The 72,089-nt window shown below is 43.3% G+C and overlaps 1 pseudogene; it reads right to left on the reverse strand.

The window, feature by feature from the left end:
* Positions 1 to 1,704: 1,704 nt before the first annotated feature.
* Positions 1,705 to 30,886, reverse strand: LOC129062050 (60S ribosomal protein L18-like; annotated as a pseudogene).
* Positions 30,887 to 72,089: the final 41,203 nt, after the last annotated feature.

Consider the following 72,089-nt stretch of genomic DNA (forward strand, 5'->3'; position numbering starts at 1 on the left):
TGTCCACGGGAAGGAAAGGAGCGCCGCTGGGATTTCTCTGGGGCTGGCAGTTTTTGTGCTTTTCTGTGACTGCCTTTCTTACAAGGAACTCAAATACAAGTGGCCCTGCAGACACCACCGAAGAGGCCCCAGGCTGGAGGGCGGACTCTGCATCCTTGACTATGGCCTCCTTTGCCTGGCACTCCTGTATCCTTTTATATCCTAACCGAGAATTAGTATCCAATAAAAGATGACTAGTTAAAATATGTATGTATAGGGGTGAGAAAAGGTAGGTTTACCGTTGTGTGGAAAATAATAATAATATAATTAATAAATAATAATACAAGAATGAGCTCTGGGTTTTGCATACTCACAACTGTAAACCTACTTTTACCCATCCTTGTATATAAATATATATGCATGTACATCAACATCTTCATTTTCAATGGCTTCATAATTTTGTTGCGTGAACATAACAAATTATTTAACAATTCCCTATTATTTTAACTTTAGGTTTCCTTTTTGTTTTGTTGTTATAAAGGATGCTTTAATAAAAACAGTATTATGCATAGATCTTTGCACCCTTGCCTAATTATTTCCTTGAAGAGGGTGATTTTTACAGCTTCTGATGTATATTACCATATTACGCTCCAGAAGATTTGTTCCCACTTATTCCCAATAGCAGCATATAGATGTCCATTTCCCACCTTCTCGCCCACACCAGGCATTATAATTCTTTTTAATCTTTGCCATCTGAAGAGTAAAAAGGGCATGTCATTGTTTTAAGTCACACCGTCTTTTATTACCACTGAGGTTGAAAACTGTTTACATTTGTTATTGCATTTGCATTTCTTCTTTCATGATTTGCTTTTTTGTAGCATTTTGCTATTTTATCTCCACAATGTGAGTCTCAGTTTCCTAGGGCTGCTGTAACAAATCATTACAATCTAGGTGGCTTTAAACAGCAGACATTTATTCTCTCATAGTTGCGGAGGCTAGAAGTCTGAATTTAAAGTGGCGGCAGGGCTTTGCTCCCTCTGAACACTCTAAAGAAGAATCCGTCCTTGCCTCTTCCTAGGTTTCGGGGGTGGCCAGCAATCCTTGGTATTCCTTGGTTTGTAGAGGCACTACTTTAATTTCTCCCTCTGTCTTCCTTTTGTGCTTCTCTGCGTGTCTCCAAATCTTCCTTTCCTTCTATGGACGCCAGTCATTGGATTAGGCCCATCCTTAGTCAGTATGACCTCATCTTAACTTGATGACATCTACAAAGACCCTATAGCCAAAGGTCACATGCACAGGGTCTGAGTGCATTAAGTCTTGAAGATATTTTTTTGGGTGGGGGAGAGGGAAGATTTAATTCACTACATTGTGCTTATCTTTTTCTTATTAATCTGTCACATCTTCATGCTTCATCTTTTAAAAAAAATTTTTTTAAAGAATTTATTTTTAAAGAGAAGGGAGGGGAGGGATATATAGAGAGAGGGAAACATCTATGTGAAAGAGAAACATTGATCAGCTGCCTCTCATATGGACCCTGATGGGGGAACCGAACTCACAACCCAGGCATGTGCCCTGACTGGGGATTGAACCAGCAACCTTTTGCTTTGCAGGATGATGCCCATCCAACTGAGCCACACTGGTCAGGGCATGCTTCATCTTTTAGCTCCATTGGCTTATGCCGCAGGGAGGGACAGAAATTTGATTGGAGTTCAGGAAGGTAGGTTCCTATGCCACCATGGAGTCAGGAGGACTGTGGGTCTCAGGAGCTCCTGCGTTAACCCTTTCCTCCTGGAGAAACTAAGGGATGAAGGGAGGGGAAGGGGAGGTTATCCTCCTGGCACTGCTCTCAGTGACTGTTGACAAGCGTTCCATCAGCAGGTCTGAAGCCAGTTGTTAGATGGACGATGATCAGGATGGGAAAGAGGCTGAGCCACCAATGGCAGCCTCTGAATCATAAAGAGGAGAATGAATGACCACTGGGGTTTGGCAGGGGGTCATCTGGCTTAATTGGGACTTTATGGACTTCTATAAGGCTCTTTGCCTAATGTTGTTTCTTAAAAGTGTCATGTGGCTTTTTTCCCTGCTTCTTGATCAAGCACTGAACCATTTCAGTAGCAGCGCTGAGTGGATCTTCTCAAATATCACAGAATGACTGCAAGCTGAGAAGACCCCCTGCCCTCCCTGACCTCTCAAACGCGCTCTCCTAGGTAGGTAGGAGGAATTGGAATTGGCTCCAATCTCCAGGTTAATTAAATTGGAGCAGCAAGCTCGTGGGGAGCGCCACTGGGAATCCAGACACTTCCCTTCCACAACCTCTCCTCCGAAGAGATGTTCTGCAGAGTCACGAGCAAGGCAGGGCTCCTGAGAGGTTTTGAAGTCTCTGAGTGAGAAGTGTCTTGTCCCAAGGCGGTGAGGGTGCAGTGCGACAGTCGGTCTGCCCTCTAATGGGCCTGGTCCAGGACCAGCGTGGCCAGTTCAACCTTCATGTTTCACTGGGGTGGCAAGTGGTGTCAGTGATGAAAGAGCGAGTGAGGACGGAGAAAAGGGCACCAAGCCCACCGCCACCGCGTTCAGCTCTGGAAAGGACGTGAGCATCACTGCAGGTGGCTTCCAGAACTCACAACCCTTCCATGGGAAAATGCTGGGGTAGAAAACTCCCAAGGTTAGGAGAAAATATAGACTTGTGTTGGATTCCAGCTCTGTAATTTTCCAGCTGAGTAGAATGAGGTAATTCTCTTTATCTCTTAGCTTTATTTTCTGTTTTGTAAGAATAAGATAATATTTTGGTAAGTTATTTATAGAATGAAATAACATGATATATGCAGAAAAGCTCATTAGGGTCTGGCACACAGTAGGTATTCAGTAAACCTTAGTGTATTTTTTTACTTATTGTTTTTTTTTCCCCATTCTATTGTATGTAATATGATTGGGGCATGATCACTGAATGATTTTCCCTAAAATCATCCCTTCCTCCAGCCAGTCGATGGTCTATAATTTCACCTTTCATTCCACGTGGCTAAGGCTCTGTCCCTTACATAGGCTTTTGAGGAGTTTCTGCTGCACTCACCTGATCTGAGGTCAGTGTATCACGGACCGGGCAGGCCTTGGAGGACACGGTTAGGACGACGGTGATGTGGAGGGGTGATGGAGGAGAGCTAGCGCTCAGTTCAGCTCTGGGAGAGCAGGCCTGAGCGGCCTCCTGCGGATTCACAGTAGACTGGAGGCAGGTGACACAGCCGTCCCCCTTGGGAAATGTTGGCACACAAGCTGTCTGATCTCCTCTAGGCGAATGGAAACCTGGGGGTCCTGGGAGGTTTGGGTGCAGTGTGAAGATGAGGGCATTATCAGCCTACAGGTGAGGAATAAGGGACTGAGAGGGTCACCTTGGGAAGCAGCTGGACCCCACGTCCAGGCAGACTGTTGAAACAAGGTATCAGTTTGAAGGGAACACCAGGTGACAGCATCCGGAAAACCAGAGGTGAAGGTTCAGAGCCAGAGGGGACGGTGGAGACTGTGCGCTGCCTTGAGACGGTGGCTGCAGAGGTGTTGCACAGAGCGCCCGCAGCCTTGGCAGGAGCCATGATAGCTGGGTGGGATTTTCCCTGCCACCCAAAATCTGCCTTGAATCCCCACTGCCCTGATTGGTTCTAACCCCTTTTCTTGTCTCCCACTCTAAGAGTAAGAAAACTTGACTCCCAAAGGGGAGGCTCCAGATCCCAGCTCCTTCTTCCGCCTTTGAAGAGTAACTGTAGGCTCCCTGGCCAGAGACCAAGGAATGAAGGCCAGTGTAGTGAGCATAGATGAATGCGTCTGAAAACCTCTCCATTGCTTTGGAATAACTTCATGGAATTGCAGTAACTGGGAGGCATACTCACGGCAGCTGAGATACTCGGACCTGGAGACTTAGCTCCTAGGAGCACTGTTCCCCTCAAGAGGTAGCCTTTTGGCCCTGGCCAGGCTGCTCAGTTGGTTGGAGCATCGTCCCATACACTAAAGGTTGATTGTTTGATTCCTGGTCCAGCCACATACCTAGGATGTAGGTTGATCCCCGGTAGTGGTATGTACGGGAGGCAACCAATTGATGTTTCTCTCTCACATCAATGTTTCTCTCTCTCTAAAAATCAGTAAAAACATATCCTTGGGTGAGGATTAAAAAGAAATCAGCCTGTTGAAGGACTAGGCATTTTTATCAAGGGGGAGGGGCATGAGATACCTCAAAGACTACTTTGATCTTCTCAGGGGGCTTATAATGCCGTAGATTAAGACCCTGAGCAGGGGACATTATACTCTATATGATTGAATGCGTGATTCATTTGACACTGAGAATAAAACCAGGTTGAATAATAAGAAAATACAAGCCTCAGAAGATCTGAGGAAAAGCCTTGAAATCACTATTGAATCATAAATTAACACCCATAATGAGAGTAGAAATTTATCCTGAATTTAGGACACTGTTTTTTATTTTTTCCACTGAGTTTAAATGCTTTCCATAAATCCCAAATATTTGGGGGCTGTAAAGATGATTAAACACCTGAAATGTAGTTCCCTGGGACATAAGAAGAAAAATATTAAGCACTTTCTTAAAGTCGATGAGTGAGGACTGAGTTATGCTTTCTTTGACTAGTGAGACTTGTGCCTTCTTTACTTAGGTCAAAAGGAAATGAAGAGAAAGAAAATCAATAGGAAAATGACTCTTATACTTGAATCATTATTTTCTTTTTCCACCAGGGACCCACTATTGACTTGTAGAAGGAATAGTAAAGTGATTGAAAACATACTACAGAAAACTCGGAGACGGAATGTGGGGCAGTGGCCTGACCAGGAGGGGCTGCTCCCTCATTGCTCTGCCCCATCTGTGCCCCTGTCCCCGTTCTCTTCATCCATCAGTTGAGTGTGACTCATGCCTTAATGCTGCTATGACGTTACATATTTATAGGGTGATTTGTTTTCAAGAAGAGTTTGTGCCTATCGTTGCAAATGGCCTACCCGTGCGCATTCTATCAGCTCTTCCCACAAATATTGAACTATGTATGACATCTCTGGTGCCGGTATTTCTTCCACTTGCAATAAATGGGTCCTTGCCTGCAACTTGATGTCCTTGGTCACGAGTCAGATGGTCAAGTCAATAAGTCTTCATTGATCACTAGTTCTCAGATCCTCCTGTTTGATGTGTGAGGTTAGCATAGCATGTTGCTCAGTTGGCACCAGGGATTAAGGGGGCAGAGGCCTCTTATCCACAGGATTTATTATCTCCATCTTTTGGAGAGGTTAATTAACTTACTCATGTTTCCAGGTAGCAGATTTGAGCTCAGGTCTCCTTGACCTTAAGGGGAAATTTGGGAGTAACAGAGAGGATAACTGGAAAGTTTAGATGAATTCCATAGCTGGCCTGCCATGGCCAACAGGAATTTTTTTTTACCCTCCAGGTGTGCGCTGGTTTTGGTGAGCTGAGTTTATTTGATGTGTTGGGACAGGTGGACAAATACGTGATTCCATAATTCCAGGTTTAAGAGTGCCAGCTGGGACCTCACTTCTACAGCTTCTGCCACTGAAGACTTGAGTCCAAAGGGAGCAAAGTTGGAGTCTTGGATGATGAGACCTTGGGAATCAAGAAAGTATTCACAATGTCAGGCAGATAGCTGGGACCAGCTACAAAGGGAGGAAGTGGCCCGAGAGCTCAGCTCAGGAGAGAAAGGGAGTCAGCTCCAAATCCTGGACATTTCCCTTGAAGTGGTAGAGTAGGAAGGCAAAGATACTGCTGGGGTTCTGGCCACCCAAATGGCCCTATTTCGCAATTTTGATGGCTTTCCTGCTCACAAGCCTAGCCTCTCTATAGCTAGTTGGCCTAATTGGAATCCATCCTGGTGTCTTGGGGGCCCTGTCGTGCCTCTCCCTTGACTGGTGGATCAGCCTTGGGGTCTAACTGGCAGCAGACACTTCTTGGATGGTGACTTCCTCCTGCTGTCTAGGCCCGAAATGCCAGTTGCTACTTGGGTTCTTCACCCTGTGCTCTGTCTTTTGCCCTCCCGTTCTCCCACAAGTCGTTCTCCTTCCTGCAACTATAACCCGAACCATGTCTGGAGTCACAGCAGCCTCCAGCATTGCCCCTCAGCCTCACCCTGGAGAGGAGATGCCTTCAGACTCTGCCTCCGCAGTCAGTGTCCCCAGCTCCTGTCTCACTCTAGTGTGAAGTCCTTGAGCCCATCCTGGCTCTGTCCCTCTTTTTACCTCCTTGATTCATCAAAGGACATCTCAGACCTGGGTCCTGCTCTCAGAGAGCCTGCAGTCCTGCAAACTAAAGCAAGAAGTATGCAAGCAAAATAGATGGAGAGCATTTCAAAGTTGAACACAATCCAGTGCTAAGCTGTGTAACGTTACATGTGGTAGCAAGTCAGAAGAAGGAGAGCAGCACACACAGCTGGAGTCAGGAAAGACTTCATGGAAAAGGTGAGCGTGGACTGAACTGTAAGGCTTTGGTCTTACATTTTCCCACCCTGGCTACAAATGCTCAAATGGGAGTCCTAAGATGAAACACAAAAATACGTCAGAAGGAAAAATCGAGAGGGTGGGTATTTCTTAGGTCAAGTGATATTCCAGCAGGAAAACTGTAGGAGGTCATCACAGACGTGACTAGTATTGCCAGCACCTCTGTCTGTCTGTTTCTGTTTGTTGGTTTCCCTGTTTTACACTTCCGGGCTGTGAGCCCTTTCTCTTTTCGCCTGGGACACTGGGGCTGTCAGTACTGGGTCCCGGGAACAACCACTTCCCTTCTCAGATTTCCAGACTTCCAGTGATTACTAAACTTAGCTAATTGACTCTGAGGTGTTGGTCCCACCATCTGGTTGGAGTGCCAGAGTTTGTGAGAATGAGCTAAGAGGTCATCACTTGGCAGAGAAGGGTCCCAGAGCTAGAAAACAAGCCCAGAAACACTCCTCTGTGGCTTTACCCAGGGTTACCCCCAGCCCTGTGGGGAGATAGGAAAGATTTGCTCTCAGGTAGAAGAATCCTTCCTTATAGTTTATGACCCTGAAACCTCAGCTTCTACAGTCCCTTTTACTTGCTTTGCTCATATTCTGAATCAGGAGTGGCAACTGAATTTTTTTTTTCCATCTTGGTACTTCTAGTGCTTAAAATAGTCCAATATAAGTGTGATGAAGAAAAATAATAAATGAGTAAATAAGGGAATAATGAGTAACATCCAGTGTGAGAACTAATGAATAACAGCCACTATGAGAAGTCTGTTGTGTGACCAGCTGAGATAAACATCTACTTACTCACTGTCTTTCCCTTGGTAGTCCCTGGAGATGGGCAATTCACTACCTTTGCTTAATGGGAAGGAAGAGGATCGGGGAGCCGAGAAGCCCAGAACTTGAAATATGCAGAAATGCAAGATGACTCCTCATCTTCACTACTCCAAAGGGAGGGCTCCGTGCCCAGACATGGTGCTGTGTTGTCTCATACCCGCCCTCCTGCCCTTGGACCTATATCCCTCCAGTCATACCACTGGCCAAGTAAGGCTGGGAAGACCCACAAGCTCATGGCCCTCTCTTTTAAAGTGGGCATTTCTGTGATGGAGAGGCAATGGGGACTATTACCCTGAAAGCCAAACTTAATTAATTTTCAAAATGGCAAAAGAAAACAAAAGTTGTGCCTATTCTATAGAACTTTCCACTCTGAGTGACTGTTCCCATGACGGAGGCTTTTAGAGTCCTGAAGCTTGGGCACTGCTAGGTCTGCATAGATGGTCTTCCTCTGCCTCCACTTAGTTCTTCAGAAAAAGCCTGTAGCACGCATGTGCACATAGCCCCCCATACACACATATTCTCACCCTCGCCTCACACACAAACACACGAGTGTTCTGCCAGCCCCAAGACCTTTCTGCTATTAACCTATGATTCCTCTCTCCTGGAGTCTCTTTCAGTGGATGCTAAAGTGACTTGTCTTCCTCTGGAGATCTTTGAGAAATTTCAGGTAGTTGGACAAAATCAGGATATGGGATGTGCAAAATCACAATGGCTAACACCTGGTTGGATGAATAACGGGAACAGAGGGCTGCCAAGCAGCTTTTCAGAGGCCGGGAACATAGACTTGGTAGGGGGACAATGTCATCACATCTCCTGGGGGCCCCTTTTGCTTCTCAATAGGAGGCGAATGCACATGGGACTGCTCTGGAACTGGCTTCTTGAAAAAAATACATTTTTCGACCATCACCTACATTTTCAACTTTAAAATCAGAAGCCCCTGGAGCCGGAGTCATAGGAGAAGGTAGGAATGTGAGGTCTGCTAGGGACCCCCAGGAGCCCAACTAGCTGATCGCTCTAACTGGGGTCCTCCAGTAACCCCAAAGGGAGAACTTGGACCACTTTTCATGATGCAGTTCAGGCCCATTAATGGCGTTAGGGCTGCCCACTAGACAGCTAGTCAGAGAGAATGTGCATTTTTGAGGAGAATTCTTTAAACACAGAAATGTTCTCTGTTTCTCACGCTTTGTGGGCGGCACTTTGTGTGTACGTTTCTTTCCTTTAGTAGCGCCTGCCCCACCTCCTTTCCCCATCTCATCTCTCTGTCTCTTTCCCACGGTCTGTCTCCTCCATTAGTTTTCTCTGCTTGGGTTTCCCAGTCTCCCTCTTCTGCTTGGCTCTCATTTCCCTGTTGAACTGGATTGAAGAAAGACCAACCTCCCCTCCAAAATTCATGTCCTGCCGAGAACCTCAGAATGTGATCGTATTTGGAGCTAGCGTTGTTCAGGTGAAATTAGTTAAGCTAAAATGAGACCATACTGGAGTAGGCTGGACCCTTAATCCCATATGATGGTGTCCCGATAAGGGGAGAAAACTGGAATAGACACATGCAGGGAGAAGGCCAGAGGGATGATGAAGGCAGACATGGAAGTGATGCACCTCCAGGCCAAGGAACACCAGGGGTCGCTGGCAATTACCAGAAGCTAGAAAGAGGCAAGGAAGGATTCTTTCCTAGATCTCCTGAGAGAATATGGCGCTGCCGACATCTTGCTTTTGAGTTTTTAGCCTCCAGAACTGTGGGAGAATATGTTGTTTTAAGCCACTCAGTTTGTGGTAACTTGTTACATCAGCCCCAGGAAACAAATACATTTATCACCAAGTTCCTGCATCTTTCCCTTCCCTATCTACAGCTAGTTTTTTTCTGATCCAAACTATTAACCTCATCCATCACATTCCTGGTGTCGGGCATCAGCTGGCTCTTTCTCTCTGAGGGCAAAGCGAACATCTGTGGACTCACAGCTCAACAACTGTGTGGGCTGCTTCATTGCTCAGAAGTGTCAGGGTTTGTGAATATTTAATGAACAAAACCTCCTTTTGACCTGATCATCCCAAGCAATTGAGCCTTCTTTAAAAAGCACGGAAAGATTCAAGGACCTGGGTTTTACATTTCCACGTGGCCTTAGGCAACTCTCTTAACCTATCTGAGCTCCAGTGCCTTCATCGATAAAATAAGGAAACCACTTCTTCTGCCTGCCTCCAGAGAATGTTGTTAATGGGAAAGAACCTTCAAAAATACAGCGCAGGGTGCTGTGAACATTTTACAGCCTTTTATTATTCAGACTTAGGAAGCTGGGATGAAATAAATATTTACTGAACACCCAGAAGATGACAGGGGCGTTTTGGAATATTCTTATATTGACTCTTCAAAGCAATCTGCTAGACCAGTGATTCCCATTATTAAGTGAGGGAGAAGAAGAAGTTGAAGAGAAGTGAAGAGACATCACTTGCATAAGAAATGGTGAAAGACCTAATTAAATCCAATTTTCTGACATCCACAGTTTTTTCTACTATATTACACTGTGACCCTCTTATTGATTGATTTATTTTTAAAGATATACTTCCTGCCCACTTTGAAGTATTTCTCTCACCCCTGAAAAGAATATACTAACCCAATAGAATCTAGTCCCTCGTTTAAGGTGAGGTTTAATTTTCAAGTGTGACTTGTAATAAAATGCCCAGAAACCACAGAGGAGACATTTTGGTGGAATAATTGATAAAAGTCGTCAGGAATTTATCAGAAGATAACGGGCTTGGAGTGTTTGTAAAGATGAAGTTTAAGCAAAGCTTTGGAGAGGACACAGGAAAAGCTGGATCCAGAAAGGGGGAAGGGTCAGATTCAGGACTCACCGTGGGTTACAGAATGAACAGGTCTGGGCCCACACTCTGCAGATGATGGGGAGCCAGTTTGGAGATGTAGAATCTTAACCTGCACTGTGTGTGTGTGTGTGTGTGTGTGTGTGTGTGTGAGAGAGAGAGAGAGAGAGAGAGAGAGAGAGAGAGAGAGAGAAAGAGAGAGAGACAGGGAAAGGATTTATGTCTTAGGCATGTTCTGAAAAATATACTCTTGAGAACTCACCACTTTCTCTCCCTGACTTCACTTTCTGCACAGCTGGCTTGCTGAGCCCTTCTTTGTCTTCTAGAGCAACAAAAATGCCAGCTTCTTCTTGAGGCTTCTATCTGACATTCTTCACAGCAGAGGGAGCAGAGCCCTTTTCTTCTCTTAATTCTTCCCATCCCAAGAGTGATTAGGGCAAAGAAAAGCTCATAAAAAAAGAAAATCAAACGTCAGGTAATTACGGCCCATAATTTGTTTGTCTTGAAGAAGCCCGTGCGGAGGAGCATTACTCACTCTGAGGATCCCGGCATAGGCAGAGGCATCATTTATACTGAAGTATATTATCTGCTGTGATATTTATGATGAAATGAGTTTGCCAGCTATCGTCTATCAGGTCATAAACATCTTACTCAGGTTTGAAAAATGGCTTTCAATATGGCCTTGATGCAAGATTGGGGCAGATGTACAATATGTGACTTTCCTAGTCCTGCTGCTCCCTGGAACGGGGTGTGTGTGGCTGCATCTCATTTAGAACCCACCCCTTCCTTGGTCCAGTGAGACCACACGTTCTTAAGGACAGAGTCTGTATCTTACTCTCATCTTTGTTTTGCATCCCCTGTGTGTGGCACATAGTTGATGACAAATCAATAAAATGAAGTAAAGTGAACTGATTCATATATGAGGATTTTATATTCTAGGACGATGGCCTCATGAATTTCTGGGGAAACGAGAAGAAATATCGTACTTTGCATCACTGAAGATCATTTATTTATCCATTCATTTATTCAATCGTGCCTTTGCTCATTGGTTCAACATATGCTCATCAAGAATTACTGTGTGCAAGGTGCTCTACTAGGTGCTGCGTGGGCTAAAAGGATGATTAGGACGTGGATTCTACCTTCAAGGCCCTTAGAGTCTAGCACTGAAGATGAGAGAGAAATCAATGGCACAGAGAAGACAGTAGAGTCATAAAAATGCCATGGGTATCCTGAGGGTGAACAGATCCCTTCTAGCTGGAGGCAGGAGTGGGTGTTCGAATAGGATTAGAAATGGATGGTGTATTCATTTTTTGTTTGCAAGTAAAATAACTCAAAGCTCATCTAGCTCTTGATGTTCAGGCCTGTGGTCTCTCACAGATTTTAAAGAAGTATTCAACAAACAAGTCTCAGGCCGGGTGGGAGGCCGAGGTCCCCTGGGGCCTCACTAGTGAATGTGTGTCTCTTCCCTTGAGAGTCCCTCTGTCAATAAGATTCAGCGTCAGCGACCCCCTGTCTTTCTGATCCAAGCTTCAAACTTCCAGGAGCTGTGATATGATTAACCAAACCGAGTGTCAGGAGCTCAGCCCCCAACCAATTAGCTATGGTCCAGAAACATGGCTGCTGGGGCCTCCATTGGGCAGTGGAAGCAGGTCCCAGAGGAGAGGGGCTAGGCAGCTCCTTTGGGAGCTGAGTGAGATTTGAATGTGTACAGATGTGACTGTGAAGGACATTTCAGGTGCGGGAAGTACGGAGCTAAAAGCCTCCTCACCAGGACTCTCTCCCTTGGCTCCTATCTGTTCTCCTGGCCTCAGCTGTGGTCATTCATTCTCTCTTCTTTTCCAGAAGGGCTTGTGTATGAGTGTGTGTACTTGTGAGCATGTGTGTGAGTGCTCATATAAGCATGTGTGGCTGTGATTATATATGAGTATGAGTATGTGCATTTACATACAGGTGTGCGAATGTGTCTGTGTGCATGTTCCAGCATGTGTGAGTGTGAGTGTGGGTATGTGCAAGTGTGATTTTTGTGTGCATGCCTCTGCATTCTGCTTAGGGCAGGGCAGTGGGCAAGATCACAACCAAAAGGCAATCTGAACCTTCTTATGCCAACTGGGCTTCTCCTTAGCACAGTTTTTATGATGTGAGATGAGTTTCTTGTCTTGGACTTGAAAGAATTACTAGAATTACTAAATGCTCTCTTTTGTTACCTTATCCTCTATATGTGCCGGCCCAGACAGTGAAGTGGAGAGGGGAGAATAATACCTATTCTGCAACACAACCATTTTATCAGATCCAAATCTAGCAATTTATTGCCTGCAGCATAAATTTATTTCATCCCCTTGAACTTTCTCTATGTGTCAATACAAGAATGTCCAAATCTGTAAAGAATTTTTATAAGAGCTTATTTGAGCCAAACTAACGACAGGCTGGAAAGCAAGATCTCAAATGCTTCAAAGAATGACAGTTTTGCTGTTCCTTTTACACATTTGGAATTGAGGAAGGAACACGTAAGGAAGATTACAGGAAGGAGGGAGAAAGCGAGGCAGAGGAGATCTGTATGATTGGATTACAGGACAGTTAACAGGATTCTGTGCTCTCCTGAGGGTGGTTACACTTCTCAGTGGTCTGGAAAAGAGGATTATTTCTGGTGATTTAAAAGTATGTCAACTTTGATTTACCTAAACTTGTTTACAAAGCACTAAACTTGTTTACGTAAAAGCAAGTAAACAGGAACGACGGACAGGCCTTACTTAGACAAAGACAACCCTATTCTAATGGGATCTCACCAACCTTTTCAGATTTATTAGGGAGCCCCTTTTTCATTCACATATGTTCTTTCTTATGATAATTCCTAGGCTGAATATAGCCATCTCCCTTTCTGTTCCTGGTTGCCTCTTTTCCAGACAAAATACTTCTGGTTCTGTCTGCTCCTATGTGCTCCCTTTCCTGGCCTGTAAATTCCCGGGCTGCTCCACTGCAGGCACTTGGTGTCGCTGCACTTCCTTCTTGCTCACTGCTCTGTATGCCCATTGAAACCCCATGTTTTCCCCAGCAGCTTTAGAAAGTAGACTTTGTTTCTTTTCTCTCCACTGAGGATAAAACAGAGACACCTGCCTCTCCAGGGGGTGGTCTATGTTTCAGTAGAGAAGTCCTGTGCAAAAGCCAGTGGGATGGGACAGCAGGCACCTGAAACTGAAAAAAAAAAAACACCAAACAAAACCCAAAACCATGGGTGTCCTTCCTGGCATGAGGAGCGGCCGGCCCCTCACGAGCTGGCACGAGCAAGAGGGTGCTGCATAAGTATCTCACTGAACTTATGTTTGTGTAGGAAACATTTGCGGTTGGACCAAACATTCTGGCTCCCCACAATTCTCATTGTTGTAAGAGGAGAGAATGGGAGACTCGCCCACCTCACTAAGCCTTTTATAAAAGGGCCACTTGGCTGGCCCTGTTGCTTTGTTCCCCACTGGAGAAAGCCCACTGGGTGTATATCACAGCTGTATCCCAGAAGTACAGGCCCTATTTTTTAGCAGCTGCAGTTCATCTGTAGATTATTAACCTTTCAAAAGCCAAAGGTTGCTCAAAGCCTTCCAGCCCATCCTGAGCATCTAGTGGAGCTTGAGAATTTGTAGGGGAGGGTGGAGCAGAGCTGGAGTTGGGGCGGGAGGATGACCATCGCGTTTTTCAGGAGGCAGGATGTGTCCCCATCCTGAAAGGGATTAGAGCTCGGACCCCGTATCAGCAGGAGCCCAGCCTTTTTCCCATCCAGGGCCGAGGAGGTCTGGCCACAGGAGAACCCTCAGGGGAACAGATGTCCCTCAGTGCTCTGTGACAACACTGAGAGGCACTCTGCCTGAGGACACCCTGCCACTCCAGGCTGAGGTTTTGAAGTTCAGCTCATTTCTGAATGAAGCAGGGAATTCTGGACAGTGTACTAAAAACTCTTCCAAAGTATTGGAGCTCCACTTTAGATCTGGAGATGGGAATTCTACTTGTGATCCTATGTGAAATTAGTTCCTTTCTGAGTCTCCCCTAAAAGGCTGTGTGTACCTTAGGAGCAGAAAGTGTGACTTAATCATTTCTGGATCCTCAGAGTAGCACAGGGCCTGATATTTTTCGGGGACCCAGTGAATTCTTGCTGAATGAGCAATTAAGTTCTTTAAGATGCCCAGAACTACAAAGTCAGCCCTTATTAAAGCAAATCCATAATTCAACATTTAATCTATTTATATTCAAATATAATACCATATGGTATGTCACTTATTGACTCTTATGCATTGCCACAATTTCTAAACAATGATCTGTCAGTAATAGGGTTAGGTGATCTTTGTGCAGACAGTCTGCAATATATTCTCGCTCTTGCTGATCACCAGCAGTGACTCCTATAATTTCAGTAAGTAGCTTGAGGCTGAAAATTATCCAGTATTTCTCCTGCCCACTGCAGTATTTGATGAGCAATATAAAATGACCAAAAAATAGAGGAAGCATTACCAAGAAGGGTGGTATGAAGAAAACCATCACCTTTACTTTCATCAAAACTACTTATAGTGCAGAGACTGTATAGCAAGGTGAAAAAATCAGAGTCGTTGGCATCAGGAAAATTTAAATTCTAGGCCCAGAATTACTTCGTAATATGTGCCTTGAGTAAATTGCTTAAAAACTCTGAGACTCAGTTTCCTCATCTGTAAAATGGAGATGTACTACCTACTTCAGTAGGTTATTGTGAGGACTGAATGGATTAATACTTGGAGGGAAATCAGAACAGTGCTTAACATACAGTAAGGGCTCAGACATTGGTATCATCATCATCATCACCATCATCATCATTATTATGACTATCAAGAGGACCAAGTGAGAAAATACACCTGAAGGACATTGCAGAGTACCTGGCATATAATAGGCACTTAATAGATGAAAGCCAACTAGTACTAATAACTATAGTTAGAAATGACAAATAATATATTTTAAAGTTATGTAAACAAACAAACAAACAAACAAAAGAGATCTGTGTTTCTGATAACCAGAGCCAGTCTATTCCAGACTGCTAAGAGCTGCTATTTCTCCATAAAGAGGGGATCTACAAAATAGAACTAACATTTGTTGAGCACTTGCTTCATACAAGCTACTGCACTAGTGGCTTTGCAAACACTTTTTTTTCATGTAAATTAACAATTTATGTTCCTTTTATAGACAATTCACCTAAGGCCCACGGAGACTAAATATCTCCTCCAAGTTTGCACTAGTTAATAGTGGTAGAGCTATGATTCCATGCATTTGGACTCTGTAGCCTGTGTTCTTTCCACCTCCTGAATCTACCTTTCTAATAAAAACATCCCAGACTTTCTGGTGTTCTCTGATGTTCTTCTGACCTTCCTTTAATGTGTAGGAAGCAGGCACACCTTGGCTTGGGCAGCATTTCCTGTTTGTCAAAAGGGACACCTCAGGAGGTATGGCCTGGAGTGCAGCTCAACAAACATCTGTGTGATTGCCGAGTGCCAAGCACCACACTAAGATGTGGACTAACTAAGATGGATAGGACATGGTGGCAGCCGTCCTTGAGAAAGTCAGAGCCTCAAGGCACATTCCCTGTAACCAGATGAAGTCAGCATGATGGTGAAAGGCAAAGGGCAGAGGGGTGCCTAGGGAGAAGCAGGAGCACTGAAGAGGGGGCGAAGGGAAGTCTGGGCGTTGAAGCAAGACCTCTGGAAGAGAAAATGCCCGCCCCAAGTGTTACAAGGTGAGTAATTGCCAGATAAGGGAAGGTGGGTTCAGTGTTCAGGAAGAGGAGGAGGCAGGAAGAAAGCCATAGAGGTGAGGGGCAGCGGGGAGTGTTTGGGGGCCTGCAGGCCATTTAGATTTCCCAAAGTGGAAAATGCAACACCAAAGTGGGCAGAGATCAAACAGGAGGGTAGGCAGGGTCAGGCGTCAGATGTCGTCACATGCATGTCTGGGGGTTTGGACCTTATTCTGTACATGCTGGAGAGCTGGTAAAGAAGGATAGGGAGGAGGGTTGTAATGGAGGTAAGCAAGGCTGGACGTAAGCAGACCAGATGGATGACTGTTTCCCAGGGGAAAAGATGGTGCAGGTTGTAATGGTAGGAAAGGGGAAGAAGGCAGGGATTCAAAAAGTGCTAGTTGGCCAAGTCTTTAGGATTTGCTGATTGATTGGGTTTGGGAGAGAGAGAAAGGTGTCAAGGATGACTTCCAAGTCTTTGTCTTAGACAACTAGGAAAATGATGGTGCAATCAACAGAGAGAAAACTAAAAGGAGAAGGAGGCTTACGGGGAAATATAAAGCACTGATTGTTGAACACGTTGAATCTGGGGTGCTTATGGGACACCTGAGTGAGGCTGAATGTCTAGCAGGCAGTGTACCCTGAAACTAAGGAGAACGTCAGGGTTGAGAACCATCGCTTCCTGGCCACATCCAAACCCAGAAATTAGCAATGACTCTCAATGTGTCTTCTGGCCCTCACTAGTCTAATATCTTCCTTACTCTCTATTTGCATGTTTTAGCATGTGTAGAAAACCACATTGTCTGACTTGGATTCCCACTCGTAACATGAAGTTTCATCCTCATGCCTGTGTTTATGCTGCTCCTTTCTTTTGGAAGAAATTTCCACTTTCTTCATCCAGTTAATTCTGAACCAGAATCAGATCTAAGTTCAGGGGCAAATATTTAAATCAAATTCTACAGTCTCCAGGATTCTCATAGTCCTCAAGGTGGACATGCAATTGATTCTGACAAATCACCCTGAGTTATATCAGCAGACACCTTGCATGTCATTGGTTTTTCCTCTCTGCCTCTCTCCTTCCCTTCTCTTCCAGCCTTCCTTCAAATCTTCTTTCGGGACCCGCAGTTTCATACTCTGGAAGCCCAAGGGTAATGGGTTCAAGTGGAAAAGCTGCCCTCCCAATGGGGCTCTGCAGGGAGGAGCCCCATGCCACTCCTCACCCCATGTGCCGCAGCCTCTGCAGTGATCTGCACTGGCACCTTGAAAGTCAATTATGAGTCAAAATGACAAACTCACATAGGAGGAAACTGTTGCTTTGGCCCAGAAGCTCTGAAATCAATACCTTTAATTGTGGAAACTAAAGTGAAATAAAAATAGGGAGGAAGAAAGGCAAGAAGGAAGGAGGGGGAAGAGAGGAAAGAAAGAAGAAGAAATATATATTGAGTTTTTACTATGCACCAGATTTTGCATAGTAAGAAAGTTCATTCAACTTTGATTTATTAAGCACCTACTCTGTTCCAAATACTGAGGAGACAGGCAGAGGTGAATAAGCACTTACTGGAGTTTTGCAAGCTTGTAATCTAGTCAGATGGACAAGCACCTACTGAATTCACATGGGGTGAATGTTTTGTACTAAAGGTTATGGAAACACAGAGAAGAGAACAATTTTCTTTAAGAAGACAGGTGGGTCACGGGAGAAGTCATAAAGGGCTGGTAGAAGTTCCTATTAGAGATAGGATGGAAGAATATTCTAAACAAAGATCTTCAGGAACAAAGGCAAAGAAATGTGCATACACCCCCCCCCCCGCCCCCGCTGCCCCCGCCGCCCCCGCCACACACACACACCTGCCTGTGTGTTTGGGGATTATTAAGCACTTCAGTGCAAAGTGGCTGCTATTTTCCAGTGTCCAATAGACTAGCTCCCTGAGTATTTACTTTCTTTATTTGCTTTTAATAATTAAGCACTAAGGAAGTGGCTTTGATTGTCAGCCCCACTCTCGAGGTTAATTAGATATTTCCACATAACTTGCCAAATGCTTGCTTTTGTCCCAAGCTCGGCTCCCGCCTCCTTTCCCTTTCCCCAAACACTGATTTCTCTGGGGAGCTCCTGTTGGAGAATTGACTGGAGCTAATTATTTCAGATAATTAAGATCGGTAAACAGAAGCAATTTAATTCTTTCTATTTCTTTATTTTTTGGAGAAGGGTTAATGCCTGCACAGTGCACCATCAATAAAACTCCTTTTAAAAGGTCAAGTTGGCTGACTGCAATATTGAATTGAAAATGACTGGGCTCCAATGAAATCCAGTAAAGATGTTTAGCAGAGTAATAAAGTTTATTTGGGAACAAATGGCTTTTTCTTACCAGAGTTTTCTTTCACTGGAGGCAGTGTTGAAATTGGGAAGAACTGAGTCAGCCCAGGCCCATTGTATTCCAAGAAGTTTGTCTTCTGTGACTCCCGCCTCCACCATCGCTTCCTTCTCTGCCTGCCTCACACCATCTTCTCGCCTCTGCTCTCACACTCTTGCTCCCCTTCCCCCTTTCTCCTCCAAGCGTGGGTCCCTCCGAACCTGCAATTCTCTCAAGTGTCCTATGCATCACAAAGACGTGACACACAGATCACAACAATTTTTGGAGAAGGGTTGGAATATACGGTACTGAAAAAAACCCCTGAAATCTGTTGCCAACATTTCGACATTTGGAGGTCCAGATTCCCAGCTTCTAGAAGCCTGGCATTCCTAAAGAGCAGCAATTGACTGGAACAGACCAGCTGCTGTCCCCTTCAGACCAGGCATGTGGGCTCTGGCTTGCCAACACGCCATCCAGCCTTCTTCATTTTTTATCTTACCTGTTTGGCCCTGTAGGTATTTAAGTCTGAAGTCCCCAATGGAAATTACTCTCTCCATCTTCTCCCTTCCTTATTGTACCCAAGCTAACATTTTCTCTTTTCTCAGACAGATTTTAATTTTGTGATAAGAAAACAATCTGATTAAACAAATCCATTTACCGAGAGTAAATGACTGATAGTCGGCTTATTCCCACCAGGGAGATTGCATTTTTAAATTATTTCACTTGGATGTCTGTTAAAATTTCGGGCCATGTGTCAAAGGAAAGTGAAGCATGTTAAGTGGCATAGGGGAAGTGTTGGACAGCTGGGCTTTCTTTCCCCAGCTGTCTTTAAATCCTTTCTGTAGTGTCCTTTAGGGGAGAGAGAAGGGGCTTTGTATTCAGACGGGTCTGGGTTCACATTTGGCTCCTCACTTGTTATCTCTGGTGAACTTCGCAGGGTTCCTGAGCCGCAGTCTCCACATCTGATCATTCACTTTGTTGCTAAGATGGCCGGAAGGCTCTGCTGAGCTGGCCGGCGTAGAGTGCTCGCCACGTAGCAGCTGCCCAAGAAACGCTCCTCTTCTCGCTGCTGCCCTTACTCTCCCGTGGGCCCAGGGAGGCTCGCTGGGCGTGTGTCAGGATGACTACAGTATCACTGTCTCATCTTTGATTTACAAAGAATTATATTCAAAATTAATGTTAGAAAAACACATTCGCTGTTTTAAAAGAGCATGCTTAGATTAGTTGATCTGGTGACGTACACACCAGCCATCGTCCAAGCTAGGAATTGCATACAGCATACTTGGATTACCCTTCATTCTTGTATCAGTGCATCCATTTATTCAACGAGCCTTTAGTGGGTGTTGCATTAGTCAGCTTTAGCTAGGTTATAATGTGGTCAGAAACAACCCTCAAACCTCAGTGGCTAACAACCACATACTTATTTCTTCTTTACGTGATTACTGGTTGCAGGTCAGCCGTGGTTGTGCGCCAGGTGTGTTTCATCTTCTGGGATCCAGGATAAAGGAGCAGCCTCTGTCGAGGCCATGCTGCCCTCAGGGCAGAGGGGAAAGGGAGCTGGTGGAATCAGGCACCTCCTACAGCTTCTTTTTGAACTGGCTCCCTATCATGTCCTCTTACATCTCATTGGCCAAAACAAATCACATGATCATATGGGATGTGATGGGCAGGGAAACTACTGTTCCTTTAGGAAAACACTGCAAGTCGTGGGCAATGGGGAGGGAGGGTTGACCCTCTTACAGGGAAGAGGGGAGCAAGTGTTCGGGAGCCCTGCACTTAGTGCTGGGCACAAAGGAGCAGGCGAGAAAACCGACCGTCTCCTCATTACACTCACCGCTTAGAGAGGAAGAAAGACTGGACAACAAGTACAGAGAAATATAACAGATGGCTATAATGGCTCTCAGTGAGCACTGCTCTAAGCCATTTCCATGTATTAAGTAATTTAATCCTCACATGACTCTGTGAAGTAGGGACTGTTATTATCTCCTTCCCATTTTAGAAGTGAGAGACAGAGGCATCCAGCAGACAAGAATGTCACCCTGAATCACACAAGCAATAGATACACAGCAGAGATCAGTCTCAGCCCTGGGTTTTCTGGCCCAGGCAGGCTTGCATAACTACGGCATTGGGCTGTCACTTTGAGTATGACGGTAGAGTGTCACATAGGCTCCACCGACCCAGGCTGGAGGTGGGAAGGTGCTGACAGTGGATGATTATTAAGGACTAAGGAGGCTGTAGCCAGGTGTCGGAAAAGGCACTCCTGAGGGAAAGGAACAAAGAGGCTCAGAGTGGAGCGGTGTCCCAAGGGCAAGAGCAATTCCGTGCTGCTGAAGCCAGAGGTAGGAGGCTGCAGAGAGGGGGTGGGGCCATGTCATGGGAGTTGGGCTTTATCTTGGTTTCTGGGGAACTTTTTAGGGTGGACATGAGAGCATAGGAGTAGAAGCAGTAGAGTGTGAAGTAAGACGATTGCAATGTAACTCCCGGTCTTTCTACCAAAGGGGATTTCCTATTAGGAAATTAATTTTCCCATTTGCACAGTCTCCTTTTCCTAGCTGCCTGCCTCCATCTCCCTCGGGCAGGACGCTGAGGGCAGAGTAGGGGTCGGTGGGCTGTGCGTTGGTAAAGGACAGCCAGTCTGAATAGGGAGCAGTATTTTCTTCTGCGTCACACAGTATTCCACAGGTCTGCACAAACACGGAGTGTTTTTGTTTTCCCTGAGCAGGAGAATGCTGGCAACTTTATTTTTCTCAAGGGTATAGTGCTGAATGTTATTTATTGTTCTGACTCTGAATTCAGTGGTGTCTTTTTTCTGTTTCCTGCTGACAGATGATTTGCTCTCAAACAATTAACAGACTGAAGGCTGTGTTCCATCTCTTCACGGGCTCCTGCCAGGCACCCTTGGGAGCGCAGGAGGAGAAAGGCTTTCTTCTTGATCCTATTACTGCTGCCCAGCATCGAGAAGGATTAATTAACCCACCAGGTTTCCCTTCATTACCAGGAAGAAAGAAAAGCCAGTGACAGTGGAATTCCAACGTAGAGAAGGCGAAGTCTTGGCTGGACTGTGTGACGCAGGGGCACGTGGGATGACCTGGTGCACATGACAAACCCTCAACCCCTTGTGTCTTCATCCCCAGAACTGAAGAAACCATCCTCGTTCCCAGAGCTGAGCCCCACAGGGGCCAACACAAAATAGTCTCGTCCCCCGGACGCTCGCTGTCTAGAAGGCTTTGGGAGCATAGTCATCCCTACCTCTCAGGGTTGTTGTGAGAATTAATTAAATGAGGTTCCATGTGTGAAAGCACCTTGTAACGAAGCAGTATGTAAGGGTTAGCTATTATCATGTTAATGTTTGATATGCAGACATTTGAACAATTATCGAGAACTTTTTAAAGCCAAAGACTTGACTTGGAGCTAATGGTTATGGGAAAGAATGAAAAGATATTGGCTTTGCTGTTCAGGAAAGTTCAATAGATGCAGGTATGAAATAGTTTAATGACATCGTCAGGGCTTCACACACATTTCGTCTCACATGCTAACCATGGCTGGGTGGCCCTAGCCACCTGGAGAAATGCTGCAAAGTATTCGGAAACTCTTTCTAGGCTCAGATGGAAAGGATGTTGTGGTAGATTAGAAATAAATGCCAAGGTCACAAACACCACCTGTGGTGATACATGTATTAGGTTTTTACAGTGCCTGCTATTAGGTAGCAAACCAAATGATACAAATAACTAACTGTTATAGCGAGTTAGTAAAAACTGGCATCAGTGTTGTCTTGTGTGGTTAGAAAAAAAAATGTAGTGGAACGAAAAGTTAAGCTTAGCTTTGAATTATGAGCACACTTTTGATGGGGAGAGAGGAAGACTATTTCAGGGCAGGGAGCCATGGATGGTAGAGTGTGAAGGACCCTGACCAGAGTCAGGAGACCTGGTCCACAGCCTGGATGCCCTAGAGGTGAGCCATGGGGCCTGGGCCACCGAAGTCCTATGGCCTCAGAATTTCCATATATAAAATTATAGAGCTTGAGTTATTGTTCTTAAATTTTCTTTCTAATTCTACAAAACAGTGAATTTTGGGCTAGAGAAGCCATTGCCAAATTGTATTTAATGGAATCAAATGGCCCCACAAGCTGCTCATCATCAAATAATTTTGAGAAATTCTGAATCCTATAGGCTTATAGATTCCTATTACTCTCCTTCATTCTTTCTGGAATCCACTCCAGTTGGTTCTCAGGGTTGGTGCTTGTTTTTATTATAATTATTATAATGGTGGCAAAGATGGGGTAAGGTGGGTTCCACGGACATTTCAAAACATAAATCAATAGAACTTGGTGATCAATTGCCTGTAGGTAATGAAGAAAAGTATCAAAGCAAAGATGACAGATGTTTCAACCTAGAACATAGATGGACTAAGCCAGGGGAATACTGATGGGAAAGAGAAGCGGAGCCAGGACTGGAGACATGGAACAGGGCTGGGTCAGTGAGAGGGCCATCCTGCAGGCCAGGTGGCTCATGGGTTTCACAGAAGAGATGCATCTAGGTTACTCACAACTATAGGCACTTATTGCAGAGGCATAAGAAAAGGTGAAGAAGAGGCAGTTATCACCATAGTAACAATAGAATGTTAGGGTTTAAAGCGACCAACTGTCTTGATTTGTCCAGGACTGAGAAATTTCTCAGGACACAAGACTTTCAGTTCAAAATTGGGAAAGTCCTGGGACAAAAAAATTGGTTATGTTATTAGAGTATTAGTTTTCCCTTACCCTAAAATGGGCTCTTGGATTCATAATCAAAAGATAATTTGACTTATGACAGCAATTTTTGTTGAGATTCTTCTGGACAGGATTCTAGTTAGTTCCTTAATAGGTGGTTGGTTTCTCCTGTGGCTAGTGCACTCAGGCTATCTTCAGCTTGTCTAACATTGTCTGGTTCTTCAGCTACAGCTGCGTAACATCGGGTTCCACCTCTTCATGAAGTGTGCTGAGTGCAAGTGGGAAAAAGAGGGGACAAATTTCATCAAGGTTAACATCATATTCGTCTGATGGAATGAAGGCCTCATGTGTCCCTCCCTCAGTCCGTCCAATACAGAGAAAGAGATGATGAGGTCAACAGGCCGATTTTAAGGGATGCTCAACAGTTTACATGGAGGAATATTTATAAAATTGGAAGAAAACTTTCCATTTGAGCTAAAAAATTTCTGGATGTTCTTTAAAACAAAATGAAAAAAAGAAGCCCGATTACACCTTAGAGGCTTATTGAAGAAGGATTCAAGAGAGGAATGGAGAAGGAAGAGAAAAAGTAAAAGTAGAGAAGAAAAGAGAGAGCAAGCCATCGGGGTGGGAGGAGAGAGAGAGAGAGAGAGAGAGAGAGAGAGAGAGAGAGAAAATGGTGCTTACAGGCAGTCTTTCCTCATCTCGTAGGACATTAGTACATTCCACAATTGCACTAAAAGAATAAGGCATGTGAACAACTCGTGCATTTACTTTAACACAAATGGTTCCCGCTTCCCATATAGGACTCTCCTGACAGGTACAGTAGATGGGAACTCATCCCTGAATTCAACTCTCAGCCTTCCAAACAACAAGGTACACTTTGCAGCGTAAATGTCATTTCTCAGGGAGGGGGCTTGCCAGGAGCGTCCGTGAAGCCCAGGCCAGCCTGACCCCGGGAGTGTCACGGCCTGGACGTTGGGAGACCCACGTCCTAGCTGCTTCTCCTCTGGGCTGCATTGTGAGATCACAGGCAAGAGGTTTAACTTCTCTGGACTTTGTTCTTCAGAAATCTCAGTGGAGAAAGTGACCCACTCTTTTTGCTGGGGTTGGCGAGGAGAGAGTTGCTTAGCCCAGGGAGAAGAGGGTAGAGGCAGTTCCAGCCAGACTGGTGTCATGAGTACAAACACTGTGCGGCTTAGTCTTTTTATTCTCTGCGTTTTCAAAAGTCAACTGGAGCCACTCAGCTAATTTCAGAGGCTGTGATTTGATATGACCAGTGTGTAACAACAGGCCACAAAGATCTCAACAGATCCTGAGCGAGTCAAACCTCAGCATCTGAGAGCTCAGCCCGGAAGGAAATGCACTTTGGTTTCCAAATCCCTTTGACCCCAGGCTTACGCACAAAGGCAGGCTGGAACCTGGAACATAAGCTGGAGGCGAACATAGCAGGTTAAAAGTAGGCAGAAATCATGTGGTTCGTGAAACCTATCCTGAATCTGACTGAACATCTGGGGAAGTGCGTGATAACAGCTGGAAGTGAGAACCGCCAGAAAAGTGTTAAAAGGTATCAAAGTTTTGTGCCAAAGGAATAGCTGGGCAGTAAGGGAGGGGGCTGGGAGCCACCAAAAATGCAGGAGCTAGAACAGGGACATTGAGGCAGCTCTGCAAGCAGTGTCGCAGGCAACCAGCAGTGCATACAACTCCACAAGCTGCAGCTGAACCCTTGATATATACATTTGAAAAATTAAGTCTAAGTTTACCTCTTAGACCCACCTACCTATTGATCTTGAACAGATCCAAGACTGTAGTAAGGCATGAGCACCATTAGGTGGCGATGCTCGAAAGCTTTTTTTTTTTAATTTTCTCCCTGGTCCTAAGAGAATAATGCTGTGGGTTTGTCTTCAAGCTCAGGCTTACAAACAACTAACTCACGCATGCCCCCTACAGCTAACAAAAGAGATGTAGCCCCTAAGTGCTAGCTGCATGCGAAGGGAGTGTGTGCTTGTATGTGTGTGTGTTTGCTTGTACGCCCACTGTATGTGTTTTTACTCCAATGTCAGTGATCAACAAATGAGGCAGCAGGGACATGTGACAACAACTGAACACTTGGGGCGACGTTCTGTGAAAATAAATCGCCTCTGTCTTCTCTGCTTGATCGGCGCTGGGGGAAGAGAGTTAAACTAGATTTCGGGGCGAGCTCCATAGCAGCCCCTTTCAGAAGCCGCTCACGTTTCCATAGAAGATGCTGAGTCTCCTGGTTTGCAAGGGCCTCCTGGTCCTTTTGCCTTTGACTGGACCCTTTCCTACCTTCACTTCTTTGCCTCTGTGCTATCATTCTATGGCCAATGAAGTCTCCTCTCCATTCTGCTTGTCTTTCTCTGGATTTGGCCAGTTTTGTGCCTAAGTACAGGATTTGTATAAGCTTCCAACATACCATGAAGCACCCAGGTGCCAAAGGAACAAAACCAGCCTTTCTCTTTACCTCCAGGATGTACTGCGGCTCACTCTGGGGGTGGCAGGAGCGGGGGTATGTGTTTTTATTAATAAGTCAAAACAAAGACAATGTGTTGCTCCAAAGGCAAATGCCTCCTGGTGAAAGGAACACTTAAAACTGCCGAGAAGTTCCAGTAATCCTTGGTGGTCAGCACATTTGCTTCACCTTCTGTTGGTTATGGTCTTGAACTGAGTGCCAAGGGAAGAACTTCACACGTACTGTTTGAATTCCTACTGAAGGTAAGCACTGGACCAGGGGCCACAGGGGAGACCCAGTCTGTGAAACTCAGTCATTGCTCTGCAGCAGATTTTACCCAATTAGAGATACACTAGCCACACAAACATGCACACTGTGCAGGATGACATTCCTGTATGCAACACGCTTCCCATGAGCAGACCCAGTCGGGCACAGCTGCTTCCTGTGTGGGCTGAAACACCGTTATTTTCTTTCCTGTGTGGAAAGAAACATCAAATATAGGTGTGAGTGATCTTGCAGGAATAGTATGGAACCTGCTCCATTTTACACCTTCACAAAATTTGAGGCTCTTTACTAGAAAAAAATGGTACACAAATAACTAGGATAGAAAGCAAAATATGGGAATGAGAGATGAAACAACATGCAGTGAATACCTGGCTTCAGAAGAGGGAGCAACTGTGGCCAGCTGGGGGCAGAAGGTGGGCACTAGGAATGGGCCAGTCTCTGCAATGTTTGACGGCTGAACCTTTTTTTTTAAGGTATTTTTTTTCATGGTATTATTTCACCTTTATTGAGGTATAATTGGCAAATAAAATTGTAGAATATTTAAAGTGGTGATTTGCTATACATACACATTGTGAAAGGATTCCAAACATCTAGTTAATTAACACATCCATCACCTTACATATTAATATTTTTAATTTTTATTTATTTTTATGGTGAGAACACTTAACTTCTAATCTATTAGCAACTTTCAGTCACATAACGCAGTATTGTCAGCTATAGTGACCACGTTTTCACATTAGATCCTCAGACTTTTTTCATCTTCTTGTGCAAGTGTGCGTCCCGTGACCAGCCTCTCCCCAGCCCTTCTCCTCCCTAGCCCCTGGCAACTGCTTCTGTATTCTGTGTCTGTGAGTTTGACCTTTTTGCTTTTTTTTTTAGATTCTACGTATAAGTAATACTGTGCATTATTTGTCTTTCTCTGTCTGGTTTATTTCATTTAGCATAATCCTCCCAAGTCCATCCATACTTTACAAATGGCAGGATATCCTTCTTTTTATGGCTGAATAATATTTCATTTTACGTGTGTGTGTATCATATTTTCTTGATCCATTCATCTGTAGATGGACACTTAGATTGTTTCCATGTCTTCTGGAAATAATATTCCCATGAACATTGGCTATCTTTTTGAGATAGTGATTTCATGTCCTTTGAATACCTATGCGGAAATGGAATTGCTGGATCATATGCTACTTTTGTTTTTAATTTTTTGAGGAACCTCTATACTGGTTTCCATAGTGTTATACCAATTTACATTCCCAACCAACAGTGTACAAGATTTTCTCCACATCCTCACCAATACTTGTTATCTCTTGTCTTTTTGCCACTAGCCATTCTAACGGGTGTGAGGTGATTTCTCATTGTGGTTTTGATTTGCAGTTTTCCATTCTGACGATAGTGATGTTGAGAACTTTCATGTCTCAGTTGGCCATCTCTATGTCTTCTTTGGTCAAATATCTATTCAGTTCCTCTGCCCATTTTTAATTACACTGTTTGTTTTTTGCTATTGAGTTCTTTATATATTTTGGATATTTACTAGTTATCAGAGAAAGGACTTGCAAATATTTTCTCCCATTTAATAGGTTGACTTTTATTGTGCTGATGGTTTTCTTTGGTGTATAGAAGCTTTTTAGTTTGGTGTGGTCCCATTTGCTTATTTTTGTTTTTATTGTCTTGGCTTTTGGTGTCAAATCCAAAAAATGATTGCAAAGATCAATGTCAAGGAGCTTACTGTCAGTTTTCTTCTAGCAATTTTTTAACTTCGGGGTCTTACATTCAAGTCTTTAATTCATTTTGAATTGACTTTTTGTGTATGGTGTAAGAGAGGGGTCTGATTTTATTCTTTTGCATATGGCTTTCCAGCTTTTCTAACACCATTTATTAAAAAGATTGTTCTTTCCACATTGTATATTCTTGGTTCCTTTGTCGTAAATTAATTGACCTTATGTACATGGGTTTATTTTGAGACTCCCTATTTTGTTCCATTGATCTATGTGTTTTAATGATGCTTTGATTACTATGATATACAGTTTTGAGTACTATAGCTTTTTAATACAGTTTGAAACCAGGAAGTGTGATGCCTCTAGCTTTGTTCTTCTTTCTCAAGATTTCTTTGGCTATTTGGAGTCTTTTATGATTCCTTACCAATTTTAAGATTGTTTGCTCTGTTGCTGTTAAAACTGTCATTGGAATTTTGATAGGGATTGCATTGAATCTTTAAATTGCTTTGGGTAGTATGGATACTTTAACAATATTAATTCTGTCAATCCATGGATACAGAATATTTCCATTTATTGGTATCTTATTCAATTTCTTTCATCAATGTCTTATAGTTGAGCATCCTTATAACCAATATTTTGAATTCTTTCCTTGATTAAATTTATTCCTATATATTATATTTTATTGATTATGCTATTGCACTTGTCCTAATTTTCCCCCTTTGCCCCCCTCCACCTAGTACATCCCAGTCCCTCAGGCAGTGCCCCCACCCTTGTTCATGTCCATGGGTCATGTGTATAAGTTCTTTGGCTACTTCCCTTCCTATACTGTACTTTATATCCCCATGGCTATTCTGTAACTACTTATTTGTACTTCTTAATACCTTCACCCCTCATCCATTCTCTCACACCCATCTCCCATCTCTTTATCTTTAAACTTTGGCATTTTAATTATGATGTGTCTTGGGGTGGGCCTCTTAGCATCCATCTGGTTTGGGACTCTCTGGGCTTCCTGGACTTGCATGTCTATTTCCTTCACCAAATTAGGGATTTTTTTTCTTTCATTATTTTTTCAAACATATTTCCAGTTTCTTGCTCTTTCCTCCTTCTGGCACCCCTTATGAAGCAAATGTTTCATCGCTTAAAGTCGTCTCACAGGCTGCTTACACTATCCTCTTTTTTTTGGATTCTCTTTTTCTCTGGTTCTGATTCATTGTTTTTTGCTTCCTTATGTTCCAAATCGTTGATTTGATTCTCGGCTTCATCTACTCTACTGTTTTTCCCCTGTAAATTGTTCTTTACTTCAATTACTATATCCTTCATTTCTGACTGGATCTTTTTTATGCTGTTACGCCCCTCGATAAGTTCCTTGGGCATTCTTATAACCAGTGTTTTGAATTGTGCATCTCATAGATTGCTTATCTCCATTTTGTTTAGCTCTTGATCTGGAGTTTTGATCTGTCCTTTCATTTGGGCCATATTTCTATCTCTTTGTATTGGCAGCCTCTCTGTGTTTGTTTCTATGGTAGAGATGCTTTGACTTTGTGTCTTGGTAGTGAAGCCTAATGTACTATGTGTCCTGCAGGGTCCAGTGGCACAGCCTCCCCTATCACCCAAGCTGGGTACTTGAGGTGCACACTTTGTGTATGCTGAGTACACTTTCCTCTTGTAGTTGGGCTTTGATGGCTGTTGGCAGATCAATGGGAGGGATTTACCCAGGCCAGTCAGCTGCAAGGATTGGCTTTGACCATTTACCACCAACCTCTGCCCTCCGTGGAGGATCAGCTGTGCAGGGGCAGGGTGGTGGTGGTCCTGTGTGGTCTGTGGCTGTCCACTGGGTGAGCTGGCCCTGGGGTTTTCCGGGTGGTGCAGGTCAAGATCAGCCCTCACCTGTGTTTTGTCTGAGGCTGCCCTGCCTGAGTTATAAAGCAATCTGAGATTGTTGCTATTTGTGCTGGGCTTGGAGATTTCCAGGTGAAGCCAAGCTGTGAATCTAGGTTGCTAGTTGCAGGCCTGGAGCTCACTGAGGCCAGATGCTGCTTGTTTGAGAGGATTTAGGAAGTTGTGAAGCACGAGCCATTCATATGTAAAAGAAGCTTGGATGAGCCCCTAAATTGGGTAGGCAGAGTCTCTGGGGATCTCAAAAGCAGCTCAAACAGTGTTAGCAGGGGTGATGGAATCTTAGGTGAGGCACCAGTCTGCTGGCTCTTTGGTGGGAGGGCCCAGAAAAGGGACAATGGTCTCTGCTTGCCTTGATGCTAGATACCTCAGACTCCCCTCCACATGCCACTGGAGCTCCTCAAGCCGCCTCCCTGGCACTGGAGCGCAGAGGGAATGAGTCTGAGTATGTGAGTCAGTGTGTGGGTTCTTTAAGAGGAACTCCTTGGGCCTCTAGCAGTTTCTTCCACGAATTCAATCCCTGCTGATTTTTGCAGCCAGAAATTGTGGGGACTTACCTTCCTGGCAGGCACAGGAACCCTGGGCAGGGGGGCCTGGTGTGGTCCTGGGACTCCTCACTCCCAAGCTATCCCTCCCGAATGTATATCTACCCCATGTGGGTTTTGGGACCAGCCTGTTCTATGTCTGCACCCCTCTTACCAAACTGAATGGATGCGGTTTCTTTAATTCTGTAGTTGTCATTCAACTTGATTTGTCAGTTCTGAGTGATGGTTGTTCTATATTTCAGTTGTAATTTTGTTGTGGTTGTGTGGAGATGTGAGCCATGTCTGCCTATGACGCCATCTTGACCAGAATCATCTGTATTATATTCTTTTTGGTACAATAATAAATAAGATTGCTTTCTTCAAAGTATTCTTTTTTAAAGTATTCTTTTTTAAAAAAATCTTTGTTGAGATATACTTAAAATACTATAAAATTCACCATTTAAAGTATTTAATACAATGGCTTTTAGCATTTTTTTTCAGCATCCAAAATTTTTTTAAAAACAAGGCAGGATCTGGGGTTAGGTTTTATAGCATGGCCAGCCCGTGGGCCCCTTGCCCACTTGAACTGCTGGCCCTTCAAGAATATGTAGGGTTTGGTGTAGCTGTTAGGGGTTCCTGGGTCCTTGCCAAAATGCCTGTACACCTCTCTGCCTTTGCAAGGACCAGAGAGAAGGATGGTGCCACCATCTTTGTGGGAGTACAGGGCCAGCTGGCTGAAGGTGAAGATTTTGCCTCCATCCTTGGGGATACAACTCCAGGTGCAGCTGCTCACACAAAATGCACACACCTTCAGTTTGGGCATCTCCCAGATGCACACGTTATCTGTTATAGCTCCTTGATCCTTCCAACCACAGCGGTTTGTCCTCCTGGCCAGGAACTTTTATCTTCCAGATCACCTGGGAAAGGAACTGAGGCAGCCAGTTGTTGTGACTCTTGGACAACCTCTTCAGCACCACTTAGTTGAAGATAGAGTTGATTCTTCTGGCCAGAAACCTGTACAGCTTGACCAACAGCCTTGGGTAGATGTCCTAGTTCTTGAGCTCCTTGTTCTGAACCTTTTGGACTTTCTTGTGGCAGACATTGACTCCCATAATGTATCTCCTGCTCTACCAGGTCAGGAAAGGGTGGCTTTTACTATATTCACAGAGGTGTGCAACCATAGCCACAATCTAAGCTTAAAACATTTTTATTACCCCCAAAAGAAACCTTGCACTAGCGAGCACTCATAACCATTCCTCCCCACTCCCCAGCTCTAGGCAACCACTAATCTATATTATGTCTCTATAGAGTTCCCTATTCTGGACATTTCATATTAATGGGATTATATAGAATGTAGTCTTTTGTGACTTTTTTCACTTAGCATGTTTTCAAGGTTAATTCATGTTGTGGCATGTATCAGTACTTTATTTTTTTATGGCAGAATAAATTCATTGTAGGGATAGCCCATTTTTTTGTGTATCTATCCATCAGTTGATGGATATATGGGTTGTTTCCACTTTTTGGCTACTATGAGTAATGGTGTAATGAACATTCACATACATTTTTTGTGTGGACATATGTTCTTATTTCTCTTGCGTGCATACCTAGAAGGGAAATTACTGTATTGTATGTTATCTGTATATTTAAATTTTTGAGAAGCTGACAACTGTTTTTCAAAGTGGCCATACCTTATTACATTCCTACCAGCAATGAATGAAAGCTCCAATTTCTCCATATCCTTGTTATACTCTGTCTTTTTGATGATAGAATCCTGGTGAATATGAATGGTATTTCATTTTGTTTTGATTTGTCTTTCTCTAACTACTAATAATGTTGAGCATCTCTTCATGTTCTTTTTGGCCATTTGTATGTTTGTTTATTTTTTGAGAAATGTCTGTTCAAATCCATTGCCCACTTTTTAATTGGGTTCTGTGTCTTTTTATTATTCATTGAATGGATGTGTTTTTGAGTGGCAGAGTGCAGAAGCAAAAGCTTAGATATGGAGAGAGTGAACACTAGTGAGAAATGAGAAATCGAACCGGCCAGAGAGGACATTTGCCTAGGTGATGTAAGTCTGCATTTAGCAGAATGACTGCAACACATCTGTATTTATCTAGCAAGTGGGGATAACAATGAGACAAAGTGTTATAAGGAACCAGTGTTTATACATACAGTGAGCGCATCGATAGAAGCTGATGCTACTGCTGTAATTGGCTGCTCAAAATGGGCTGGTCACTGATTTAGGGATATTACATGCGATCTTATTTAATCCTCCCAACAACTCTATGAATTTTTCCATTTTTCAGATGGGGAAGCTAAAGGTCAGAGAGGTTAAGTAACTTGCCTCAGGTTGCCTAGCTAATAAATGGCAAAGGTGAACTTCAAGCCCAGGCCTGTCAGTCTCTGAAGTACCAAGACAGCTTCAGCATCCTACCTGGGAGTGGAAATTGGAAGGTTTGGGGGATTCTATCTTACATCGCCTTGACTATTCAGAAAAAGAGTTTATACTTAATTTGGAAGCATTGGATAGCTGCCATTCATGAGCAAGGGAGACTAGGAGCTGCATTTAGAAAAGATGAGACTGGGTGGTTTGGAGTAGGGGACACCAGAAGCTGGAAGATAGGAGAGGAGACTATTAAAATAGTCCAGGTGAAGCGTGAAGAGGGCAGACCTGAAGAGCCCACAGGGAGCCAGGGAAGGAAGACAGATAACAGGGGTGTGTTGGAGCCAGCTTATACCAGCTCATGAGAGCCAATTTTTCAATTGTTAGCCAATTCTTAAACACCACCTTAATTATGAATTACGTGACATAAACTTAACAACTTAAAATTTTATATTAACAACTGGATATATATATTCAAAAGTCATCCCTTCCTAATTATTTTACTGCATTTTACTATCATTTATGCTCTTAAGGTTATTTTCATCTGTTTTAATCTGTGTTGTCGAAATGCATAACCACACGTCTCTTCCCACGGTTCAATGGCATGCATGCTGGTGCCTTGAAATTGTCCATAACAGTATTTATAGCATGGAAATCAGCAACTTCCATACATCAGGGGTTTTCTTTGGGGGATGTTGGTTGCTAAACATTTCCCAGCATGGCCCTGCAGAGGACAGATATAGAAGAGGCAGAATATGTAGAATAGGGCAGTTTCATGGATGGAGTGCGAAGGGAGAGATAAAGACGTGGTGTGAGGTTTTTGGTCTGAGACATATGCCTGGAAGTGCTGGGTGACTCAACGCACAGGAGGAACGTGGGGTGCGAAACAATGAGAAAGCCGATCAGGAATGCTTCCTTGAGGGGGCAGGTCTGTTTCAGGGTCTGAGAGAGAAGAAGGGGTAGGTCCAGGGATGGAGATGCGCATGGCACACCTATGTTTAGTCTATGGGGACTTGGTTTGGTCACTGGATTTCTTCAACCACAGGACAAAGGTGGGACTTTCCAGGGAAGAGACTGTTTTATCCGGGCCAGAGGGCTCGCTTTCAGGAGTCTGCTAGGTGCTGAGTAGAGAGGATGTGAATTAAAATTTCACAAAGCCAAGCTGGAACCACCACTCTCCATCTTTCCTGGACAGTTACAAAATGAATCCACCTCTGGGGCGTAACATGAATGGTAGGAATCTAAGTCTATTCATAATTAACTGTCTGACCTTGGACAAGTTACTTAACCACTGTACCTCTCAGTTTCCTCATCTGTTAAATTAGAACGTTGGACTTAGAGCTTCCCGGCTCAAGTTCCATGAACCTTTGCCCTTCACGCCATGTCTCCTTGCTGTCTGCTCAAATGCTGGGCAAGCTTGGCTGAGTTCTGGGGACTCTGCTCCCAAGATAGTAATTTATGAAGCAATCATTCATCTGGACATCATCCATCAGGAGGGAAAGGAGGGCCTGTGATCCTGTCAGGCTGAGTAAAGGCAACACAGAATGGCTTTATCAAATGAAATAGGACGGATGGATGGCGGGCTCCCAGTGTCAGGGAAATATTGATTCAGGCAAATAGATGATCTATTGCATGAATATCTCAGAGGCTGTTGCAAATAGAGACACTGTGGCATGGAGAGGGGTTTTCACATGATGAAGGATAGCTTTTTGGTGCCGCGTCATTGCAATGAGAAGTGATGCGTGGAGCCCTAGTTTCACTCGCCGGGCCGTATGTTATGGGAACACTGATGCTCTTTCATCACCACAGGTAAGTGAAGTAATGTACAATTATGGTCCTAATAAAAATCAGAGGAAGAGAGATGATGACAGCTTCTCCAGGGATGCAGGGCTGTCTGGACCAGGAAGAGTGCAAGGCTGCTAATTGGACTTTCTGGAAGCTCCCTGTGGAGGGATTGTGGGGTAACTGCTGACTCCTTATATCATCTGTCTTGCCAGTGAGCACAGAAGAGCCCTTTATCAGGCCTTAGTTGTGCTAATTATTGTAACATCAATGGACCTAACTTAATCAGAGGTACCCTAACTCTTCATTCACACCACACATGCTACTCCTCTCTATATTGGCATCTGAGCCTATAAACAAACCTACTTCGCTGATACGGGGACTGGACTCCGAGAACTCCTGTGACTCATTGGTGCTATTCCGAATTCAGGGCTGATTTTCATCACGTGTCAGTTTGGAAGCACACCACCCAGAAAGTCTATCTCACGGAACGTCCCATGGAACGTCCCATTTGGAAATTTCAAACGCTGCCATTCATCCAGACTAATGTTAAAGGAAGAGGGAGCTGAGTGCCAGCCTTTCTACTATGGTTACACCTGTTTCCCAGTCTCAGCTGTGCTGCTTCTAATCCTGTGTATTCCAAATACCATTTCTAAGCCTCGGTTACCACATCTATCACACGGAGATGAACTCATTCAATGTGTATTACGTGAGCCTGTATTATGTGTCAGGTTCGGTGATAGATGATGATAGTAATAGTGCCCGTCTCACATGTATTTTGGCAAAAATGAAATGAAATGAAGGTGAGTAAAATGTGAAGCACAGTGCCTGGCTGACAATAACCAGTCAGTCAGCTGGTGTTGGCAATTAACATGAGTCAGGCTCCCCTAAATACCCTCGTTCTTTCCTTTTACAAATATTTATTTGAGGGTCTGATGTCATCGGAGGGCCCAGGAATGAATGAAGCACTGAAGAGCTCTGTCTGCTGGCGCAGGCCCTCCTGGGTTTGAGTCCTGCCTCTGCTACTGGCATAGCCATGTAGGCTTGTGTGAAGTGTCAAAATTTTATATGTAAGTGTTTAGCCCAGTGCTTCAAACACAATTAGCATTCAACTAATGATGGTTATTATCATTATTTGATTATCATTAGGTTATTATGAAAGCAATAAACAGATACTTTCAATGCAATGTGAACATACTAGATACCTAGAACATGATTACCATTCATTTAATGATGTTAATTATCATCATTGTTAGCTAAACAGATACTGTCAATGCTATACGCATGTACTAGAGGACCAAAAAGCAAAGGAACTGTAAACAGGTGAACTGGTCTTTGACAGATATATTGAAATTGCTCTGGAGGGAAAGGAAGAGAGGGAACAGACTTTGCAAAGGCTAGGATGTACAGGGAAAGAGGACAAGATCTTGTGTCTGGAGAGAAGGGAGGGTTGGGGAGAGTATAGCAAGTTGAGACTGGAAAGATAGGGCCAAGTTGTATAGGGTATAGGACCCTATAAGATACTAAGGAGTTCACTGTATAGAAATAGGCACTGGGGAGCCATTGTAGATATTCAAGGGCGTGTTTTGGGATGGGACACAGAGACCAGGCTTTGATTAACTGCAGCATGCTGCTTTGTCTAGCCCCTCCTCATTCATCCAGCTCAATACCCAGCCAGTAGCATAGAAACTCATGCCCTCCTGTCCCTACTATTGGGTGCCAGCCTGGGGTGGAGTCTATGCTCACCATTCCCACTGCAGTTCTTGCTAAATGCTCTGCTGAGCCAGGCCTCCACATAACAGAGCTCAGTGTCTGAAGTGTCCGAGTTCCAGAGACCTCTCATCTGGGGCAGCGTCCCTGTGGTGGATGCCTAGAGCTTCATGTGGGATATCCTACCAACGAGTCTCCCTGGGGCAGGGAAATAAGGAAAAAAGCAAGCCTGAGCAGAAACCCCCCTGCAGGCCCTCTGACCTAGGGAAGTTTCCGACCCCTCACTGTTCTCCTGGTTTCTCTTTCATCTCCGTTGTAAGTTGGGCATATCCCACAGGCTGCATTTCTGTTCTGCGTTAATGATGGATCTTTTCCCACTTATCCTTTGAGATTTTAGCATCGTGATTAACTTGTCAACAGGTCTCTCTTCCATTTAATTAATCTTGCTCAGCAGCAGGTGGGGGAAGATGGGCACAGCTCATTTCTACATGTCTTCTTCCTTTTAGGAGTGGCTGTTTTATCTTTCCTGGTGACCCTTGTGAGTGGAAGTCACATTTTCTGTGTGACCTCTGTGCTGAGCCCCGTTCCCTCCCTCAGCAAGCAGAGTCCACCTTCCACTGCAGGGAGCTCTTCTCCTCTGCTGCATGTGGGCTGTCTGAAGGACTGTCCAGCTCCCCTCTCCAGAGGGAGGATTTGATGTCTGGAGCAGAGAACCCAGGCCCTGCCCTAGAGGAGCTTCTCCTGTATCTTGTCTTAGGGACTAACTCCCTGGGTAAAATGCAGTAGGAGGAGAAGTCTCCTGAGATCAGTCTTCCAATCTGTTGTCCTGAAACTTCCAGATCCCCTAGAGTTCCATGGAGACCAAGGACCTCACAGCTCAGCTCGGTCCTCCATGAGATCAGGACCTTTCCTGAGTTCGCCTGACTATAAACAGTCAGATGTCAGTCAGGAACCAGGCCTCAGGAGACCGGGGAAATCTGTGTTCTCAGGTAATCCTGTGGATAAAACCACTCAACCCCTAGTTAATGGTTGGCCACTCAAGCTATTTTTCCCCCTTTCAGACTAGAGGCCTCAGGATCTGGACCTCATCCTAAGCAGTATGGTTATGGTGCAGGGGAGCCTGTTTGGGCAGATGGGGCTTTGGGACTCCTGGGTTTTGCCTACTGGGCAGGTGGCCACCTCTGTCCCTGCTGCTCCTGCCTGGTTACCTCTTTTTTTCTGGCTTTCCTGCGAACTATCACAGGGATAGTGGGGAATAGAAAGTGTCCCCAGTTTGTTTTGATGTGGCTTAAGAGAGGAGTGCTGGCTCTTCACTTCTAGAATATCTTTAGTCAGGTCCTTGGAATTAGTGCCTGGTTATTTAGGATCTAGTGTTACCACCTCTTATTTCGTATATGTTATGCTGATTCTCCAACTAAGTCATAAGCTTCTTGAGGTTGAGACCTTTATTTATGCTTTGTGCCTGTTATGTTAATAGACAATCTCTGTACAATGCCAGAGGTAGTCATTATCATTTTTATCCTCACTTGAGGACATTATTTCATTACTTTTAGTGATAGAGGAAGGGAGAAAGAGAAACATCAACTGGTTGCCTCCTGTATGTACCTAGAATAGGGATAAAACCTGTAACCTAGGCATGTGCCACTACTGGGAACTGAACCTATGAGCCTTTGGTTATGGGACAATGCTCCAACCAATTGAGCCACACTGGCCAGAGTGGTATTCATTATTTTGATCACCATTGTTTAATTTAATAGTTTTAAAACCCTGTCAGGGTCAATATCATGATTGCCATTTTACAGATGATAAGCAGAGTTGGAATGCATTAACTAAGGTCCCTCAGCTAGTAAGTGGTCAGAGTCAGGGTTTGAACCGGGCTTGGCAAAACCTGTGTAATTTCTACCACATCATACCATACAGCATAAGCACCAGGTCTTCTGACTTCCAGTTTAGTAACTGTGGCCCCTGGGCCATGTGATTACTAAGTGAGCCTGCATCACAAGTTCTCACTCCTGAGCTTTGGAGCCTCATTTGTTTCCTAGCCAGTCCTGATCGTGGGCTTGGAGTAGGTGAAAGAGTGTCAGGAGAGCTGGTGGGCCTGGCCTAGTCTCTGTAAACAGGGTCTGATAGCCCCAATTTACCTTGCTTCATTAATTTTGATTTTATTTTGTTTCAAAGATATACATGCACACAGTAGCAGTCTTCTTCAAAAGGAATTTCTCAGTAGAGCCACAGAATCATGAATGTGATTTGAATGACCATTTTTCAAATTTTCCCATGGCTGGTGTATAACTGGTACCATTCCAGAACCATGGCAGAGAAGTTAATTCATTACACACAATGGATGCCTTTAGGGCCATGGTATTCAAAGTGTGGTGCTTGGGTCCCTGGATGTCTCTATGGCTTTTTCAGGAGGGCTGTGAGTTCAAATCATTTTTCACATGCATACTTAGACATTACAGTTGACCCAGGGACAACGCAGGTTTGAACTGCACTTGTCTGCTTATGCCCAGGCATTCACAGTCAAAACTGGTTGTTCAAGGCTCAACTCCAGAGCTGGGAATCCACAAATGTGGAGGGCCACCCGTAGTTGTACTCAGATTTTCCACTGCGTGGGATGTTGGCATCCTTGACCCTTGCGTTGTTCAAGGGTTAGTTGATTTTTCTTTTTCACTCTGTTGACATTTGCACTGATTCTGGAAAAGCAGTGGTGTATAAAACCACTGGTCACCTTAGCGTGAATCAAGCTAAGTGGGCACCAAATTACACTAGGAATCATTTTATTTTTCACTACCACATGTGTTGGAAAAATAAAGTTCTTTATCCTTTAAGAACTACTTCATTAGGTATAAAAAATATTTTGTGTGACAAAATAAGAATTCGTAAAGAACTTCTGCTACATGAAGTACCATAAACATCTTTAGGACAAACAGTTGTATGATAGAGTTGTGGGCTAAACTAGCAGATTTTTCCATGGCACAGCACTTTTATTTGAAAGAATGACTAATAGATAAAACATCATTTTTTCAGTCTTGGGTGTTTAGTAGATATTTTTCCAACAAATGCATCAGTGGGCTAGTCAGTTCAAGGAAAAACTACTGACAATATATCTTTCCTGTGATAAAGTTGAGTTTTCAGGTGAAAATTAGAATTTTGGGAAACCTGTGCTTGACAGCTCCTCAATTCTTCCAAGATTTTTCTGATGAGACTGATGGTGATAATAATGACTGGGACTTATAAAAATATTGTGTAATGAAATATGCCAACATTTGGAAAGATCTGCATAACTCAGTGAATTAATACTTCACAAATGTCCAACACATACTGATATAAAATCCTACATAAATTTTTAAAAATCACTCAAAGTGTAAGGATAGACCAGTAGATTTAAATGTAATATAGTATATAAAGTTCATTGATATGATTTCAGATTCTACATTATAACTAACCTTTAAGGAACTATCATTTGTTGCATTTTTGTGTAGAATCAAAGAAAATCCTTAGTTATTGGAAAGGACTATTGAAATGATTCTCCCTTTGTGTCACTGGATTTTTTTTTTTAATTTACTTCACCACCAGAACATATCACAAAGATTACATGAGGAAGCAAATATGCAAATCCAAGTGTTTCCATTAAGTCAGACATTAAAGACTTTCAAAAAATAAAACAATGCACTAGTCTCATGATTTAAAAAAAAATTAAATAAAAATATGTTAAATAAAAATATGTTGTTTTATTAATACATAATAGGTTATTACTGTTTTTAATATAAATGTTTAAAATTAAAAAAATTTCTCAATTAGAAATTTTAATATGTAAATGTTATTACATATAGTCCATGTAAACCAAAGCTCTTTGGGATCCTCAATGACTTTAAGAGTATTAAGAAATCCTGAAATAAAAAAAAGTTAAAGAACTGCTCTCTTACATTCTTAGTTTTAATTTTCTCACAGTCCTTAGAACACTAGAGCCAAAACTTCTATAAGAATTACTATGAAAAAAGCAGTAAATCTCATTTCCTTTAATAGCTTTCTGAGAAAAGATATATAGGAAGTAAATTTCTTGAGACCTTGGCTGTCATAAAATGGCATTATTATACTCTCATAGTTAATTGATACTTTTGTTGGATATAGAATTCTAGGTTAAAAATAATTTTTTTTAGAATTTTGATGGCTTTCCCACAAATTTTTAGCTCCCAGGTTTGCTGTTCAAAAGTTCAAACCCATGTTGGTTACCAATCCTTTGTACTTAATTTGTCCCTGCCCCTGTTCCACTCTGCAAAAATGATTGTAGGATACTTTCTTTTTCTTGAGTGCTCTGAAATGTCATGTTTATATAACAATGTGAGTTTGTTCTTATTCATTTCTAATTTGGTTGGTATTTGGTAGATCTTTTCAATCTGGAAACATCGTGTTCAGTTCTGAGAAATTTTCCTGAATTGCTTCATGCTTGTTTTTGTGTCCTGTGTTATCTCTCTCTAGAATTTCCTTTATTTGCATATTGGACCTCCAGGACTGGTCTTCTAATTTTCTTATCCTTTCTTTTCTGTTTTTTCTTTTGTTTCTCTTTCTGTCTCTTTGTCTCTCTCTCTCTATCTTTGTCTTTCTGTCTCTGTCTCTGTTTCTCTCTCTCTTCTCTCCTATGGTTTACTTTCTATAAAATTTCCTCAACTTTATCTTAGAATTCTTATACTGAAAATTTTATTTCTGAAATCATCTTTTTAATTTCCAAGAGCACTTCTTTTTCTCTTCATTTTCCTTTACAACTTGCAGTTAACTGTTTCATGGATACAGTATCTCTCCTGTTATCTTTCTGAGAATGCTGATGATATAAAAATTCACATTTTTTTTTGTTTTCCTTGGATTATCACTGTTTTCTACAAGTTATTTTCTCTCTCTCTCTCTCTTTTTTTTTTTCCTTGTGTGTATGTCTACTTTTTTCATTAGAGGTTTCCCACAAATTTTTAGGACTCCTTGGTCATCTGTTCATAGTTGTGAACAAACACTAAAAAGCAGACTGAAATCTCTGAGTACATGGGTGGGATTCGTTGACTCCTGAGCTTCACTACACTCGCAAGGTGATCAGTGTGGGCCATTGGGAAACCTCCAATGTGAAAATCTTTAACTTTTGTTCTTTGGGCTCCAGGAGATGTCTTTCAAACATCTACATTATAGCTCTACCTGTGAGCATTCTGGAAACTGATTAGAAATACTGAATATAAATACTCATTTTATGCTTGTTTAGAGTATGAGCTCTTTCTTCAACTCTAGTTTGTATCTACGATTCCAGAGACTCCCAATTTTATTCTCTTTAGAGATTAAATCTTCAGTCTTTCTCCTTGAGTGTAAAACAGGCAGTCACTCAAGTACTTGAAATGGGGCAGGAGAACTGATTGCTTTTTTTGTGTGTGGTTATTTATTTCATTTTTAAATATTTTTTAAATTTTTCAGTTATGGTGGGCATAAAATATTATATTAGCTTCAGGTGTACAACCCAGTGATTAAACATTCATATGTCTTATAAAGTGATCACCCTGATAAACTTAGTACCCATCTGACACCCTACATAGTTATTACAATATTATTGACTACATTCTCTAGCCTATACTTTACATACCCACGACTATTCTATTTTTTACTTTTTAATCCCTACACCATTTTTTCCATTTCCCCAACTCCTCTCTAGTCTGACAACTGTCAAAATGTTCTCTATATCTATAAGTCTGTTTCTGTTCTGTTTGTTCATTTATTTTGTTTTTTAGATTCCACAAATAAGTGAAATCATCTGGTATTTGTCTTTCTCTATCTGACTTATTTCACCCAGCACAATATCCTCTAGTCCATCCATGATGTTGCAGAATTTAACTGGTGACCTTTCTCTTTGTGGGACAATGCCCAATCAGCTGAGCCGTACCATACCACCACACCAGGGAGACCACTCTCACTTTTAGAGCCTGTGGTATAAATAGATGTGTGTGCATGCGTGTATGTGTGCATTTGAAAGAGAGAGTGCAATCAGTGTATGTATAGGTGTGCAGATAGGTCTCCAATCCTTCTTTTTTACCATGTGTTTCATAATTATTTATTCAAGCATATCGAATGTGTATTATAATGTCATGTATTGTAATAGGTGCACAAGGATGCAACTAGTTATGGTTCCCTTCCTCATAGAGTTTATGCTATGGAGAAAGAAAACATATAAACCCATGAAATAGTACAGTGTGGTACGTAACTACCTTAGAGTCACAAGATATTAGGGCTAGGTGGTGCAGGACTGAATAAAGGGAGAGAGATAAAGTTTGGAGTAGATAAAGACTTAGAGAGGAAGCGAGACCTCAGTGAGTCCTAAGGGTAGACTTTGGAGGAGAAAAATGGGATGGAGAGGCCATTCCAGGAGGAGAACTTGGTGCACCCTTTTTGGCTTGCTAAATTATACTAGTCTGTCAAATCCCTGAATGTGCCAGTATTTTTCCTATTACAGGAAATATGCTCATGCTGTTTTGCTGCTGGAATACTCCTTGTCCTAATCTTCCTTTAGTTCACTTCATGAGTGAATTTAAAATTTTACTTCCTTAGGGAAGCTTTCCTTGACTCCCTCATACCAATTTATGCTTTACTTCCTAATCCCCTGTAAAGAGTTGTACTCTTATGTCATGCACCATACTTAAACTTCTCAGTTTCTCCACAAAATTTTTATTGTACATTTATTTCTTTAAATTGTCTAATGTCTATTTTTCACATAAAATGGGATGTTCTGGCACGGAAGAAACTGACTCTTGTCCATGGCTATGCTGGCGTCCAACACAGTGCTTGGCACATGGAGAAGTGCGTGCACAGGGAAGGGTGGGCAGAGCTAGGAGGAGTTTGTGGGACCCGGCCTCCAACACGATGCCCCAGTGACCTCTGTCCACCTCCTGGTGGTCACACCCCTGTACAGCCCCCTCTCACTTTGCAGCAGGTTGCCCTGGGTTACCAATAGAATATGCATTAACTTCTGAGATTAGCTTATAAAAGAGTACGACTTCCATCATGGGTTTTCTCTCTGTCACCCTGGGGAAACAATCTCCATGTATTGAGGACACTGAGGTGGACAGGAACTGAGGGCTCTGGCCAACACTCAGGAAGAGACTGAGGCCTCACAACAACCACATGACTAAGCTTGGGAGCAAATCCTTCAACTTTAAGAAGATCGCAGCCGTGGCCGTCAGCTTGACTGACATCTTATGACAGATGCTGAGCCAGAGCCACTCAACTAAGTTATTCCTGAATTTCTGACCTTGGAAAGTGTGTGAGATAATTTGTGTTTATTTTAAACTGCTATGTTTGTGAGTATTTTGTTATGCAGCAATAGATAACTAACACAGGGCTTAATGAGAGAAATATGTGCATTAGACTAATCCTGCTTCTGCCTTTGATCTGTTTAAACAATGCTTATTTGTGGCCTCCTCTGAAGAAATCTTGGAACTTGGACCCATCCATCCCCCTGGAGAGCCTTTGCTTTTGTCCCAGCGATTCCCTAGATGAATGACTCTTTATATCCTGTGTTTCAATGGCCTAGTGCTTGTTGAAAGGGCTTCGGCTGCAAACTCAGTTTACATTTTCTAGGAGATTAAGAAATCTAGCTGACTCTGCGTACAATTTTCTTAAGGGTGTGGTGAGGGAGATTCCTTCTCTAAATTGAGATTTACGAGGACACTTCATCTTGAACATCTCTTTTGATGAAAGAGAGAAGTTTTGTTAAATGTGTGCTTTCTAGAGGCCACGTGGGCACCACTTCCTCTCAAACTTGGGGGGAAGTCACTGCCTTTAAGAGGTCCACAAAAAATTACTGTCTATGCTGCGATTCTGAGGTCGGGTGGGGCAGTGGCTGGGAGCTTGGGTTTCAAGTCACATAGTCTGGGTTTGAGTCTCGTTCTGCCTTTTACTACCTGTGTGTCATGTCACCACTCTAAGACTCAGTTTCCTCGCCAAAAAATGGAGTAACGATGCTCCCTCTCCTTCTTCTTCATAGAGTTGGTGGGAGGACTATATAAGGCACCTTATTCAGCACAGTGCCCAATGAATAATAAGTACCATATAAATAAATGGTGAATATTTTGAATGCAAATGACAGAATAAGATTGAGTCAGAAGGTAGTGTCAAGTTCCAGATTTGCCTCTAATTAGCTGTGTGAATTTAGGCAAAAAGTTTAACATCTTGGTACCTAATTTCCTCATTTATAAAATGAGGGGTTTGGGCAAGTTGATATTTTTTAAAGTGAGATCCAAAGAACTATTTGCATCCGAATCCCCTGGGTGCTTAATGGTATAATGCAGATCCCCAGGCTCACACACAGTCCCACACAATCAGAATCTCTGATGGGAGCTCAGGAAAGTGCATTTTATTCAGTTCCTCCACGATTCCTGTTCTCTACTGCCTTGCTGTTATATGCATCTATAAAAGAGACTTAAATATCAGCTAAGTTATCAGGGGGAACTTTCCACAAGGCCCTGGAGGATCCCAGAGCAAAACAGTGTGCTGGGGTCTATAAATGCAGCACAAATTTTCCATCAGGTAGGTAGTTTTCAGAAGTCCGTGAATAAAGGACCCATGAGCATGGACGGCAGGGTGGGGATTGACCATGGAGCCTGCAGTGAAGGGTGAGAGGGGCAGGGGAGAGCAACAGGGAGTGAGGGGAGCAGGACAACTGTACCTAAACAACAATTAAAAAAAAAAAGAAGTTCTTGAGCCCATGCCAGGGAGTCTAGATCTGTGGAATATACGTTCTTCTTTCCTATGCCCACATGAGGTCAATAAAACATTAGGCTTATCTCGCTCTCTCTTTTTAAAAATAATTTCAGAACAAAAGAATTTTCAACAGTGTTGTTCTAAAAGTAGAATACTTACATTACAAAGATAGGTCTTATTTACTAATAGGCTTCTTGGGTGACTGTTTGAGTTTCTATGCAGCCTAACCCAGCAGTGCCCTGTTCTTTACAGCGGAAGGTACATTAACTTTCAGGTTCATAAACTTTAATCCATCAGCAGGTTTTCTACAATAACTGTTCATGGAGCTCTGGGAGTCATTTTAAGGCAAAGAATATTCTCTACTTTGAATTTCACTAAAAGAGTTCAAGATGTCTGGATTGTGTTGTTTCACACGTCTACCCAACAGGCCTGGTATAAAAGGATTGTTAGCTGGATTGGAGATGGGTTGATAGAGGCTCAAAGAGTCTAGATGCCTGGCTGAGGACACACAGCAGTAGAATGACGATCAGACCCCAGGTCCCCATCTCTTTCTTCAAGGGCCTTCTTTACAAGATATGATTAATATCATGGAGTGATCAAGCCAAGTGTCCTTTTAGGCAATTTACACCATTCTGTTTGTCTTTTCTCGAGTTTTTGGCCTCGAGCTCAGCAATTGGTTTTCTCCCTAGCTCACTGTCTTTTTTCTTGTTTTAGAACCAAGTCATCAGGTGAGAGGGGAAGTAGAAACATCAGGGAAGAACCCATTGTCATGTGCATAGGGGTCTGTATCCACTTCCTGACCTTGTCACTCCCCTGGCATCAGACCCTGGGCCTGCCCTTGGAGCTGGCCACAGTGACTGCTCACTGAGGGTGCAGGGCCCTGCTGTGTTTCCTTCTCTCTGTCTTTCGTTTTAAGTGAATGCAGGTGGATAACTGACTGGCACAGCCAAAATCCGGAAAGAGCCAGGTCACAGGCACTTGACTTAAAGTGAAAGATCATGCTGATCCACATTAACTAACTTATTCATTCATTCATTATCTTAACTGCCAGATAATGCTGGAGGAACTCCTGCATGCCAGGTATTTTCCTCTACACTAGGATTTCAAAGATGAACAAGGTGCAGGCTCTGCTGTGAAGAAATAGTTTTCAAGCAGAGAAAGTCAAAAATAAAACCAATGACTGTGTTACATTCTGAAAAGTGCTATGGCGGGTGTACACCTAGGAGAATGTAGAAACATAAACAGCAGGACTTCTTTTACTTAGAAAAGTTGGTAAATGGCATTTTGCATGCATCTTTGAGAATGTCCCATGTCTGACTGATGGTGGGGGTAGAGTGGAAGACAAAGGGAGAAGAAAAAGCCTCTCTGTGGGCAGGGCCTCAGGCTCCCTCCCTTACAAGCCTCCCTGTGGGACTGAAGGATACAGTGGACCAGTCCCACTGAGCGAGAGTTGTTGGCATGTGAAGGGCCCCTCCCCTCAGAGACATTGCTGGACAGGGCAAAGTCTTCGGAATGCAGAAGGTATGGGGGGATCCTGTCATCACCATTTCCTTCCCAAGAGTTCTTGGTCAAAATAGAGGTTCTGCATGCCTTCTGAGCACCAGTTTCCCTGCATTGAATGAGAAATCCATTTGGCTGAGCCACAGGAGGGTCAAGGGCCCCAGGTTTGGATTAACCTGGATTGGTCTAGGTGCTTGCGTACATGTCCTGAGGCTGACCACTTCCCTGATCATGCGAACTTTCCTTCTTTCACTCAAATGTTTTACTGTGTCTTGCTGGGTGACCAACTCATCCTTGTCTGGGATTATCTCAGTTTTCAAACTTGTATCCCAGGAACCCCCTCAGTCCTGGGCAATCTGGGATGGTTGGTCACTGTATAGTCCCTCCCTCCTTCATTCATGCTTCTTTCTACACACTTGCTCCCCTATCTTTTCTCCTTTCTTCCTTGCTTGGAAGTATGGGCATTGTAGTCATTTCAAGGGTTATGCTCTACCCCTGCAGCTGGTTCATTTCACAGTGTGCCTACACCACATTCCCCTTTGGGGGAATTCCTGCTTATACCCCTCTGTTACTCTTAAGATCTCTTTTCTGTAGGGGATACCTCCTCCTTCTGGCCACAGATTTTTCTAGGGGTGATTTTTGCTTGGCAAACAGTGACTGGGCTCTCTAGTTTTCCATTTGCATTTATGTGGCTCTGAAGAAAGGGCCTGACTGGCTTGCTTTGCCACCAGTAAGTGGGAATACCCCCACAGGACAGAGAGCACCAGGCTGGCTTAGAGATCCCCAGCTTTTTTGTGTCCACTTCCTTGCCCAAGTGATCTGAGTAGCAGGGATGATTTCTGTAGCAAAACCCACTGCTGCTAGTTTCATAGCAATTGTACTGGTTTTTACGGGCCACCTTAATAAAGTACCACAAACTGAGTGGCTTAAAGTAACAGAAATTTGTTGTCTCACAGTTCTGAAAGCTAGAAGTCCAGGATCAGTGTGTCAACAGGCCTAATCTCCCTCTGGAACAAGAAGAGGAGAATCCTTCCTTGACTCTTTCTAGTTTCTGGTGGTGGCCAGCAATCCTTGTTGGCAGTGGCAACACTTCAGTCTCTGCCTCCGTCATCATATATAGTATTCTCCTTGTGTGTCTCTGTTTCTCTTCTCTCTCGTATAATGACAACTGTCATATTGCATTAAGGGCCCATCCTACTCCAGCATGACCTCATCTTAACAAGTTACATCTGCAACAACGCTATTTCCAAATAAGGTCATGCTATGAGGTGCTGGAGGTTAGGACTTCAACATATCATTTTGGGGACACAACTCAACCCTTAATAGCGAGCAAGTGTGAAAAGATGAATCAGGGCCACTACCTCTATAAGTTGGCTTTGATGTATGTGATAGGCAGTAAGGCTTTATATAGTCTTCCTTCAGACCACTTAACTGGCCTTTTGGGGAGGTCTCTGTTCTTGTTTTTGCTTGTTTGGCTCCTCTTAGCCGTTTCTCTCCTTTTCTCTGTTCCCATTCCCAACTCCCTTTAGCTGCTGCTTCCAGCCCGCCACTACGCCTCCCTCTAGTAGAACTCCCTGCTGTCGTAGCTCCAGGACTTACCACAGCCTTCACAGCAGCTTGCACCCCTTCCTCGGAGTCATTGCTTTTTACACTCAATCCTGGGGATCTACAGAAGAGCTGGAGGTGGGATGATGATAAGGGCAAGGAGACCCCATAAAATGAAGATTTAGTCTGCCCAGAAATCTGTTTATTCCTTTGATCTTTTCTTTATATTGTGTTTTTCTTATATGATTTCATTTAGGGAAAAAGTTCTGCTAAAAAAAGTATAAAAAGTATTAAACTTACAGCTGTAGGACATATAGTGAAAAGAGACCTTTGGCCATAAGGTTGACAGCCTAAGCTGGGGTTACCTGGAGATTTGTTAAAGCACTGGGTAAGGATTCAGTGTTAACACTGACTAGAGACCGTAGAGGTCACCCCTTCAGTGGTCTTCACACTTATTAAACATGTGGAATCACAGTCCACCTGCCCCTGCCTTTGTAAAGCTAAGTGGAAGCCCGTGGTAGAAAACCTAATGCACTTGACCAATGCTCTCTTGGCCACCCAGAGCCCTGCCTCCCCTCCATTCTCTTTGGCCACTGCTGAAGGTTGAAAGAACTCTACATTTTAAAAACTGTCAAGTTGTAATCCAACTCACAAGTTTTAGATGAAGGTTGGGAGGGCCCAGATAGGAGTGGCGGTTTGCTCAAGGCCCCACAGTGATTGTTGGCAGAGCACCAAGTGGAGGAGAGCTTTCCCATGGTGACGGCAGAGCATGGGCCTCCAGCCAAGAGCAGAACAGGCCTCCTCTTGCCTTGACGTCCATCATCCCTGTCCCTTGGCTGGGAATTGTATCCTCTCACTGCTCCACCCACTCAGCTCTTACTCATCCTTCAACATTAAGCCCAAGCATTCCCTCCTTTGTGGAGTCTTTCTCAACTGCCCATGCCAACTTAACTCTTCCCATATTCCCACAGCCCTTTGCCATCCACAGAGAGCAGTTCTCATATTCTACCATGTCAATATATCTGTGGGTTAGACTCACATTTCTTACTAGTGTATAACATGCCTCATTCCAAAAAGATTTCAAAGAGATATTTTCCTATTATGCTGGGGGTCCAATAGGGTACCTCTTGCACCCAGCACAGTGTCAGCACATAGTAGGTGTAGAGTCATTATTTTTAGAATGAAAGAATTATGTTGGGTGGAAATCAGCTTATGTTCTAAGCCAATGCTTCCCAAACTTTAATGCACATTAAATCATATAGAAATTGTGCTAAAATTGAGATTCCAGTTCACGAGGTGCAGGTTGGGGCCTATGATTCTACATTTTAACAAGCACCCAATAAATACTGGATGCTTCCGGTGCTCAGACCATACTTTTGAGTAATCAAGAAGAGAAGATTGCAGTGTGTTCCATTAAACATACTAAAAAGGGACAGGACAGTAGGGATAGGGCAGGGATGGCCAAGGATTCTGAGGCACTTGTGGATGTGCCTCCAGAAGGAGAGCTGACAGCTGACACTGAGAATGAACCTTAGAGAACTACCTCTAGCTGGCAATTGCTGTACGTCTGGGGCTCAGCCAGAAATGGGCTTTAGCATTGTTGACTTTGGTAAAACTCAAACCATCCGGAAGTTTTCTTACCATTCATCATAGTGCAGCCTTTAGAAGGGAAGATAGACTGGGAATCTCTTGGCAATGCTTTCTCACATCTGGTTAAGAACCTAAATTTTATAAAATGTTATATACATACATTATGTCTAAGATTCTTAAGGGAGAAATGTAATATTCCATTGTAGACATGACAAAACTGAGACTCACACACATACAAACGCTTCCCAGGGTAATTCAATCTATAGGACATTGATTAAAAGGCTATTGTGATTACATTTCCATTGCATTTATTCCTATAGTACTTCCCTTATCCTAACTCCCTTCCTTAGTGCTTCACTGCTATAGCTTGTGATAATTATCTTCCAGGCAAATTAGGACATTTTTCTGAGTTATTTGTCATCAAACCTTCAGCACCTAGCATGTCCCACACCTAGAAGACACTCCATGAACACTGGTTAAATACGTGAATACAGAGTTACACCATTGGAGAGTCTCCACTTTCATGGTTAGGGGTTTGTGTTCTGATTACAGCATCGCACTAATGAGGTCAAGGCTGTGGGTTGGGTTCCCCTGTATGAGTGGCATACCTTTGCCTTGTTCCCTACTCATGCTTTTCAACACGCTTAATAGTCTTCTTCAAAATGGGACCAATCAGTGATTCAGGAACTCGGGGAGAATATGGCTGTGTCAGAAGAAACGACTTGAAGTGTGTTCTGGGAATGGCAATAGCATCCTCTTTAAAGACAATAACTTCTGTCATAGGCATTTTGCTGTATGACCCCTTATAAGTGATGCTCCGGTCAATCCAGTTCTGCACTACCCAGTGAAGGAAAGCAGTCTCTGAACTGTGTGATGATCTGCAGAACCTAGAACCTCACCCATGGGGACGTTAAGGAGGGAAAAAAGCCATCTTACTACCAACTGAAAGGAAAGAACTGAGTTCTCAATTTGCATTTGTTCAGCCCTTATTCTTCCTTTGGTTGCTTTCTTATGCTTAATATGTGTTCCTCAGAAAATAATACAAAAAAACTTCAAAGAAAAGTTTTAATTCATTTTAAGATTTAAGTAAACTGCAAAGGAGACTGAGAAACATGGTCTTCCTGTGTGCCCAGGAAGAAGAAATGGGATGGATGAACATCTAGTCAGTCTTTGCCAAAATCACTAAGCAATGTTTCCTCCCCACCCCCCGAAACCCCTTTTCCTAGGTTATCCCATCTATGTATTGATTTAAAAAATTTATATTAGTTATAATAGGTGACATGTATCAAACACTAAGTATGTGCCAGGCACTGTGCTAATCACCCAACATAAATTAATTTATGAGATCCTTACAAACAACTTATAAGGCAGGCACTGCTCATATCTCCATTTCACAGATAAGGAAACTGGGAGGTGAAGTGACTTGCTCCAGATTGCACAGCTAGAAATCGACAGGGCCAGGCTTGAACCCAAGTCTATCTGATTCCTAAACCACCGCATGATACTGTGTTAATTGACCCTCTGCTTCCTCCTGACAGTGCCACCTCCTTTGTGACCCTCTCCTGGTAGGTCACTCATTTTCCTTGTTTCTCATTCACTACCCCTCCTCCAGCTACAGCATGGAAACCAGGTCGACATCTTCTAGGCATTCACTCCTGCTTCCCTCCATCATTGTCCAACTTTGTTCAACTCCTCCTTTGACACTCAGAGCTTGCTGGGGCCATCTCTTTATTGAAGTATTTAGCACCTGGCTTATAGGCTTCCCCTGCAAGCCATTTCCTACCCTTATCTGGGCAACTTCAATGTCTGTGTGAATAAGTTCAACTCCACAGCCTTAGAGTCTCTTTTCTTTACACACTAATTCACTTGAGCCCTTTCAATAGAAACATCTGGATTCTGCTGTTACCAGGGACTGTGCGGCTTCCATGTCTCCCCTAAACCTCTTCACTGACCTTGCAGAGCACTTCTTTACCTTTCTAGCCATTGCTCTCTCCTGGACTCATTTCACTCCTTAGATATCCTGGAACCCAGGGACAACTACTTTGCAAGGGCACTGAGAAGTAAGGATGGAGAGTGTCACAGGGTAAAAGAGAGTCTGAAAAAGGAATTCAGAGACAGGGAAGAGGAATTCTCCTTCTCATCATGTCGTTGAGGAGCAGTCATTGTCTGGGAACAGAGCAGTGAATTATGGGAGTTGTCCAGCTCCTACGTGAAATGAGCTTTCTCTGTCTAGGTGAAGTATTAACTAGGGAGGGAATCTGTAGGAATCCTACCCTGGATCAGGTCCAGGCAGTCAGTCCTATAGAATGATCTGGGGGTCCTGGCCACAGGGCAGATTCCGACAGCCCACACCAGGTCTCCTGAATCAGATTCTTTGGGGATGGGCCTAAGAACATGCATTTTATACAAAATCCAATATGATTCTTATACACTTCAGGGTTTGAGGATATTTGATTTAGGCTGGCCAGACACACATCCCCCAGAAGGGGTTAAAATATTTGCCACTTCTCAACCCCCATCACCACCACCACCCCCCTCCCCCCACTGCACGTGATTCATTCCAACTTGGACAGGAGTCAGACTTGCCAGTAAGTTGTGATTTTTCTTTGAAGCCCCTTAGAACTAATTCTACTCCCTTCCCTGAAGGGCCGAGAGTGGGACAAGCTTATTTGGCTCAGGAACAAACAGAAATTCTACCCCAAATCCCTATCTTTCTCCCTTCTCGCCTCTTCCCTCTGTTGAGAAACAACTCCAGTCCCTCCCTTTTGTGTGAGGGTGGAGGGGAGAGCCAGTGTGCTCAGGAAACTGATTAATCTATGGGGTAGGCATCAAGAGATAAAAATCCCGTCTTGTATAACTTCTTAAAACCGGCCTCAGGGAGAGGACAATAAACCAGGACTCCCTGTACTCTGAGGATCATGGTAGTTCCTTATCCGCATGGAGACAAGACAGATCAATGAAGTCCCCTTCCTATACAGCGTTTCTTTTTCTCCTTGGTGCTTTCCAAACAGCCTCTCTGCTGACAAGTCTCGGCACCCACCTCCCAGAGCTGCAAAGAAGGGGCCTTATGGTTCTGTTCTGGCCCAGGTGATTTCTATAATTTGAAACAACGCAGTGTTTGAATTCAGAAAACCCAATTCAAATCCCAGCTGCATTCCTTACCTGCTGCATGACTTTGGTCAAATCATTAAACTTCTGTCTCTATTTCCACAGCTCTAAACAGTGAATGAGCCTATTTCTCGTTGCCTTCTCATAGGGCCTTGAAGGCAAATGAGATGTTTTTTGTTTTGAGAAGGGTAGAGCTTAAACTATTATGAGCAGGAGTCGACATGAGCACTATTTTGAAACACCCTTCACCAGGGGTTCCATCTGCAGACAACAGACGGTGACCCACTGCTCATCTAGCAGCCCATAAATATTGATGAGCTTCAGAATGCTGCCATTCTTGCAAATTCATATTCCCTGGCTCTGCCAGTGAATCAGTGGTACTCCATGCGGTTCTAGGCAGATGGACCAATGGTCCAGGTAACACATCCAAGAAAACCTGCGAGGAGAGAAAGAAGTGGAAGGAGAACTCTGCCTTCTATCACCTTCCAGGGGCTGAGCTATAGACTTTGACTTGACAGCTGCCAGCTTGTATCAAGAGATGGGAAGTGACTTAGTCAACTTTCCAATAGCTTTCAAACATACTAGAGAAAGGTCTAAGGGGGATTAGGTAGACTGACTGTTCAGGGTATTAGATTTTGAAGGGCTTCCGGCCAAGCCCAGCATCTGGACTACCCCCGATCTGTGCCCACCCCCATCAACACATTGCCATCCTGGGCCTTGTTCCTTCGGGCCCATACAGTTGGAATGACTTATCTGGTCTCCTGGTTCTGCATTACCAGGGCTCACATAGGGTTAGTGGGTTCTGACCGCTCCATCTTTTTATTTTTAAAAAGTTAGGTTTTTTTCTTTCTTTCTAAAAATCCTCACCAAAGTATCCTCTGGTTTTTTGATTTTTTTTTTTTTTTTTTTTGAGAGAGTGAGAGAGAAACATCGATGTGAGGAAGAATCATCGACTGGTTGCCTCCCATATGTGCCCCAACAAGAAACTGAATCCACACCCTAGGTATGTGCCCTGACTGGGAATCAAACCTGCAACCTTTTGGTGTACAGGACGATGCTCCATCCAACTGAATTACCAGGTCAGGGTGAGGTTCATTGTTTTGTTTTTTTTTTCCTTTGCCTGAACTCAATTTTTTGATGGCAAGAATTTCAGGAAGCATGGCAGAGACTGCCTCTTCAAATAACACCATAAAGAATTTGGCCATGTGGCTTTTTGAGAAACTCTTAACCATGAAAACATTGGTGGCTCTCTCCCTATCTTTCAGCCAGAAACCAGCCACAGTCATTCCTGCCTTGGGTTCTTGGCAGTGAGCACAGTTCCCCTTTCTTTTTTCTTTGCTGGAGCTGGCTCTTTCTTGTCCTGAGATCCCTTCTTAAATGTCACTTCCTCCAGGAGGCCTTCCCTGACTGCTCAGTTGCTTTTTTCTCTCACATGATCCTATTTTACGCTCTGCACTCTGATATTGTTCTTATTTATCTCTTTATTTCTGTCTTTCTCCACTAGAATAGAAGACAGAGAGACCACTTTCATTTCTACAGTCCCTGCTCCCAGTACGTTGCCTGGCGCATGGCAGGTCCTCGGGAAATACTCTGGAACTGGAGACTTTAATCCTGGGCCTACTCCTTATTAGCTGAGCGACCAGAACCTTGGTTTCTTCCTTTGTGAAAAGGAGATAGTAATGCTGACTTTGTGGGTTTGTAGTAAATAGGAAAGAATATGGAAAAGTGCCTTGAATATAGAAGGTGCTCACAAATTAATTATTTAATTAACGAATTAAAATATTTTTTCCTCCTTTTTTTTAGCCCTGGTTCTGCTACTTATGAGCTCCATGGCCTTGGTGGATCATTTTGTTCTCTGAGCTTCATAAGGGAAGGGACTGCTACCAGGTCACCAGGTCATTGGCACAGATAATTCGGATTTACTTTTTACTTGGTGGAAGGAAACTAGGTTTCTTCTTCCCTAACCATGTTGCCCAGAAAGCTCCCCTAAGTTATGGCAGAGATGCTTCTCTCTGGCCTAAATGATGAGCACGGTGGGAGCTTTAAAAGGAAGCTAGTGAAAGGGGCTACCCTTTGAATACTAAGCGGGATCTTAATTTCTCCTTGAATTGGCAAGCTTTATATTATGGCCCTGCCTTTGGCAGAGAGGGGGGAAACCTTGATGGCGGCTGAGTTAAATATGGCTGGGATTTACAGTGGAATAAAAGGTGCCAGATGAATAGGGTTTCTTTTCTCTGAATCATAAATTGGAAGCTCTGGTACCTGATTGGCTACTAAATCTTCAGTCCCAAGCGATTCTAGCTGGAGAGCTCGGTGAACCCCCAGCAGGCAGCTGAAGGTTGGAGCAAATAATGATCTCACAGGAGGCTCTGCCCTGCAAGGGGTGCTGGGTTGAAGGAGGAAAGGACTGACCATATTGACAATAATGTCTGGTCTAGCCTCAGCACACTTGCTAAGAGGACTTCAGCCTGTTCCCAGTCATCTCAGGGGATGGCCTGAGCCACAGGCAGCAGACCAAGGGGTGGAGAGAGCACAGACAGGTGGCCTCATGGTTCAGCTTTCCGGAGGTATTTGAACAAGTTCAGTAAGCTCCTCCTCCTCCTCCCCCTCTCGTCATAGATGAATGGTGCAGAGAGAAAATGACTCAGAGCCTGTGACTGCTCAGAGCCACCCTGTAAGCCCCTAAGGACACTCCCTTTGGGGGTAAATGGGTACAGTGTAAACTGTCTTCACTTGCTTGAACTCAAGGTGGGGAGAACAGGATGGAGATGGTTCTGATTGTTTCTCAACACTGAAAGCCAGGGGGTTCATTTTATCTTATTGTCATAATAAACTTCAAAGTAGACTGTGATCGATTTCATTTTAAGAATGAAGAAAAAGATCCAAGGAGAGTAGGTGACTTGCTCATAGTCACACAGTAGGGTGGCAGCAGCTGAACAAGAAACAAATGCCCTGGATGCCTTAGCCCCCCGTGCTTTCACCCTTAAAACTGCCTTCTTTCTCATTGTCCGTACAGAGGAGCACGGACCATGGTTGGAGGACGTGAAATGAACATTGTGACGGTGCTGGGTTCTGTCCTGCTGCTTCCAGCTTCCTCCAGGGCAGAGGTGGGAATGACAGGAGCAGCATAATCCCAGAGCATCTTCTTAGCAGGCATTGTTAACCAATTCAATGCCTTTATGGGATTTAGAAGAAATGCCCACTCTGGGTAAATGTTGCCCTGTGCCAGGCTTGGATTTTTGCCTCAACTTGCTCCTTTGGCTGTGCATTTTTTTTTGCAGTGATTAATATACACATCTATACACAGCTTCGCTGCTGATGGAAATTCAAATATCAGCTTCAGAAGGCAGCTCTTCACAAAGCCTGGCCATTTATCTTTCACTTCTTTCCACTGCTCTTTAAAGCGTTCCCTCTAAGGAAGTATTTGCTAAAAACAACCCGACAGCCTGCTCCGCTGCCTATCTGGGATTTTTGATAGACCCCACCAGGCCATTCTATCCAGGCAGGAAAAAGTAATAGCAGTTGAGATTGGGGTAAACATACTGCAGTTGACAGTCAAGTGGGGTCCACCCCAGTCACCACATCTATCAGTGTCTTCTACCATCTTCACTGTGTCTTCTGCTGCCTTCCCAGCCAAAGTTGGAGCATCCCCAGCCCTTCTGTGAGCCAGTAGTCATCAAGCTGTTTTGGCTAGATCCTCCATGGGTGTAGCAGAATATTTATGCCCAACCTGCTTTGTTATAAAAATGTCAACTCAACTTACTTTTTGGCTTTTTCATTACTGCATTAGAAAAAGTCAATTTCTCTTATGGACAGGAAGGTGACCTTGTCTTGAATGAAATACAAAATTTTCCCTACTAACAACTGTGCTTCTGAAAACCTAGCTCTCCCTGCATTGTATATGCGTGTCTGTGTACACGTGCATGAATGATAATTATTTTGGATGACATGAAAATTGCTCTCAGGGATCATATGCAGAGAAGAATAAAATAAAACTTTTGGGTGGGGAGCAATGCAGGTATGTTCTGCAGTTGAGGAGAGACTGGGAAAGAGGGGGAGAGGTAGGAGGTCTAGCACCAAGAGTATGGTAGAGTAGAACAACAAAAGTGGGGTGCCCAGTAATTGGGCAGAAAGAACCACTATGGGGGTCCTGTTTGAGTTTTTAGGAGGCAGGTTTGATCAGGATCTTTGCAATAAGACAAAAATACCTGATATTCAAGTCACATGAGGGGGTCACCTTACCTTCTCCTAGAGTCCTCATCAGCCAAAAGTCCAGCGACTTGTCCAGTTTGCAAGTCTTTCCTCTGCTGCCACTTAGATGTTCTACGAGGCTATCTTTCTGCAGAGGTCCAAGTCACCTGTAACCGTGGAGGCAGCGAGCACATGGGGAGGAGTTGAGGAGGTTAAATAGAGCAAGTGTAGGTCCACAGGGTTAAACATGGGAAACTTAATTTCTCAAACAGGCAATCTCTTCATGAAAAGTTGTTAGAATGATGATGATTATTATTCTTTGATATCAAATCTAATTGTAAAGGCATGAAAGGAGCTTCCAGTTGAAGAACCCAACTGCAAATTATTTTATGAAATAAAAAACTTTGGTTATAAGCTAAGTTTGCTCCGTGATTTAACTTAAAATCCTGTAAAAATCCAAACCTCTTGGCAGTGGGTTTTCCTAAGCCTAACTAGGAATGCAGTCACTCCTATCTTCTCCCATAGAGGAGAAGCTACAGGCCCTCCTGGGAAAGGAGAACAGAAGTGTTCACAGGAGCTTTCCTACCTTCTCTCCACGACCCACATGCCAGCTGGAATCCAACTGTGAAGCTTTCTGGAATCAAATTTTTCAGAAGCAAGACTCATTGAAGGCTGTTGTTAGGAAGGAGCCCCGAAGTCATCTGGTCTACCTCCCACTTAACTGTAGTGTCGTGGTTTAGAACTAATCAGCTCAAGATGTGCTTCTGTGGCATGTACACTGTTTTGAGCTAAGGGCAAATTTAGCTGCAGGCTCAGAAGAAACTTCTGCCCCTTTCTTGACTACCTGTAAGAATTTGAATTAGGGATCATGTCCATAAGGAGAGAGTATGAGGGATAATCTCTCTTGACCTGTCTGCAGGGCAGGATGAACGTCTGCTCTCCTTCTTATCCTGTAGTGGCACCTTGAAGTCCCCAATGTGCGTTACCTCATCCCTAGCTCAGAATATCTTATATATCCCAACCACCCTTTCTATCTCTGAACTTTCTGTACATGTGGGGTCTCTGACTCTCAAGTATGTGGGGTTCCAATACATATGTATGTATTAAGTTTTATTATTTTCCCTGTTAATCTGTCTCATGTCTATCTGATTATTAGACCAGTCAGAAGAACCTTGAGGGTAGAAGGAATTGTTCCTCCCCCAATAGCAAGATCTTGCTTATGATGGACAGCTACCTGAGGACAAGAACCACTGGGCCTGATCTGATTTTCGTTCCCTGGCACCTAGAACATCATTTGACAAGTAGCAGCTGTTCAATAAGTATTGACTGACTTACTGATTGAGTAAAAAAAATACATCTCAGTGACAAAAATTGTCTGCTTGCCCTATCTCTAGTCAGGCTTCTCTGAACTCTCTTCTCAGTAAGGCCTTGACTTCTGGGTTTCTGTCTTAGTCTTTTTATTGACCAATTTTAGCAAGAATTCTGCTAAATTAGTTTAACCAGAATTCCCCCCACCCTCAATATCTGATCACTGGCAATATTTGAGCAAGTTTCTCAACCTCCCCCATCCCCCCAGGTGATGCCTGATTGAAACAAGATAGTGAGAAGCTAGGAAAATTCCTTGGCAAGTGGAATAGGGAAACCGCTACAAAGAGCTGAACACAATGGCTGAGCAATTTACAGCCACATACAAAAGGTCTCCTCCCTAGAGATAATATCTAGGTCTCAGTTGTATTTCAACTCAAGGCCCAGAAAAGCAGTGAAGCTAGGTGGGTGATGCCAGGGCTGGCTGCAATGACTAAGGACCTTCTGCCCTGGCACTGACCAATCAGTGGAGACCAGGACCCCGAAAGGGCATGTCTGAAAAACTGATGAACATTCTACTGAACCCCTCCCTGGAGGCCTCCCCTAAGATTCCTGCCAGCAAGAAAGAAAGAAAAGCCTCAAGACAAAGGATCCAGGCAGGCCCTCCCTCTGGGGAACAGCCAGGAAGTAGCCCAGGCCATTCCCTTTCTCTACTTTCACCTCAGGCCTGTGACTCCTAAACTCTAAGGTGACGGGCAGCTGGCACCTTGTCCCAGGCTTATCCTGTGAACCTGTCCCTAAGGCTCCCTCTTCTCTGACCTCCCAGTGAGCTAAGGCAGCCCAGCCTAGGCTCTCCTGTTGCTTCTTTTATGCTAAGCTTTTCCCTGTTTTAACTGCCCCCAGGCTTAATAAACGCATCCTCATAGTCACCTGGACTGGCGTTGTGAAATCTTTCCTACATGAAGTCAAGAACCCACACACTACATCTTGTCCTAGGCAGACCCACTCAGGGGCAGGTCCCGTCTGGTAGCATGATCGCCCTGGCCTGCCTTTAGCAAGAATCCTATTAAGTGGATTTAGCTAAAATCACCTGTTACCCTTGGTGTTTCCTCTCAGTAATTTTTCATCCACTGACATACTCCTTGGTCCTTAACTATAAATACCCACTTTTCCTTGTATTTGAGCCTAACCCTGATCTATAAAACACCGTAGTAGTAACTGCTCTTGAATAAAGTTTGCCTTACCATCTTTAATGAGAGTTGTTAGGGAGAAAAAATTTATACTGTACCCTTCTAGGTTCTTCCAGCTGGTTTAATAACCAAATTGACATGAGGCAGATTAGTAGGAAAAAAGCAAATTAAATTTTAATAACATGTCTTCCTCTGTATACATGGGAGAGACCCAGGAACACCAAGGAACTTGCCAATATAGTAGAAACCATCACCTTAAATGCCACATTCAGCTAAGGACAAAATAAGATGTTGGATGTGGGGAGTCAGTTACAGAGGTTACAAGGAAAAACTTAGTAAACAACAGTAAGATTGTTATGCAGATTTAAGTCCAAGACCTCTCCATTATTAACAGTTTCCAGAAATTAGATATCTTCTTTTTCCTGATACAGTGAGGGAAACACTCTTACAAATGGAGATTTCCTATACAAATATAAATGTCCTTTTACAAAGGGTCACTTCTTACAAAGGGCAATTTTTCAGAGCTTCTCCCATGCCTGCTGTTTCTTAAAATTAACCGCCAAAAATAATGAATATTCCAAAGAGGCATATATTGGTGTAACAACCCCTATTCCCCATCAGTGTAATAAATAGTTGTTCTTTAATAGCAGTGTAACTGATGGGGGCCTCAAATGTTGGAAAATTTTAGTTTTAGATAATAGCTAATAAGCTAAGCTTAGTTGATTATGCATTGATTATGCATGTAAAAAGCTATTGTTCCAGGAACAGAAGGTATGACCCACCTTGACCTCAGGAGACCATAAGCAGGTACACCTTTGTGCCCCAGGAAGACCGTAGGCAATCAAGATGTTGTCTGAGCCATTGTACTGCAGGGTGAGATGTCCCCCCCTAGGCCATAGATGAAAGAATGCTGCAGCTTTTATCTTATTAACTTTTCCCCTGAACTCCAAACTCCTGCAATTTTCTTTTCATTATAAAAAGGGTCAGTTTAAAATGGAATTTAAGAAGGTATGTAAGGGTACAAACCCACTGTCTTCTCAGATCGCTGGACATCTGAATAAAATGCCTGTAAAGATTCAATCCCTGTCTCTGCTTATTGGGTCTGGTATATGACTGGCAGCACAAATGTCAGCTTTGCTGGTTTCATAAACACAAAACCAGCTCAAAATGGTCCTATCCTATTTAATGAGATACTGAGTTGCATTACAGAAACAACAGCCAAAACTGCAAGTCATGCAGCTGAAGCATGCATAGAGGAGAGAACTTTGACCTGGAATGAAAGTATTGCCTTCTCCCAGGGAACAAGAGGATTGGGACAATACTTGAACTCCTGAACCCCTTCAGGAGCAGAGTTTGTTGTCCAGGAAGACCCAGTGCTAATGCCTCTTTACCATAACCGGTCAAATTCCAAGGTCTTCCGATTAAAACTTGTCTTGCCAGCACTCCTGCAAACCTGTCACCCCTTAAAAACTCCTAACCTAGACTAGGAAGCAAGACGGATTTAAGGCATTGCTAAGACTCCCTTCTTCTTAGATGGTGCCTTCTTGATCAATAAACCTTTCCTTACTCTAAACAGATGTTTTGAATTTTGGCTTTTCAAAGCACCGGACACACAGACCAGAATTTGGTAACAATAGCAGTTGCTGGTACACCTACAGAAACAGGCTGCTTACTACATTAAAAGGCGATATATTATTTTTGTAGATCTCTAGGATTCTTAGGAAGTTGTTTAAAGTGAGGCAGAGACTGATTCCTTGCTAAATTTCTATGTGTGCAGGTTTTGCACTCTGAAAGCAGCAAAGAAGCCTGTTTCTTCATTCTTTTACCACCAGCTTTGGCTGTCCTATCTTTTTTGGTGCTCCTTCTTCAGCAGCCAGTGACCGCATGCTTGTCGCTAATGATCTGGAACATATGAAGGTGTGTTGACTTACAGATGGCTTGCCAGGGCAGTGCTTTACGATTCTGGTCTCTCCTTTTCTCTTGGCCCTGTTCATGTTGAATAAACGTGTTCTAGGTACCATCCTTTCTCAGCTAGCTGCTATTATAGAAAACTAGCTAAAAGGGAAGATATCTCTGGTGGTGATATTAGTAGTGATGTTTATTTTTTCCTTTATATTTTCTTGTAATAATGGAAAATGTTTACAACAATAATACTTTACTTTAATAAGGAAAAAAACTATAAAACCATTTCTATTGTGGAAGAAAGGTGCTGAAAAACTAGTTTACAACAGAGTGTTGATAAACAGTATTGACATAGAAAATCTTTATCAAATATTCACTAAGTACCAGGCATTGAAATAGGTAATACAGAGATGAACAAAAATAACCTTTTCCTTCAAGTATCTCGCAGTTAATTTGCTCAAACAATTATGTCCTATGAAAGGAAAATGCTTAGGTTGCTATGGGAGCCCTAATAAAGCGCACTGAAAGTGAAATGGGAGAGCAGCGAAGAACTTTAAAAAATAGGTGTTCACTAGGATAATGAGGAAGAGAGAACTAAACATAAAGATGCACTGATATGCAAGAGATCAGATTGTGGCCTCTCCAAAGAACTTCAAAGGGCGTGATGGGTTGGGAAGACAGGGTATGAAGCAGGGAGGGGCCAGGCCAGAGCCCAGCAAGAGGGAGTTGACATCATGGAGGATTTCAGCTAGAGGGTTCGATTTTATTCTGTGTGCATTAGCCTGGAGTGGGATGGGGTGAGTGGGTAAGGGGACAGGCAGGGTGAGAGCCTTTAAACATGGAGAACTAATAACTTTGTCGAGAGAAATGACCAATAATGGTAGATCTTGGCAGCATGATTGTTAACAAGAACGATTTCTTCTGGGTGAGGTGATGGGATGAATGGGAGGGAAATTGTTCACTTTCATCTTTTAAGTAGAACTATTCTTGTATCTACTCATAGATATCCCTCCTACTCTGCCACAGGAAATGGATAAAGTAACTGTCCAGGCTTAAGAACATGTATTCTAGAATCCGTCGACTAAATTTTAAACTAATCTCAACGACTTATTAACTAGAGGCCTGTGACTTGGCCTCTCTGTGTCTCGGTTTACTCATCTGTAAAGGGAAAATAACAACACCGACCTTATTGGATTGTTGGAAAGATTAAATGAATTAGCACTCATTTCCCAGTTCTTAGGAAATCTTATGTGTTTATTATTATTAGGTATGTCTTATCTGCTGAAGGGTGCCAGAATATGCCATCCCAAAATATACCTATTTGGCATATGGATAATTTTGAGCTAAAGGCCATATATATATAAAATGAACCCCACATCCATGAGAGAGTCAGAGTCCCCACGTGCATAATAGGTTCAGGGTAGAAAGGAGGGCTGAAGACGTCCTGAGCTAAGGATGAGGTAATGCGCTTTGGGGGCTTCAAAGGGTCTTTGCAGGATAATGAGAACAGATGTTTGATAAGTAGAAGTTTGCCCTGCCCTACAGACAGGTCAAAAAAAGGTCATCTCTGATAATCTCTTATTGTGGGCAGTGGTCAGTTCCTCTAGGTAGTCAAGAGAGTAGCAAAAGTTTCTCTTGAGCCTGAAGCTAAAATTGACCTTAGCTCAAAACAACACACATGCCACAGAAACACATCTTGGGGTGGCTCATTTTGAACTACCACATTCTCATGGATAGATGCTCCCATGTGTACGTGAGCCGTGCACGTGTTAATGAATTTCTGTTTGTTTTTCTCTTGTTAATCTGTCTTTGGTCAGTCACTTTGACCGGGCACCTGCTGGAAAATTTAAGATGGGTGCAGGAAAAAAAAAAGTCTCCCCTATACTTATTATTCTTTTTCTATCTATGAGGAAGAAAAATGGCCTGATGGGATTTGGAGTTGGAAACAGCAGGCCTCCATCAGTGATTGATTATGTGACTTGGGCAATTTAACCTCTACCAGTTTTCCTATTGGAAATGCAAATGATGATAATTCCCATCTCACAGGGCCTCGTGAGGATCAGAAGAGATAATGGATGTAAAAACATTTTATAAATCATAAATTGTTGAATACCAGCCACTAGATTAATACTCTCTCGCCAGCCCTCTCATAAAGAGGGTAGGGATCGTTATCCCTACTTAACAGAGACACAGAGGGCCAGTGGGGTTCAGTAATTTAGCACAATTCTCTTGCAAGTTTGGGTTGGTTCTGGCCTGGGATGTGCTGCCACACTCAGCAATTTCCCTTCATTGTCAGGTCAAATGTGCTCCGCTGGCCACATCCAGACCTAAAATTCACATAAATAAAAGCAAAATCCTGGGCCAGACCCCTTCTGCCACTTCACTAGGTTCTAATTGCCTCTTATTTCAGAAATAGAAATAATTAAATAGAAGCTTTCTTTTAATAGGCCTTAGGTCAGGCTTAGCATTTTGCATCATCAGTCAATTTTCCCACATTTCTTAGCTATCCTGGGGGAAAGGAAACTGTCCTGAAATGGTTCATTTGCATAAAAACCACTATTATTTGTAAGTAAATGGCACTGCTTTTAAATGCAGAGAAGCGTCCTTGAGTTGACAGAGAAGACTGTCTTTGATTCTTTAAATAACTGCAACCCCTAATGTTCTGGAAATAATCTTTCCTTCTCTCCAATTATACCCATTTCAGGAGAAGCCCCCTTAACCCTTCTTCTAAATGTGGTCATCTAAGTTCCTTCCATCAAGGGCAGTTCTTGACCACAGGGAGATTTACTTGAAGAACAATTCTCAACTAAGCAGACACATTGAGATTTTACGAAACCAAACAGCTGGGAAACAAAGATGAGTAATGCACAGTCTTTAGGAAGTCTACAATCTCAAAAGGTAGCTAAGGCTACCATATAAGTAATAGAAGGCAGAATGTGGTGTTTCAAGAGAGCTGAAAACCGCTCCTTGACCTAGAGTCTAACCTTGCTTGGGAGATTAGGAAAGATATGTAGAGAAGATAGTTATTCAGTTGGACTTCCAAGGATGGTATGATTTCTTCACCAAGACAATTCTCCAATGTCATCCATACCCCCCACAGCCTCAGTCCAGCTGCTCTACTCAGTGCTTGGTCTTCCACATTTGACAGTCCCTTCTTAGTGTTGTGGGTGAAAAAGGGGCCGCAGACTAAACCTGACAAGCTCAGGGGAGGCCTGCATGGCAAGTCTTACAAACTCAGAGACCTAAAGTAACCCCACAGGATGGTCTGAGATTAAAACTTCCTACTTAGAAGCTAGTCATGATGGGTAGTCATGTCTTAGGCCAGTATCTTCCTTGACAAAGGTCAATCTTTACCCTAACTGAGACTATGTATTGTCTTTTACATCAAAGATAACATGCCTTTGGAATGTCAGAGTAATCCCCTTTGTTCAGACCCCTCAGGGTACAATCGCAGGCCAGAGCAGGAGACCACAGAACCCCTTAATGTTATCCCACATATTGTCTCCAGGTGCTATAATGTTAATTGTGAACTATCTTGTATCCCACTTACATAAATGGATAGGTATTACAGAAAGAACAATCAGTAAGAAAACATTGGCCTTAAGTGACACTTTAGAGAAGATTGCCTTCATTGATATATGCAAAATATTTCATCCAAGAAGTGCAGAATACACATTCTATTCAAGTGCATATGGAACATCCTCCAGGATAAAGCACATGTTAGGCCTCCAACAAGCCTCAATATATTCAAGAAGACTGAAATCTTATCATGCTTCTGTTCTAAACTCAACAATGTGAAACTAGAAATCAATTATAAGAAAACTGGAAACCCCCCCCCCCAACAAATACATGGAGACTAAACAATGTGCTACTAAACAACCAATGGATCAAGAAATAAATTTAAAAATAAATGAAAAATTTACCTGATACAAGAAGAAGTAGAAACACAACTTTCCAAAGTCAATGGTATGCAGCAAAACTGATGTGACAAGTGAAGAGTTTGATGAATTCTGAAGCCAGTGAGTACTGAGGTATGACTGTATTGTATTATTTTCTATATGAACAAATGTAAACCCACTTTTGCCATATCCTGTGTATATGTATATAGTGAAATACTACTCAGCAATAAAAAAGAATGAAGTCTTGCCTTTGGCAAAAACATAGATGGACTGGATGGACTTAGAGGGTATTATGCTAAGCAAAATAAGTCAGAGAGGGAAAGATAAATACCAGTGATTTCACTTATATATGGGATCTAAAAACAGAACAAAATAAAACAGGAATAGACTCATAGGTACAGAGAACTATCTGATGGTTGCCAGAGGGGAGATGCTTGGGAGGATGGGTGAAAAAGGTGAAGGGGAATAAGAGGTACAATTTTCCAGTTATAAAATAAATAATTCAGGGGATGTAATGCACAGCACAGGGTTAATATTTAATATTGTAATAACTTTGTATGGTGACAGGTGGTTACTAGATTTATCATGTGGTCACACTGTAAGGTATATTAATATTGAAGCACTACATTGTACACCTGAAACTAATATAATATTATATTTCAACTATAATTTTTTAAAAGATTGCCTTTCTTTGTGGCTATAAGTCATTATTTGTATTAGGTGTATAGGGCCATTTCCTGGGTTTGTAGAAGGATCTATTTCTAGTACTTGGTACTTCGTAGATGGTAAATAAGTGGTTACCAAGTGGTTAATCCTATTTCACGTCCATACATTTGTATGTGCTTTTGCTCCTGTTTGGAACATCCACAACTTAATCCCTCTGTAGCTGGTTAACTACCTTTGTTTATTGAAAAAGCAGCACTACAACCCATTCCCAGGATAAGTAGCTCCAGTTATGAAATAAGAAAAAGAGGAGTGAGAAGACTTGTTTTTCTTGAATGGCATGTCATTGACAACATTATTGCTCAAAATAATCATTGTCTCCTCATGGGAGAGGTTGTACTTCCCTATCCCATTGATGGCTGGATTCACTATGCGATTTGCTTTGCCCAGCGAAAGGTGAGCAGAAGGGCCAGGTGTCATTTCCAAGAAGGATTTTTAAGAGCCTGTGCATGGGTTGCTTTGATCTCCTGTCCCTTGGTAACTGCCACCAGCCATGCTCTTCCACCTTCATGGGCCCTGGTTAGAGGACATGGTGCAGAGCCGTAGACGACACACAATGAACGTGTGTGAGTGAGAAATAAACCATGGGTGCCCTAAGCTCCTGAGCTTTTGGGGTCACTTGTTACTTCAGCTTATCCTGACTGATAGAATATGTCTGCTGTTTCTTCTTCCTCTGAAGTGCTGCCCAGCCCTTTTCTCCCATTCTGGTGATTGCATCATTTCCATGCCTTAATATTTGCCATATCTGTGTGTCTCAACCACAGTCCTCACCATGTGGATAATCTGCTGGTACCTCAAATTCAGGATGCATAGAACCGAACTCACAATATTCCTCCCCCAGCTCGGCTGTTCTCTTGCTTCCCATTCTATTTCTACATCTAGCTAGGGAAGTCTGAGGCCACCTTCAAGCCCCTCCTCCCACAGGGGGGCTGAGGCCGATCCTTCTGCTGGAGAGTGTGGATGGAGGAGTGTGGCTGGTGGGGGTTGCAGAGGGATAAGAGATCATGGATATTCACGCACAGGCTCTTAAAAATCCCTCTTGGAAATCACACCTGGCCCTTATGCTGTCTTTCATTGGGCAAAGCAAGTCTCATCGTTAAAATTGCCATCAATGGGTAGGGAAGTACAACCTCTTTTATTTCTGTTTTCATTGTTTAAAGCTCCTAACCACTTGTCTGGCTTTTCCTCTGTCACTGGAATGCCTGCAGAAGCTCTGCAGCTGCTCGCTCTGCCTTTGGTCTCTTTCCTGATGGATCCAGCATATCTAACATTTGCAAGGCTTGGGGTAAAAACATGAATGTAGACCAAAAATGCTAAATACCTAAATATTTAAAACTTACAAATCAAGATAAGAAAGCATACTAAACAAAATATATTCTGGCCTCTTGTCTCCACAAATATATCTTTATAATGAATGACCTAAAAGCCCAAATCAAATCTCAAATTTTTGGACTCCTCAGAGTTACATGATGGACTATGGTAGCATGAAGAGAACTGTATCTTGGACCCTGGTTCATCATCCACACTTTTCCCTTCTTTGGCTCCACACATAAGAGGGCTTACACACACATGTGAGAATTCTGAGCTTGTAAGATTCATCCACACCCCATACAAGCAGCCAAGCTTTGGCCATCCCTTGGCCTGTAGTAAATACGAAAATAGTACAGTCTACTCTTAGGATGAAGTACCAAGGAAGATAACTACTTGTGCTATAGATGCAGGGTGGAGCCAGGTATACAGGGAATGCCTGGATGCCGGACACCCAGAGCATACTCTTGAGGGGAAGACACAGGCTTGGATGCTCAAATGCTCGCGGCTCTTTGTACTTTGTCCTAAGGGTAGGGGCATGGCCGGAGATGAGTCAAAGTGGGTCCTCCTAATTGGGAAACCTAGGGCAGGTACCCCTTTTACTGAATCTAGAAGTGACTCTAATCCATAATCATGACTGACATTTATTGAGCATATCTGATGTGCCAGGCATTGTTCTAAATTCTTCACTGATGATGAAACTCAGGTACGTCTCTTTATTTGCCCAGATTATACAGCTCATAAGAGACACAGCAAGGGATTGGATGGACCCAAGCAATTAGATCTCAGAACTGCTGCACATAACATGCTACACTTCCCCTAGAATCACCTCTAAATCACAGATCCCGTTGAGCCCATCTCCTGTTCACCAAAATACACTGTGACCCAGTGAAGGCAATATAGAAAAATCCCCAAGATTTGGAGCCAGATTTTAGTTTCAGTGCTAGTTCTACCATCAGCAAGCTCTGTCTCTTAATCAGGGATTTTTTTCCTTTCTATACAATTAGGAGTGCAATAATATGTCCCCCATTGGGATTCAGTGAGTAGTGAATGTAAAAAGCTATAAAGCCCTGTTGTTATTAAGTTTGTTATTATTAAGATTATATTCTAGTTATTATGGGTACATAATAAATTACCCCAAAACTCAGTGGCATAAAAAACCCATTTGTTATACTCCTAAATTCCATAGGTCAGAAATTTCAAGAGAGCCTTTCTTTACTCCGCAATGTCTGCGGTCTCAGTAAAATTGAAGGCTGGGACCTGGAGTCGTCTGAATGCTCGGACCCCTCCCATGTGTAGTGATTGATGCTGACTGCCCCCTGAGATCCTTACCGGGGCTGAGAGGTGAAACACGCACCTGAGGCCCTTGCATGTGCTGGGCTTCCTCAAGCCATGGTCACTGATTGCACAGGTAAGAGAGAGAGAAGGTGTTGAACAAATCTCTGCCCCTCTTGGATTGCATCTTTCTGAAATGACATTTTTTCTCCACACCCTCCGCACTAGCTGGGGAACAGATTGCAAGGCCTCCTTGCCATGGAGTGAGCATTACAAATCTAGATAGTTCCCTTCCTGCTTGCCTAAAATGACCCCTCATCTTTCTTTCTCATATTGGATAACATTATTGTTAAGAGAAGGTAATTGACTGTGAAGCTTTGCTTTTAAATGGAGGAATTTATGGCGTAGCAAGCAGCAAACATGCCCTCCAACATGATATTATCTTAATTCTTCTTCATATGAAGGTATGATGTAGTTTAATGTGACGTGGCTATGAAACATCAAAGGAAAATAGGTGAGAGAAGGGGGTAGTTATGCCCAGGCTCCTGTTCCTGAAAGAGAAGCTGTTTCCAAATGGATTGTCCTAAACAACCTGAGAGCCCAAGGCATCATGACTGTTGACAAAGAGCCTTCTGTACAAAGCCTCTTATTTACTTGTCACGCCACGGTCTTGTGGGGTAACCATATGTATCACTCACATTTTCCTAATGAGACAGTGAGGACTCAGAGAGTCTAAGTTATTTTCCTACAATCACATAGCTATTAAGATGTAGAGCTGGAAATCTGGACAAAGAGGGTTGTCCAGCGAATGAGACTGGAAGCTTCCTGAGTTGTCTGATCCTCAGCTGGCTGGGATCAAGGGCTTTCCCTTCCATGGAGGGAGAAGCTGTGCCAGAACTTATCTTCCCACCGGTCTTGAGGGCCCTAAGTATACCCCAGGCATTGGGCACGTGGGTTTCTCAGTATTGCTGTAAGAGTCAGCACCTAAGCTTAGACTGCTAGAGTTCTGAGCCCCAAATATTTATCCTGCCATGGAAAGCTGCTCCCACGTTCAACCCACAAAACAATGAGCAAAGGGAGGTGGTGGATGTCTGGGCTGAGGTCCAGCCTCATGATGCATCCAGCTGTGCTCTGGGCACTTTTCTTCGATGTAGAGGGAAGGCAAGATGTGAACACCTGCTAAAGTCCTGCCGATTTCTTTTGCCCTAGGGAGGCTGGCTGGCACTGCTGGAGCCCTTGGTTTGACAAAGACAAATCCAAGTCTTCGACTTGAAATCCTCTGTTTCTTGTATTGTTTGAGGCCACTGCATTTCATGTGGATATGTTCACATTTATTCAACCTTTATGTATATTAGCTGATGACTTACACAGTCTTATAGAATCCAAATGGGTCTTGGAATATGACATAAAATACTATTCTACATCACAAGGAAATTTGTTCTCTCAGGTCTGCATCCTAAGAAAGTGCCTGGAGAGAAATAGAAATAAAATGAGGTTTTTTAAAAAAACAAAAACAAAACAAAACTGCTCTCTATTGGAAATTGTTTTTATAAATCTAGGTAGAATTATGTTCATGAGAACAGACTAGATATTGCTTTGTATTTGAAGACTCTGCCTGAAGCAGAGTTTGAATCATCGTCTCTGAAGTGGGCCTCTGAAGACAACCCCAATGGAAAGCTCCCCTAAGGTGGAGTCCTAACAGGAAGGCTTCCCTCCGCTCCCTGGGAGTGGTGTCGCTGTATCAATTTGGACAAAATGAATCATTTTGAAATGACACGGACAGCCAGCCACATTGTAGATCCAGAACTGAAACCAGGAGTTGGGACTGCTTGAAAACTGAACAGGCTGCCTCAGAAGGAAGTACATTCCTTCTCTCAGACAAATTCAGATGGACAACCATTTGGTGAAGTTACAGACCAATGACCAGAGGAATTAGGTGGGGGCAGTAATAATAATGTTAATGACAACAAAAGTTTTATTTTTTGAGACTTAGTCTAGGCCTAGGAAGGGGCTAAATAACACACACTGTGTTACTTAATCCTCCTAACAACCTCATGAAGCAGGTATTTGTATCCCCATGCTGAGGATGAGCTCACTGAAGTTACATCACAGAAATAAATTTAAATCCAGAGCTTTTTGATTCTAAAAGCATTTATTTGTAATCTTTTCTAGTCCTGGGAATCAACGACACTCTTCTAAAGCCATGCTCTGACCTCTGCTAAACTCTTCTTGATTTAATATGCAGCGACCAAGCCTCCCGCCGAAGGAAGTTCAGAGGCCTTGCACTGTGTGTAGTTACTTTGGAGATTATTTTCCTACAACATTTTCTGCTAAGTGGTCCCACTTCTCTACTGGCAGACAGAAGTGAGCAGAGGTTTACCTAGTGGTCGGTGAGCTCGGGGCTGCCTGCAGAGAGGAAGGACCTGCCGCACTGTGAAGGGAGGGAAGGACTGCTCCAGGCGAGTGGGAGGGCAGGAAGCTTCTTTGAAGAAGACAGTGTGGTTTCTCTGGGCCAGGGCTCCCCAATGCGTGTCCACAGCACCAATGGGCTAGGGAGGTGCCAAGTAACTGATCCTCTCAGCCAACCAGGCAGCAGGGCAGACAGGCACCAAGATGGCCCAGAAACCCAAATGGCCTTTGGCCAACAAAAAGCTCCTTCCGATTACCCTGGTGTCATGTGAAAACATGATTTTCTACATGTGCCTTGGGGGGAAAAAGTAGGGAAACCTATTTAAGGGCATCTTGCAGGGATGCATCTCAGTAAATAAAAAAAAATCATTGGGTTTTCTGAATGGAGAAACTAGGGGTCAAAGACTGGGCTCTGGAAGCTGTTCATAAGTTCTTCTCAGGTTACGAATGACAGTAAGAAGAAAACAAACAAACAAACAAACAAACAAAAAGCAAAAGCAACAAAGGGGAATGAAGAGGCTCTCCACTGTCAAAGGGAGGGAGCTACAATGAACGTGGTGGGGCTGTTAGGCCCCAGAGAGCCAAGCAGGTCCTTAGCCTGTGATTTCATAACGAGGGCAGATGAATTATTGAAACATCAGCATTTAACATGCTATTCTTACTAATAAGCTCTCTTAGCTACAACCCCAAAATACCACTGGATGTCAAGAGAAGATTCATAATGACACTTAAGTTGGCAAAGGTTCCCGTTTTGAAACTGCAGCCATGACACATTACCCACGTCGTGCTGAGCTCATACTTAATTCTGACAAAGGACAAAAACGAGATAGTGAGAACTTGATGTTTTTTCTTAGCCTCTGGAGGGGAGAAGTGTTGGGCCATATTGTTTTTGACACAGCACCTCAATTAGGCCTTAAAGAATAGGTAGTACATGTCTAATGAAATTGGAGATGCTACACTGATGTGGGGGGAATTCAGCAGCTTGGTTTGAGGTTTAAGTTTGATGTTTTCCCACCAGGGACCCACCAGTCACAATAATTACATTGCTGTGTTCTCATAATATGATTTATTTAGATGTTGCTTTATGAATTAATTCCCTTTAATTGCTGCTCCTCTCACTGTAAATCAAGGTTTCTTGCTTTCTGTAGTACGATGAACATGATCCTACAGTGCAGTAATTAGTCCAATTAGGAAGCGAGGCAGATGTGGAAAACCAATTAGTTTCAGGAATATGCCTGTGCCTATGTAGCCCAAGTACTGTTCAATTGAAATGTAATAGCAACTTAATAGAACACACTTTTGTTCGTAAACCATCTCCTCCTTCCTAGCTCCCATTTGTTTGCTCACTTCTTCGTTTCTAAAGGAGCCAACGCCAGCTTGCTTCATACTTGGTGGATCTCCTTCCACACAGAGAGTATTTTCTCCCTGGGTCTGAAGTGAAGGGATCTTTGTCTGAGAGGGAGGCAGAAGCCAGCGGTTTGGGGAAGGGGTAAGATTTGGGCATTTTTACACTTTATATTGTAAATGTGGCCATTACTTCATCTAGGGACTCAACATACACATGTACACACATATACGTGCACACACATAGAAGCGTGCACATATTTATACACACAGAGACACACATGTGCACACACATGCAGGTATGCGCACACACAGAAACATGCATATATGCACACAGACACAGGCACACTACATGTGCGGGTACATGTACACGCACACATGTACATGCACACACATATACATATATACACAGTCCTTCTGTGTG

Source organism: Pteronotus mesoamericanus, unplaced genomic scaffold, assembly GCF_021234165.1.
Source record: "Pteronotus mesoamericanus isolate MK-2021 breed Mesoamerican mustached bat unplaced genomic scaffold, CSHL_Meso_final scaffold_705, whole genome shotgun sequence".
Lineage (NCBI taxonomy): Eukaryota > Metazoa > Chordata > Mammalia > Chiroptera > Mormoopidae > Pteronotus > Pteronotus mesoamericanus.